Below are 72,089 nucleotides of genomic sequence, written 5' to 3' on the forward strand. Positions count from 1 at the left end.
ATCTATGGAGTAGTTCTCTTTAAGGTTTGATGGATTTGGTGTATTGATGATTGTTTGTGGATTATAACTCTAGTTTTATGTATTGAAGCGTTTTTTGATGATTTAATTGTTGCATCTATCAAGAGAGGCATAACTTGTGATATCTTTGCATTATATTGTTGGTTGAGTTCATTAATTCTTCTTAGTAATCGAAAGAGGATAGTTGAATCATTGATTAAACCTAGTTAGGAGGATAATCGAGAAAGGTTCTCCTAAAGACCAATCCACTACGCATTCGTGCATATCTTCACGTGCTTAAATTGGTTCATCTTGTGAGGTTAAAATTTAATCGAGAGAGGAGTTTTTTGTTGAACGCTTGAACTAATAATTGAGTAAATTCGAGAGTCTCACTTGAACATTAGAAGTGAATTATCTACAGTTAGATCCCAAACAATTATCTTGCACATATCCTATCAAAACCCTATATTCTCCCACTGATTACTTTCTTTGCTTATTCCTTGTTTCGATTGTCTTAGTCAATAACTTTAGACTCTTACTTAATTTTAGTTAGAAATCATATAAATCTCAATTGTTGATCATCTTGGATAGCAATCAAAGCTAGAAACTACGAGAATACTGTTTAAATCCAATCCATGTGGATACGATATTATACTATACTATATTTGATTAGCGAGCATAATTTAACTGTGTGTTTCGAACTCTCATGTAGCAGGTAATATAGGCATTTATTTAAAGAGCAAAAAAGGAAACATCATCCTTCGTGTACAAATCCAATCAAAATTCTTAGAAAAACTAAGTAGCTTTTGCCTGTGAAAGGTATACACAATTTTGAATCAGTCGAACTTAGCGTCCAGAAAGTATAATAGCCGATCATTCAAGGAATTAGGAGGAGGTCAAGTTGCAGATAAAAGAAGGCTGTCAACGTACTTCCAAAGATAGCTACTGATTTAATTCTTAACTGAATCAATACCCACTTGGCTGACGCGCGGCAGGAAATCTGCCCCAGAAATATTATCCTGCACTCTCAAATAACACCTTCTTCACCATTTAAGGAACACGAGACGCCTTAGCTTTGGAAGTGACCAACTCGGGATGATCATTTCTCAGACACTGCTATGATTGGGGGAACCATCTCCATAGCACGTACTGTTTAAGTCTAACAAGTAATGCAAATATTCCATAGCACGGAATATGCAGTAAAGCCACCAACAAATACCTGCCCCAGAATCAATACAGAAACAAATTAGTTTTGCAAGAAATTATTTTGCCGTATTCAAAGAATACATACCAGCAAGAAAAAGACACAAAAAGGACAGAATTCATTCAGGAAACATTAACTAACAGCATGCAAAGACAGAAGAAAGTTTTAGCACTTGAGTTTTCCAAGAAAAAATGAGAAGTGTATAATACAAGTTTTAGAAATGAAGCCTTGAATGTGGCTATTACATAGAAACCAACTGTTACAATTTTATTTGCAAGAAGGATTGGTAATTTATCATATACGGTTACCATGATAAAGAATATATATCCTAAGAGAACACATACCACACAGGAGCATATATTGAAGATAAGTCAAGAAAGGGGTATGGCCACCTGAAAGAAACAAAAATAGGAGGAGAAAACCAGTTAGAAGAATGAGATGTATTCATTAAATCATAAACAAACTGAGATGAAACATACCAAAATGATTTACAGGCATGAACTATCCACTGGAAAATGACATAAACACCAGTCCATACGACAAAGTAAAAAATCCGGAACCAAGGGAACCTCTGGAAGAACAACTTAGAGAGTAAATAAAAAATGTCCTAAATGATATTTTCACAAGAACTGGAAAATAAGCAAAATAAGAGCATTTACCAAGGAATTCAGAGATGCATCACCAAGGAGCATGACTGCATTTAGCGAATGTGTAACAACAGTAAACTGAAAAGAAAAAAAGAAGAGAGAAATATTATTTAGCTTAACAAAGGGGCAAAAGATCCCAGAAGACTATAGAATTAGACCGTCCTACCCATGTCTCGATTCATATGACTCACTTCATATTTGGGAAGATACCAAATATTTGACAATAATTTTCTGAATCTGTTCACCCAATTTATGATGTTCAAGGAATTTAAATCGATTACATTGCTCAAATTTAAACCAAGAGATGATGGGTTTCATATCAAACTAATTTTTCAACAACTACTAATATATTGAAACTACTACAATTGATGTAATATGCAAGAAAATTAACTATATAGCTTCAGCACATTTTTCACATAAAAGGCCTGAGGAAATAACATCAGAAAACAGAGAAGAAAGAGCTACATCGCATATAACTCAATGAGGTTTGGAGATATAACAGCCTAATCTTTAATTCCTCCAATTATACTGGAGGAGGAAATGCGTTTCATATTAGAGAGAAAAAGGTGGTTCACAAACGGAACAAAGTTGACATACAGGAGGCTGCTACTGCAAACTCATGGTTATATGTCTGAAATAAAGGCAAACATCTCAAAAATCTCAAATCAAGTGTTACTTTAGCAGTTGGTATTAAGCACCCGACAGAAACAAAGAACGGAACCAGAGAGATCCTTTGAAATACTAGATACTTACAAAGTTAAACTCGTAGTTTTTGAGCGTAAGAAATGGGAAGATCACAAACCAGTAAACAGAGTCAGTGAGCATCACCGCTCCAGCAGCCATCTGTAGAGAAAAGACGGGCATAGAAATGATTCGAATTATACAATTATCTCCAACAAATTGCAAATAAAGCCACCAACTACAAGAGACTTCCAGGAACATAACTGCTAATTAAAAAGTACTTTGTAACAGTAAGTGCACAAAATTCTCATTTGGACAGCTAGATATGTTAATGACTACGAGTTGTGGGATTATATTTCACAAGCATACGAAACTGGGAGGATGTTCTCAAAATTACAAAAGAACATACATAAGCAGGCAGAATAAAACTGTATTGCGTCAAAAGAAGCATTTTATAGTAAATGAAGCAGCAGTTTCTACTTTCTACCTATTAGAAACCTTGTCTGGGTCCTCTAAGAAGAATGTCATACCTGGAAAAGAATCTGGAAGAGATAGCCACATTGTCCAGCAATTTCAGGAACAGCAAGTATTCCCTTGTAATCCATGCCGTTCACTATCTTTACGCCATTCATATAGTCTGTGCTTATAAGGGCCTCGAGTAACCCTTGCTCCACATCCATCTGCATTTTACTAACACCGCTGTTTGCTTTGTTATACCGGTAACAGCCATAGATGGAAAGTACTGATCCAAACTACAGACAGTTACAAAAGCATGATGTTAGGGAAAAGAGATTTCACTAGCAGCATAATGCAAGCGAAAGCAAGGATATTTCTGTAGCATGCAATCACACACACATATTTGACAGGCCAAAAACATCTAGTATGTACATACTCTAATAGTGTTAGTAAATGATATAAATTCAGGAAGTAAACTGGAACTGAGATACATACCCAGAAATAGATGGTAGTCAAAGCAAATGTCCATCTGCAGAAACCAATACATCATGAGTAGTGTAAAGAGAGGAACTCCATATTAAAGCACATAGTGTTGAGTAGTGTAAAGAGAGGAACTCCATTTTAAATCACATAGTGTATTTCTTTCCCTAGGTAAAGCAATAACATATTATGTACATATAAGATACAAAACTTGCAAGTTGTAATAGGATACCTTCCAACAAAAACAACCACTCTCGACCTTACTTATCAGTGGAAAAAAAGAAAAACTCTCACACACGGTCCTGAACATTGAGCCTATATGGTGCTACATACTAAGCATTATGAGCAGGATTACTTACTGAGTATAATAGTAAAACATGTCACCTCCATGAACAACAAAATCAGATACAATCACTGCTGTGAGTAAAACAAGTGCAAATACTCGGAAAGTCGCCAGACAAATTGGGTTTATTGTTCTCACGCATGGTCTCCAAGCTTTGTCAAAATACAAAAGCCAAGACCTTTTCTGGCAATCCTCCCTTCCACCAGATTCTGGATTGACATTAAGTGATAGTTCATACTTCCATATAAAGATCAATGATATAACTGTTGGTGCCAGGACCCATATTGCACAAAGCAAGAACCTCCAGTTCAACCAATAATCCAAAGCAGTAGTATCAGCAGTTGGATGGAGCTGCATCCTGCTGGAGACACATGGAATCAAATTGTTGCTGCAGTATTAGCTAAATATTTACTAATATCCCCGCACCAAGTAAATCATAATTTTACATCGTTAAAAGGTTTGCAACTTTGTAAAGCTGCTATAAGTACAAGTGGAAGGTAAATTACAATTATGTTACCGCTATAACCAAATCAGGACGTCAACTAATAGTAGAGCTGGGATCACGGATTCTATCACATATCTTTATTCAAAATGGCAAAATAAATATTTTTCCGTCTTTTGACAAGAAATTTTCGCTTCTTCTGAGTTCAGAAATGCTGCAGAATGATCTCAGCGTTCAATTTATAAGACGGAGTTAAATGGCAGGTAAGTTTATACAGATTTCTGTTTTCTGTAAATATATCTCTTGCAGGCACATTACAGGAGAAAATTTCATCTCACTGTTGCAACTGGAACTTAATTCTGTTATATACAGATCATTACCACATATTAGTTCACCTTATCAAAAAAGTTACCGCATTACAGTAGGAACACACAGATAAATTAGCAGCTAAGTTCACGGCAGATCATTTACCATAGATAACTTTAATTCTGCTCTACAGATCATTTACCATATTTAGTAGAAACACATAGATATATTAGCAGTTAAACTTAGTTCTGCTATTCCACATATGAGTTGACCTTATCAACAAAGTTACCTCACTACAGTAGAAACACATAGATAAAGATGCAGTTATATTTCACTGATACTTCGTTAATATCGAAGCAGCATGATCCTGATTCCTGAGTCCATCATTCTACTGCTACTTCATAGATTATCAAAGGTTTGCTACAGATGACTACATTACATCAAGTTATCAATTAGAGCAGAAAAACATCGATACTTTCCATTAAGAACAGGATCAAATTATCACTTACATTTATCACAAGGAAAAAAAAAATAACACTCCATAACTAAAAAGTAAGTTACTAAATTGATCGAATCCGAAAATTTTAACAAACACCTAACACGCGAAACAAATGAAATATAGAAATTACACTTTCAGTAATCACAAAAAAATGGAAAACTTTCGGTTTCTGTAAGTTATAGTAAAAATTCGAAGAGCGATAAACTCTCACCGGCCAGATCGCACGGCGCCTGTATCGGAGAGAGAGTAAGCGAATCCAATGCGCCGTAGCAATAGCCAACGGGAATGGATATTGCGTTTTTTATGCTTCTTTTGTAAGTAAATGGAAATGGATGGATAAAATGAGAGTAAAAGAAGGAAGAGTGTCCGGTTCCTTCTTCTTTGGATTGAAATTTTATCGTGTCACGACTATAGTTCCGTTCCGTAGCAGCACACAAGTACTTATCACTGCGAAATTATGCATATTAGAATTCTACAGTCATTATTATTTCTATGATTTTGACCCAACAGGTCCCCACCCAATCGAGCCATCTAGGTTGATTGACAAAAATATGTTTCACGTTCTAGATCGACACACTAATGTATTAAACTTTTGGCCACAACTTTAAATTTAAATAATTAAATATACTTGTTTGAATGATTGTTACACATTGTATTGTATCGTATTATTACTTTAAAATATAATATTTATTTTATTGTTACTTAAATTTTATTGTATCGTATCGTTAAATACGTCGTTACGTAACGACGAAAAGTGTCTCATATTGCCCTTCCTCATTATTAAATAATTATATTTTATCTTTTACCTACTTTTTTATATAATAATTCTACTATGTATCATATTTTTTCTTAGTAATGTTGTTCTTTATATTGTTGGTGTTCGACATCATGAAACGACGACAAACGATACAATCTATTCAAATATTATATTATTAAACAATACAGTACAATACAATATGATATATTATAAAACGACATGTAACAACAATCCAAACAAGTTGTTAAGAGCATAAATAATCTTTATATCATATACAATAGATTTGTTGCAATAAGTTAATTTTTAGGTTAGTATTAAACTTTTGTTAATGATTATTCTTAAATCATTGTGGACGTGGTAGTGCACCCAAAAAAAAAACTTTAAATCAACTATGAAAAATAAACGCATATTGAAGTAGTTTTGAATGGAAACATGACTGTCATATTTAGGTATTTTACTTGTTTGTGCAAGTTACAAATAAAATATTATTTCAAAATTTTGGAAATTAGAAGTTGTAATATGGAATGGACAACATTTTACGTTTTGGAACACTCAAAAAAATTGTAGAAAAAATTGCCGTAATTAGACTTGGATACCATTATTTAATTTTATTATCCGTCTTATTTTTTCATAAATAGCTGACACGTGTAATAAATTTTGGACCAGCAAAACACTTGTATACAAAATTCAACACGTTTATCAATATTTTTAATTTTAATAACGGCAAAGGGCCAAATATACCCGTCTACTTTCGAAAATGGTCTAAGAATACCCCTCGTTATACTATTGGGTTATCTATACCCTGCAGTCATACTTTGGGTTCAAATATACCCTTCATTTAAACGGAGGTACACGTGTCATCGTCTTGTTGGTCAATTCTAAATATCTCCTAATTAATTAAAAAAACTCATTACCCATACCCAAAAATTAATTTTCTAAAGCAATTTTTTTAAAAAAAAAACTGGAAATAACTGATTTGTTTTTTTAATAAAAACTGAAAAAAGCGAAAATATTTATTTTCCAGTTTTTACAAAAACTGTTTTAGAAAAAACTGAAAAATATTTTCTAAAACAATATTTTTGTAAAAATTGGGGAAAAAAAAAAGAGAGCTGAAAATCAATTTTCTAAAGCAATTTTTTTAGTAAAAACTGGAAAAACTGAATTTTTTTTATTAAAAACTGAAAAAAAAACGAAAATATTTTTTGTTTTCCAGTTTTTTAAAAAAAAATTGCTTTAAAAAAAGCTGAAAAATATTTTTTAAAACAATATTTTTGTAAAAGCTGGAAAAAAAAAACTAAAAAACAATTTTCTAAAGCAATATTTTTGTAAAAACTGAATAAATAAATTTTTTTTCAGTTTTTAGTGAAAAATATTTCAGTTTTTAATTGCTTTAGAAAATTGCTTTTCAGTTTTTACAAAAATATTATTTTAGAAAATATTTTTCAGTTTTTTTGTAAAAACTAGAAAAAAGTTATTTTTTGTTTTTTTCAGTTTTTAGTAAAATTTGTTTTTTAGTTTTTTCCAGTTTTTACAATAAAAAAAATTATTTTTTGGGTATGTGTAATGTGTCTTTTTAATTAATTAGGAGATATTTAAAATTGACCAATAGGATGATGACACGTGTTACTCCGTTTAAATGAGGGGTATATTTGAACCCAAAGTATGACTGCAGGGATATAGATAACTCAATAGTATAGCGAGTGATATTCTTAGACCATTTTTGAGGGTATATTTGACCCTTTGCCGTTTTAATAAATGCATCTGCCAATCATTTAATGTCATGAAATTTATGGAGATGAGATGTCAGAAAGAAAAAGAGAAATAGGATACTAACTGGATTTTGTCTTTACCTTTTCACGTTTTAGACTTTCTCTTAGCATAGACCAATTGACTACTTCTTATGTCATCAATGACGAATCTTAGGACTAACGTGACATTAGAATTGAGATTTGCACGCGAATAGGGTCGTTTGGTATGCGGATTAAATTATCCCGGAATTATAATCTCATGATTAATTTATACCACATGAGAGATGAGGTAAAATAATCTCACATTTAATGGGATAAGGTGAGATAAAATAGAATATCCTGGATTAAGTCTAAAATTAAATTTATACATTATTTGATTGGAGGTATAAATTTATCATGACAACCAAATAAAATAATAAATTTAATTCAACTTCTTATCCCACCTTATACTTCGTACCAAACGAGCCATTAGGTCATTTTGTGTTGCCGGCCCAATATCAATGAAGGAAAGTCTCGAAACCCAATTCGTCAGCCGTCGAAATCCAAAAAATTACAAAAATATGATATTTTTTGAGTAATTTTTTTATTTTTGATCCCCGCTTTAGAATTGCAAGGTAAAAAAATTGAAAGTGTTGCCCATAAAGCAAGCGAGGGACAATACTTGTTAAACTTGAAGTTCTGCCAACAGAGTAAAAAGACAAAAATTCAAGATCATACACTTTGGAGGCTATTTATGTATTTCACTTGCTGAAACTGACAAAGTTAAAACATAGTTATTTTCTGAACTTGTAATTAAAAATTACGACGGATTTAAAAATCATTGAAAAATAGAAAAAATTAGAATCCATAATCGTTATTTTTGTTATAAAATAAAAATTGTAAAGTAAAGACAAGTATAGAGAGAAACTGATATATTATTCAAACTTCAAACTTATGTACATAATGAACTGGAAACTCCTCTATTTATAGAAGAAAGGAAGCAGCTGCGAGGCTTTTCAGGAAGCAACTACAAGGCTTTTCTTTAGTTGCTTGTAAGTTGTCTACATGAGCTGCTTGCAACCTGCTTGTTTAATAAGAAGCTGCTGCAAATCATTTCATTGAGCTGCTTGCAACCTGCCTGCATCAGCTGCTTGTAGATAAATTTCAACAGAGTTCTAAATGGATAATCTTCTTCAGGAAGATTATTTATAGCGGAGTAATAAATGTACATCCACAATATAATTATTTTCATAACACTTCCCCTTGGATGTTCATTAAAAGGTATTGTGCCTCGTTAAAACCTTACTAGGAAAAATCTAGTGAAAAAAATCCTAGTGAAGGAAAAAAAAGTACACATATTTAGTAATACGCATTTCTAGCTGCCTCATTAAAAACCTTATAAGGAAAACCATGTGGGAAAAAACCTTCGTAAGAAAAAAAGAGTATATCGCGTATTTTACTCCCCCTGATGAAAACTTTGTTTCAAATATTTGAGTCTCCGCATTCCAATCTTGTATTCCATCTTCTCAAAAGTTGAAGTTGACAAAGATTTAGTGAATAAATCTGTCGGATTGTCACTTGAACGGATTTGCTGCACATTAATGTTACCATTTTTTTGAAGATCGTGTGTGTAGAATAATTTTGGTGAAATGTGCTTCGTTCTATCTCCTTTTATAAATCCTCCCTTCAATTGGGCTATGCATGCAACATTGTCTTCGTATAAAATTGTGGATCTTTTATCACACTCCAAACCATATTTTTCTTGAATAAAATGAATCACTGATCTCAACCATACGCATTCCCTACTTGCTTCATGAATAGCTATTATCTCGGCATGATTTGAAGAAGTAGCAACAATTGACTGCTTGGTGGAGCGCCATGATACGACAGTACCTCCACATGTAAACACGTACCCGGTTTGAGATCGAGCTTTATGAGGATCAGATAAATAACCTGCATCTGCATAACCAACAAGATCTACACTACCTTTGTTAGCATAAAACAAACCCATATCAAGAGTTCCCTTTAAATATCGCAAAATATGCTTAATCCCATTCCAATGTCTCTGAGTAGGAGAAGAGTTATATCTTGCTAGTAAATTAACAGAAAATGCTATGTCAGGCCTTGTAGCATTAGCAAGATATATAAGTGCACCAATTGCACTGAGATAGGGTATTTCAGGACCAAGGAGTTCCTCATCCTCTTCTGGAGGTCGGAACGGGTCTTTATTCACTTCAAGTGATCGAACAACCATTGGTGTACTCAATGGGTGCGCTTTGTCCATGTAAAAGCGTTTTAAACCCTTTATGTATAGGCAGATTGATGTATAAAGATCCCGTTTGCTAAATGTTCAATTTGCAATCCAAGACAAAGTTTTATTTTTTCAAGATCTTTCATCTCAAATTCTTTCTTAAGATATTCAATTGCCTTTTGGAGCTCTTCTAGAGTTCCAACAAGATTTATGTCATCAACATAAACAGCAAGTATAACAAATTCTGATGTCATTTTCTTTATAAAAATACATGGACAAATAACATCATTTATGCAACCCTCTTTCAGTAAATATTCACTAAGGCGATTATACCACATGCGCCCAGATTGCTTTAAACCGTACAAAGATCTTTGTAATCTGATTGAATACATTTTTTGAGATTTCGAATATGCTTCAGGCATTTTAAATCCTTCAGGGATTTTCATGTAAATCTCATTATCAAGTGACCCGTACAGATAAGCTATAACCACATCCATCATATGTATTTCAAGTCTTTAACGTAAGGCTAAACTGATGAGATATCGAAATATTATGGCATCCATAACTGGTGAATATGTTTCTTCATAATCGACTCCAGGTCGTTGTGAAAATCCTTGTGCGACAAGGCAAGCCTTGTATCTTTCAACTTCATTTTGGTCATTCCTTTTTCGCACAAAAACCCATTTATGACCAACTGGTTTTACACCAGCAGGTGTTTGGACTACTGGTCCAAAGACCTCTCTTTTAGCAAGTGCGTTCAATTCTGATTGAATTGCCCCTTGCCATTTTGGCCAATCAGATCTTTGTTGACATTCTTCGACAGATCGGGGTTCACAATGCTCACTATCTTGCATAATATTAAGTGCAACATTATATGCAAAAATATTATCCATTACTATTTCAGATCGATTTAAATTAATCCCATCACCAGTAGAACTTATTAAAAGTTCCTCACTCACTTGAGTCTCGGGTTCATTGATTTCTTCAGGAATCTCAGAACTAATCAGATCCTGGGTCTCTTTAGGAGATCCCTTCATAATATCATTTTGATCATTTGTCGATTTTCTTTTTCTAGGATTTCGATCCTTAGAACCCAAAGGCCTACCACGCTTCAGGCGTGCTTTAGGTTCACTAATTCTTATGCTAGTAGATGGTCCTATTGGGACATCAATTCGTATAGGCACATTCTCTACAGGGATATGTGACTTAGTTATCCTTTTCAAATCAGTAAACGCGTCTGGCATTTAATTTGCTATATTTTGTAAATGGATGATCTTCTGGACCCCCTGATTACATATAGGGGTACGTGGATCAAAATGAGATAATGATAAAACTTTTCACACAATTTCTCTTTTGATTTCCTAATTCTCTCCCCCTAATTCTGGAAAATTCATTTCATCAAATCGACAATCTGCAAATCGAGCAGTAAATAAATCTCCCGTCAATGTTTCAAGATAGCGAATAATAGAGGGTGATTCAAACCCAATACATATTCCTAACCTTCTTTGGGGGCCCATCTTACTACGTTGTGGTGGTGCTACTGGCACATAAACAGCACATCCAAAAATTCGTAGATGGGCAATATTTGGTTCATGACCAAAAACTAATTGTGACGGAGAATATTTATTATAATGTGTTGGTCTAAGACGGATAAGTGATGATGCGTGCAAGATAGCATGCCCCCAAACAGTAGTGGGCAATTTTGTTTTCATAAGTAGTGGTCTTGCTATCAATTACAGCCGTTTAATAAATAACTCTGCAAGGCCATTTTGAGTATGAACATAAGCTACAGGATGTTCAACTTTTATTCCAACTGATAGACAGTAATTATCAAAAGCTTGAGATGAGAATTCTCCAGCATTATCAAGGCGAATAGCCTTTATAGGATAATCTGGGAATTGTGCCCTTAATCGAATTATTTGGGCTAATAACTTTGCAAACGCCAGGTTGCGAGATGATAGTAGGCAAACATGAGACCATCATGAAGATGCATCTATTAGGACCATAAAATATCTAAACAGCCCACTTGGTGGGTGAATAGATCCACATATATCCCCATGTATACGTTCTAAAAAAGTAGGGGACTCAATGCCAACCTTTATTGGTGATGGTCTAGTGATCATTTTGCCTTGATAACAAGCATCACAAGAAAATTCATCATTTGTAAGAATCTTCAGGTTCTTTAATGGATGCCTACTCGAATTTTCAGTAATTCATCTCATCATTATTGATCCAGGATGGCCCAAACGGCCATGCCAAAGCACAAAAGTATTTGAATCAGTAAACTTCTGGTTTACGATAGAGTGTGCTTCAACTGTACTAATCTTTGAATAGTATAAGCCAGAAGATAAAGTTGGTAACCTTTCTACAATGTATTTCTGGATAGAAATATTCTTTGTAATACAAAGATATTCCACGTTCATTTCATCTATTGTCTCAACATGATACCCATTTCGGCGGATATCTATAAAACTCAACAAGTTTCTTCGGGATTTAGAGGAGAATAATGCATTGTCTATAATAAGTTTTGTTCCCTTAGACAGAAATACAATAGCTCTTTCGGAGCCTTCAATCAAACTTATATTACCAAAAATTGTAAAAATATTTGCTTTTTCCTTATGCAAATAAGAAACATATTTTTGATCTTTGAATATGGCATGAGTTGTTCCACTATCAATTACACAAATATCTTCATGATTGGTCTTTGATCCAAACATAATTTGAGGATTATCCATATTGTTCAAAATGACATAAAAAAATAAATATGATAGTAAACATTATTATCAAAGCATAACTTTTATTTATGTACAACAATTACATAGCCATACTATCTACTACAAATAATAAAAATTAAAATATTTACATTTCTACAGATTCACTACCGATCACATGACTTGATTCTCTTTCTGGGAGTGCAAAATAATCAGCTACATCTAAATGCATGAAGTCTAAATTATCTTCAGAAATAAAATTTGCTTCAGCATTTTTCTCTGTCTTCTTCAGGGAGGCTTGATACAGCTCAACCAGGTGCTTTGGCGTACGACATGTACGTGACCAGTGCCCTTTTTCTCCACATCTATAGCATGCATTTTCTGACTTTGCTTCTTGCACCGCTTCATGCTTTTGTTCCTTCCTTTTCCACTGCTGGTGGCGAGGAGGGTTCTTTGGTGCATTGTTAGTACCACGATTAGAGTTTCCTCCCCGACCACGGCCATGACCACGACTGGGGCCACGTCCTCTTCCACGCTTAGCTTGGTGGAAGTTCGCCTCATTCACTTCAGGGAATGGACAAGAACCAGTACGTCGGCTTTCATGATTTTTCATTAATAATCCATTATGTTGCTCGGCTGCAAGAAGATGTGAGATAAGTTCAAAATACTTTTTAAATCCCATCTCTCGATATTGTTGCTGCAGAAGCATATTCGAGGCATGAAAAGTGGTGAAAGTTTTCTCCAATATATCATGATCAGTAATATTATCACCACATAGTTTCAATTGGGAAATAATTCTGAACATAGCAGTATTATACTCACTGATAGATTTAAAATCTTGTAGCCTTAGATGAGTCAAATCATAACGTGCCTGTGGAAGAACGACCATCTTCAGGTAGTCATATCTATCTTTTAAATTATTCCACAGTATGACTGGATCTTTAACAGTAAGATATTCCATTTTCAGGCCCTCATCAAGATGATGGCGTAGGAATATCATTGCTTTGGTACGGTCTTGGTTTGATGCCTGATTTTTATCTTTGATGGTGTCTGCCAGACCCATCGCATCAAGATGAATTTCGGCATCAAGCACCTAAGACATGTAGCTTTTGCCCGATATATCTAGGGCTACAAACTCAAGTTTAGAAAGATTTGACATTATTTAGAAAAAGAAAGTTCGTACCTATAATACTTTCAAAGTATTTTCTCGAGTTGGCAGAGTCTCGTACTGATAACGTGTTATAAAATAAAAAATGTAAAGTAAAGACAAGTATAGAGAGAAACTGATATATTATTCAAACTTCAAACTTATGTACATAATGAACTGAAAACTCCTCTATTTATAGAAGAAAGGAAGCAGCTGCGAGGCTTTTCGGAAAGCAACTGCAAGGCTTTTCTTTAGCTGCTTGTAAGTTGTCTGCATGAGCTGTTTGCAACCTGCTTGTTTAATAAGAAGGTGCTGCAAATCATTTTATTGAGCTGCTTGCAACCTGCCTGCATCAGCTGCTTGTAGATAAACTTCAACAGAGTACTAAATGGATAATCTTCTTCAGGAAGATTATCTATAGCGGAGTAATAAATGAACATCCACAATATAATTATTTTCATAACAATTTTGAACTTTAAAAAGTAAAACTCACTGTATGGATTTTTTATTTTTTTTTAAAGTTTGAAATCCATGGCACTTTTATGAATTTCAAAAATCAAGACAATATCCTATTTTTTCACTTAATTAAGTTCGAAATTCATGGCACTATTATATGTTTTCCCATTAAAAGTAACAACTTTTTCCACAAATTTTTGAACACTGGCTATTCCTCAAAACCAGTCCGAAAAGGGCTAGGCCGTACAATTTTTACACCAAAACCTGGGCCTGGATCAACAACAGGACATCCAATTAATCGAATAAGGTTCATGCTCTATCCCGTTAAAACTGTAAAACCCAAAACTTTCTTCTGCATCACATAAACCCTTCCTTCTGTATCCCCATACTTCATATTTTCTAGTAGTTGAAAAACTGTTTCCTTCGAAACTGATACTCCAAATGATTCTTCCGATAAATCCAGCAAATAAATTATCCTTTAAACGCTGCATTAAAGATGGAGATTTGGTAATTGTATACGAAAGACATGATACAATGAAAGCAGTAAAAGTCAGTGAGGATGGGGTTCTACAGAATCGTTTTGGTGCATTTAAGCATTCAGAATGGATAGGAAAACCATTTGGGTCCAAAGTTTTAAGTAACAAAGGAAGTTTTGTTTACTTGTTAGCTCCAACTGCAGAGTTGTGGACATTGGTTTTAAGTCACAGAACTCAGATTCTTTATATAGCTGATATTAGTTTTGTTGTTATGTATTTGGAGATTGTTCCTGGTTGTTTGGTGCTTGAATCTGGGACTGGTAGTGGATCTTTGACTACTTCACTTGCTAGGGCTGTGCCCCCCACTGGTCATGTTTATACCTTTGATTTCCATGAACAGAGAGCTGCTTCAGCTAGGTAAGGTTTTTAATACCGTGTTTATATATGTATTCTATGCTATGTTTGGAACTTAATTTGTGGATTTACTTTCATTAAGTTGTCAATTGATCTAGGCACTGGCGGAGCCAGGGATTTATATGAAGGAATTTAAAAAAAGATTACTAGAATGTCACACCTAGGGTTTGCATATGTGGCCAAAAGCATATTTTGTACCCCTTTGCCACTACACTAGAATCTCTTCTTATGTCAAGGGATTCAACAATTTATATATGATAAAAAAAAATCATTTTCTTCTATTTGCACAGCATCCCTTGCTTGAATCTAGCTCCAGCCATGGTTCTAAGGTGATTTGTGCCAAGCTTTGGCTGATTTTAAGTGTATCTAGGATCCTTTACAGTCACTCTGGTGCAACATGTTAATTTTAGAAGAGTTTAAGATTAATGCTGAATACGATTTAGTCATAGGGGCACTGTTCAAGAGGTTATAGAAGTGTGAATCCTTTTTTTTGACTCGGGCTGTTTTTACTAAGGAGACTGCATTCATTGGAAATCTTCTGGTTGCAGTTTTTTTCTGCTCTATTAAGATGTAATAGGGTTTCAAGAGTTAACTCTAGACGGTAGAAGCCTAGGGCAACAAACATCTTCCTCTGTGATGTGAAAGTGTAGAACTACCACCATCTAGCATTGTGCACTAGTGAGCAAAGGTTTCAAGAGTTAACAGAGAAAAATTGTCCAACACTTACACTTAATTCAAACAAATTGACAAAAACTCAATTCTGTATGTTTATACTCTAATAACAACTCAATCCCCATGTTGAATGGAGTGGACAAGTTGAGAGCCATCAATATAGATCAACCCTTCTTTGCATTACCATACAATCTCCATTAACTCCTCAAGCTTCACAATTCTGTGCATCAGACTATTGTAAGCTCCTGGAGCAGTGGGTCAACAGGTGCAATGCTTTCAGAAGGTGTTGAGACTCTTAAGTCCACTTGATCTGCAACAACAGAGAAGAAAAAGACCGGCCCTCTTTCCTTATTCTGTCTAGAGAAAACATCATTAATCACCAATCTCAAAGCAGCATGACAGGCAGTATGTCTCATAGGATACAACAAATTAAACTCTTACCTGAATGAAGATGAGAAACTGTAGCTGGACAAGGATGGGCAATTAAAACATCGTTAAGTGTATAAGGCGATACAGTTGTATTGAGTTGAGGTGACTGACATCCTTGAGATTTCAGTAAGTAGCATGATTTTCAAGGATGTCATCTAATATCTGAAAGTCAATTTGCTTTCTGTGAGCATGAAATGATAAATTTGCGTTGGGAGTTGCCCCTTTTATATGCACTTAACTCCAAACGAGAAGGATTTAACAATACTTCAGCTGAACCAAGTCAGTATAAAGACAGCTAGTTAAACAGTAATATTGACAGCTTACTTTCCCGAGTAGAACTAAAACATGACCACGATACAACGAGAAGATATGAAGGAACATCATTATGTTGAAGCAGACTGTTTCCTGATTTTTGAAACCACAAATTTTATGTCTTTTTAATTTCCATGCACAATACTCTGTGGTATTCTGAAATAAACAAGTTTTTAAACCTCAGCTTTGCAGGGTGTCTGCATGATAGCTGAAGTGTGTGAAGTTGCTTTGTTAGTTCAAAAGATGATCCATGGACATAGTTTTTGAAGATCAGTAACTAGTTAACTTCAGCCTTTAGTTTCTTCCTAAGAATTCCCCTAGTGTAGTTCAAAGAACTAGTTTCTCACTGGTAATAAGCTTTCTTAGCTAGTGATAGCGAACCTTAACATAATAGAACAGGATCTTTTCGAAAACTTCAAATGCACAGTTGGAAGGTATTAATAGAAAATTAACTTTTTGCTCTTTTAAAAGTGCAAAGCATAATCCAGTATGGGAGGACTAAGTAATTGAAAGTGACATAACAATGCTAGACAGTTCCACATCATGCCCACATACAAAAAATTAATAAAAATATAGTCTAGTCACGTGACCCTAGATCAAAATTTTATTGGGCTTTGCTTTGCTACTACAGCCAAGTCTCACTGGCAATAACAAGAGTATGTAAAGACAACCTTTAGGAGCCAAGATGACCAGAAAACCAACCATTTTCATAGCACACTGGACTGTATAATAACCATACAACTGAATTTACTCGGACGTGTTTTTAATCTACAGTATTTTAGCACATTAAAATAATCGTGAGCGATATACAAAGTCATTGGTATATTTATGAGAAAGCTTACAGAGTATGTAACAAAGTCTCACTTGCTCAAAGTTATTCATAGTTGCTGCAAAACGATATCCCCTGCTCCTCGTCGCATCTGGTTGCACAATGTTCTGTGAGGGAAAGTTAATATTTCCATTGCAAATTCTTTTTGTGAGGAAAGCATCTATCCCAGTTAATGGTTCGTTTGGACTTCAAGGGGTAAGCAGGTGATGTAGTAGGTGACTCCAAAGGAAGTGAAGTAGCTAGCAGCATTTACGTGATAGCTGAGCCATAGTAAAGGAAATTTATCAAGAAAGAAAATTTATGTTAGTCGGTGTTCAAGGCAAATATTGCAGGGGAAAATGTCAACCACATACTACTTCAGTCATCTTATTGACTATGGTCAACAATCTAGAATTTGTTTAGAGTGGAAATAGTGATGCCTTTTACTGGCAAGCGCAATTGGGGAAAAAGAGTTAAAAGCATTTGATGGGACCAATAATTTAAGTACTATCTCTTTTTTGATAAACGAGAAATCTCCGAGGGCTAGCTAGTTCACAGTTCGAAACTCGGGGATAATAGGTCCACCAATCTACCTTCTCCACTTCTATTGAGCAAGTACGTAGGACTGTGTTCTCTCTCTTCTTCTTTTCTCTCTCTTTCTCTCTTTTATAAATCTTTGGAGCACATATGACATTCTCACTATCGTAGATGACTGGATGCACCAGTAGATAGAACTCCATATTACATGTATGGCTTTCTATTTTCTTTAATATTTTGCTATGGCTTTCTATTTGATACATATTGTCTACTATGTCGTCACCTAGATGCTATCGATGAAATTTTCTTATAAGAAAAGAAAGGAACTTGTGGCTTACTGTTAACAAGATTTAAATTTGCTTTCTTCTATTTCATTACTTGTTGTTTTCACTGTCACACAATGAAGCTCCCAAAGAAAGGTAATTTTATAGTAGGCTTAGATCTGTCCAAGAGTTGCAATAATGTCTTTCTTTTTCCAAAATCCCCCGGCGCTGCATGTCTGTATAAAAGAGGGAGAAAGAGAGAGGATCCCATAATAATTTTGTACTAATTTTGTTTCATTTTATTTTAGCTTAACTTGGTCTTTAAAATTTCCACCTGTAGGGAGGACTTTGAAAGGACAGGGCTGAGCAATCTGGTCACAGTAGGAGTAAGAGATATACAGGGCGAAGGGTTCCCTGATGAGTTTTGTGGGCGGGCAGATTCAGTATTCCTCGACCTTCCTCAACCTTGGCTTGCCATTCCTTCTGCTGGAAAAATGTTGAAACCAGATGGGGTATTGTGCTCCTTTTCTCCATGCATTGAGCAAGTACAACGCTCTTGTGAAGCACTCAAATCACATTTTACTGGTAAGATATTTTTCCTGGAGACTTTATCTCATTCAGTCAAGAAAACTGCTATATAGAAAGTACAGACTCTTATGTGGCAAGTGTTTTTGCTTTGTGCAGATGTAAGAACGTTTGAAGTGCTTCTACGCACCTATGATGTTAGGCAAAGGATAGTAGAGAGCTGCCCAGTAAACGAAGGAGGTTCTAGTGAGCGCCCTCCACGAAAGAGGAGGCAGGGTTCTGCTGAAGGAAACAATGGGATTGAATGCACTTCTTCTCCTACCGTGATGATTAGGCCTTCTGGGGAGGCAAGAGGACACACTGGCTATTTGACATTTGCCAGACTCAAGTGTTTTGTGTAATATGCTTCATCAAAGATCCAATTTTTGTGGTGGCGCACACTTTTCGTGCTTATGTTGTGCTTATTTCTTGATTATTCGACAAGTAGAATTCTTGCAGTTAACAGCTAGTATTAAAGAGCAGACTAACCAAAAGAGATATCAGACAGTTTTGCTCGAGTTTTGACATAACGAAAGAAAAAAATGCTTCTACTCGAATTTTATAGTGTTATACTAGTGGAGTCATATATTTTGCCTTTTGCATTGTTTCTTCTAATCCCATTTTTGCCGTTAAGAAGTAGCTCTTCACCTAGTAAAGTCTCAGCCTGGCGATGTCAGGTCATTTTCCTAGAATTGCTAGTTTGCACCAAGTAAATTGGAAATATCAATTGTTAAAAATTGTCAGAAATGTTGAATATCAAATGAACTAGTATAGGCTGAAATCTTGTCTAAAAGTATGATATAAACTGTTGAAAGCGATTATAACTATATCTGGGTGAAAATGGGCAAAAGAGGGTAGAAAAACTTTGTGCAAGTGACAATTAGGTGTGTACATAGGTCGGGTTGATTCGGATTTTTCAATTATCAAACCAAACTAATGGTGTCGGATTTTTCAATTTATAACCAAACCAACAAAGTCGAGTTTTTCAATCTCGGTTTTTCTCGGATTTTCGAGTTTTTTTTCGGTAAGTTTTCATAGCATAAAATATGTAACTTGTGCTCCAAATATTTCTTAAGTCCTAGTAAAATACAACTATATAATATATTTTCCAAGAATCTAACACCATAATATGAGATAAGTAATAGCATTATACTAAAATATTCAATAACAAAGATAAATTAATAAAATTACATAAAACAAATATTGCTAATTAATAAGCCATAATAAAAATTAACATAATCTAAAAATAATATATAGGTCATGCTAAAATAAGTAGAGCTAATAAGCACTAATAGTAATTACATAACTAAGCACTAAAGAAAAAGATAAACTAAGTTATGCATTTTCATTATAAACCAATGTAAAACTAAAATAATTATCCAACACTATCGTCATTCCTAGTATTGAATTGAATTTCTTTGTTAGAATTAATATTGATTTGAACTTTGTTTGAGTTACTACATTCATGGGTTATAAATTTTATTTACCATTTAAGAATGTTAAGTCTAAACTTGAAATAACACGTTAAAAGATAAAACTGTGAAAAACGTTTAAGAAATATTTATAAATTACATTACACTAAATATTTATATGTATAAAATATTTTTAAAAATTATATAAATGTATTTCGGGTTGGTTTTGTTTCGTTTTGACTTTTTTTAGTTAAAACCAAACCAAACCAATTATGGACGGGTTTTATTTTCCAAAATAGGGTAAAAAGGTCAACTATTAGTATTACTATAGGGTAAAAATAAATAGTAATTTAAAAGGTCAATTATTACTATTAGTATTATTTTTATTTTTATCTTTATTTTCAAATAAAATAAATTAAAAAATAAATTTCGGATGGGAATTAAAAAAAATAGGAAAAGTAAAAATATAGAATTAAAAAGTAAAAGTAAAAGTAGGTGAAAATATTTTAATAAAAAAAAGTAAAAGAAAGTGGAAAATTTAAAAAAATAAAAGTAAAAGCATGTAAAAATTTAAAAAAATAAAAAGTAAAAGAAAGTTGGAATTAAAAAATAAAAGTAAAGGTAGCTGAAAATTTAAAAAAGAAGAAGTAAAAGTAAGTGGAAATTAAAAAAAAGAAAAGTAAAATAAGTAAAAAATAAAAAAAAACGTAAAAAAGTGAAAATTTAAATATAATAAAAGTAAAGAAAAGTGGGAAATTATTTTTTTTTAAAAAAGAAGAAAAATGGAAAGTGGAAATTCTTTTTAATTAAAATAAATAAATAAAAAACAATATAAAAAAATTCTGAAAATTCCGAAACTTTTTCTATAAATAGAAGAGAAATGTGAGGAAAACAAAAGAGGAGATAAAGGAAAAAAGAGAGGGGAGGGATTTGAAGAGAAATGTTTTTGCTTCTTCTACGCTTAGGAAAATTTTATTCGTCTCATTCTTTCTTCGTATTTCTTTCGAAAAAACCAACAGCTTCACCACCCAAAAACCACCCTGAAACCCATAAAAGTCGAGCCAAGTCCCAACCTCGCTCTCCCGTTTGCGTGAGGTTTAAGAGGTCTTGTTCGAGGTCCATTTTCAACGAGGTGCTCGTTCATTCGAATCCGGTTCCGTCGAGGCTGTTCGAACTCCATTCGACGTCTTGTTCTCCTTCGAGGTGTAGCCGACACTTTCCTTCTGTAATTCAAACTTGGAGATTTAATTTTTTCAATATAGTGAAGAAAGTTTTTCTCCTCAAAGGTCTATTTATTTTTTATTTCAGTAATATTTATTGTCATGCTCCAGTCATATCTCTTTGAATTTTAGTTCTTTGTTGACTTTATTTGGCATGAATTTTTATCATAATATTCCGTGTTTAGTTATTTTTCATGATTAGTTGGTGTTTTAATTTTCATTATCAGTTGGTTTGATTGTTGAGCATTTTGGGAATAAAGGTATATTTATTTTTGATTTATATGAATCTAAAGTTATGTGTAGTAGTAGGAAGGCACATATTCTCTGTTTAAATTTGAGATAGAATAATTTGTACATGTTAAAGCAAAGATGTCTTGGTGAGCACATTTTGTATAGTTAGTTCATGAGTGTTAATTAGATTTAAAGGAAGTTGGATTTGTTTAATGAAGTATGTACTACTGAAAATGGCTAATGGACAATGGACTATTGGAGTAGCTTGGTGAACTAGTAACTAGGCTTACTTTTTAGTTGGTTTTAAAAAGATAATTGTACTACGATCAATTTTAATTTATCTGGTCCAAAATAGTTTCTGTCAGGTCCAACTTAGTAAGAGCAAAAGCTGACCCATTTTCTACAATTGATTTCCATAGCTCTTGACCTTACAAAGATCTCAAACTCATAAGGAAAAACAAATCATGAACACGTGCTAGTTGCTTTAGGCGTAATTAATAAATCATCATGACTATAGGTACGGTTCCCGTGGCATAATCATGATACGTAAATCCCAACTCAAGTGTGCATTTCACGCAACTTGACCACAACTTCAAATAATTAAAATAAACATGTTGTAAATCGCGGGTGCGTTTCACGTGGCGCGATTTGCAATATGTACAAAAATAACGAGTGCGCGATATCGTGACTTGTTCAAATAAATTCATAAGTATTAAAAACGGTAAAAGACAAAATGCACAATATGTTTAAACACATGTAATAAATCAGATAATTACGCCAAGTATTAATTGTTAAGCGACCGTGCTAAAACCACAGAACTCGGGAGTGCCTCACACTTTTTTTCAGGTTAACAAAATTCCTTACCTTGTCTTCTATGTTCGCGGATCATAAATAGAGTCAATCTCCTCGATTTGAGATTTTAAAATAAATCGGTGACTTGGTACACCATAATAATTATCCCAATTGGCGACTCTAAATAAATAAATAATCTCATATCGATTAATGTCACTTTAATTGGAAAAACTCTCATATCCCTCGGAAAAAAAGAGGTGTGACAACTCTGGCGACTCTGCTGGGGATCAAACCCAGAATCTCTGGTTCAAGGTTCAAAATTCGAGCTTAGAATAAACTGTGATTCTTGGCTTCTGTTTATTATCTGATTTTTACGTGGTTGAGCCTAATGTCTAAATACCGCTTTTTACCGCTTTGATATTATATGAACTGTTTATAAACTGTTACAGAATCCCTTCTTCTCTCTCAGTCGTCTAAATCTCCTGGGAAGCGTGTGCTTCGCATAGCTTCTTATCTGTTAGAGTCATACCCCAATTTTAGAACGAGGATCGGACAAGTTGCAAGGCCGGTGAAGCTTCTGTATTCCCGGTACGCTGCCCCTCCCCGACTCGAGTTGTCCGTTCGGGTAAGCCAGGTTTAGAACAATACACCCAGAATTTAAACTTAGAATAACATAGCTTCACGCCGGATCCCTAGTAGGTACGTTCATTGCATCACGTGCATTTGACTTTGGGGACTCAACACAGGGGTTGGGTCCGTCTAGGACAGATGTACCCCAAAAATTAAAAGACCATCCTCATTCATTTTACGTGCTACTTGTGCATTTATTTGCTTCGGCTTGTATGTTGACCGACTTCTAGAATAGGGAAAGAAAATCAAGAAAAACTTAGAGTGAGGTAAGATAGAAAAATACCCGATTCTAAAAATCTCGGTATTCAAAAAATCCCGAAACACTGCCAAAATTTTGAAAAAAAGAAGAAAGAAAAGTCATTTCAAAATAAGTCATATTTTCTGTGCGTCAAAACTTACCGAACTACGAGGGTCTGATTCTCACCGGATGTGAGATACATAGGCAAATCTCATCGGTTCCGGCCCTAATTCCTTTAATTCCTTCTTTATGAGTCTTTTCTTAGAAAAATCTAAACAAATAAAAGATAAGAAAATTTTTAAACCCAAAAATATTTTCTTTGTAGAAGTCTTTCATTCTATAATAAATAAATAAATCAAATCAAAATCCAAAAAAATATTTTTCACAATTTTTAGAAGTCTTTTGCCCAGAAATTCAAAAAAGAAAATCCAAAATCCAAAATCCAAAAATATTTTGTTTCTTCTTTAGAAGTCTTTATTTCAAAAATTTCAAAAAAATAAATCAAAACCAAAAATGCTTTCTTTCCTCTTTAAAAGCTTTTCCTTCGAAAATTCCAAAAGAGAAAAAAAAAATGAAATGCAAAAAATAATAATATTATATTCTTTTTATAAACGCTTTCATAGTCTGTTTGTTATAAAAAAAATAAGTAAAAAAGTTAGTTTATTTACTTCATTCCTGTTTTTTCTCGAACTACGCGAGATCTGATTCATGCGTCGTCATGATACGTAGGTAATCCCCATCGGATTCGATCATAGCCATACACAAATTGAGTGAAAAATAAGCCGGAAAAAAAGAAAGAAAGAAAGAGAAAAAAAACTGAGTGAAAAAGAAAAGAGAAGAGAGAAGAAAGAAAGGAAAAAGAAAAGAAAAGAGTAACAAAAAAAAATAAAAAATAAAACAAAGAGCGAAAAAAAAGAAGAAGCAAGAGTGAAAAATCCAAAAAGAGAACTTTGTGTCTAGTTTTAAAAGAAAACAGCTGAAAGTTTTCGTGAATATTCTGTCAAATGGCGTGAGCAAGCTGCCATGGTAAAGCCTCCAATGGACGAAGCAGAAATGGTTACGGTCTTCCTACAAGCCCAAGATGCGGGCTACTTCCAGAACATGATGTCCGCTATGGGTAATCCATTCGTCGAGGCTATCAAAATTGGGGAGATAGTCGAAAATAATTTAAAAACGGGCCGAATCTTGAGTCATGTTGCCTTTAAGGCCACATCATAGGCCATTCAAAATGGTTCGGGGGATTTGATGAACAGAAATTGGAGAGAAGAGGGATCCATGATGGCTTCGAGCTCGAAGGGAGTCCGCAGGGTATTCAACCAATCATATATGCTTTCGACGGTCCCATAACACTATTATCCCCATCAAGATGCTGCTTATGCCATGGCACCACCTCCATATGCAGTGATGAACGCACAACCTTACACCCGGCCACAACATTATACATAAAACTGAGCTCCACCTCCCAAAAATGCCTGTCCCTTCCAACCTCCATATAATCCCCAACAAAATATTCCCCAATATAATCTTCGCCCAAGAGAGCCCCCTATTAGTGAATCATATTCTAGTTTGTTCCGAAAGTTAGTCAGGATAGGTCTGCTGCAGCCATTGGCCCCGAATCGGCCGAATCCCAAGTCCTCCTCGCACCAAGCTGATGCTAGATGTGAATACCACTCTGGAGCAGTGGGACACGATACTGGGGACTGTTTGGACCCTCAAGATGGCAGTTGAAGACTTGATTAAAGCCGAAAGAATCGTTCTTCGGGACGAAGAGGCTCTTGATGTGATGAATAATTTGTTGCCTGCTCACAACACTGGGCCAGTCGTTGGAATGATCTGTGATGATGAGGAATTTGATCTCGCACTGAAGGCCATGGTAACCATTACCAAGATAGAAGAAAAGCCAAAAAATGGTCGCCAAACCTGAAAGTTCCCTGTCATACGGGAGTCTCGGTAGCCGGTCTTGCTATCATTTTTGCGTCCGGATTATTTCAGGGTGTAATCCGGATGTTGTACTTTATTGTCTTACTTTCTCATGTGAGCCCTTCTATCTTTAAAAATTAAATAAAAAAATAAATAAAATTAATATTTCATTGCCCAGGAATGTTTCTGTTCTAAATCTTGTCACTTTTCTTATTCTCTTTTCAGTTCTGTTAATGCAGATTTTAATGACATGACATGCTTGCGGACTTCATGCCCAGATCCTAAAACGTTATCAGACCTCGAAATAATGAATCAAGAAGCAGAATGTGTTGAAAATAAGGCTTGTGAGAAAATAAACAAAGAATTGGAACAGTAGGCCTAAGCCAAGTCTAAATGAAATCGGAAGAAGTTGAAATTTCCTCTCTTCGGATCGTGGTTGAAGCCGAGATTGAGTATAAAGACTGGGTCAAGAACCGATTAGAACAATTGACAATGATTGATGAAAAATGATTGACCGCAGTTTTCCACGGGCAGCTGTACCAACAAAGAATGGCTCGTGTCTACAATAAGAAAGTGCGTCCCGGAAAATTTGAAATAGGACAACTCATTCTGAGACGTATCCTACTACCTCATGAATAAGCTAATGGAAAATTGGGTCCAAATTGGAACAGTCTATATATTGTAATGAGAGTACTTCCAAACGAGAGCATTATACCTGGGGAGCATCGAAGGAAATGTCACTGAAACAAGTGTTAACGCGTATGCAGTCAAAAGGTACTACTATCTTTGACCCTTTATGTAGTATTAATGTTCTCCGATTGGGATGGCGAAGGTTTTCATTCTCGTTATCCAAACACTACTAACCATTTGCTAACCCTTTTGATCCGGTTACCTTTCTTTGATTACCCTCTTTGGAACCTGAAGATGTTAGAAAAATAAAAAAAGAAAAAGAAAAAGAAATAAATAAAAAAGAAAGAAGAAGAAGAAGAAGAAGAAGAAGAAGAAGAAGAAGAAGAAGAAGAAGAAGAAGAAGAAAGGGAAAAGAATGAGAAAACAAAACAAAATAGAAGAAAAACAAAACAAAATTCAAAACAGTTCATGTTCCTTGAACTACGTTCGACTTGATTCTGAAAGGATACATAGGCAGCCTCCCTCTGGGGTTTAGTCATACCAAAACAAAAATCCAAATGCCCCTAAAAGTTGAAACTGGGGCAAAGTTACAATGATTCGGCGATGGGTTCGCCTAAAAGGTTCCAACGTTATAATTCAATCCAAATGCTTTTTACCCAAAAAAACCCTGTTCAAGTCCTTCTGATCAATCGGCAAAGAGGTTCGAAATGGGAGGATACCGTTACCTGGATCTGATACAACAAAATGAGAGAAATAAAAAGAGAGAGTCTTATCGGTGAAAACCCCCACGGACACCATAATGCGATGGTAAGCAGAAAAATTGAAAATGAGAGAGTCTTATTAGGGAAAACTCTCAAGAGCACTATAAGGCGACGGTGAGAAGAGAAATGAGAGAGGTCAGCTAGTGAAAACCCGCAAAGAGCACCACTGATCGAAAAGAGGATCCTCATAACTATAGGCATCAACAGAGTCCTGGCAAGGTTTCTCGATTTTGAGGCATAAGTTGTGATGAATTTCTGAGAGTTGGACGGTTTACACAGATCAGGCTTCCAGCCCAAGAGGCATGTCATGTTCATTGAAGTACGCATGCACTCCAGATAAGTCCTTCTTTCTTTTCCCCGAAAGGGATACCTTTCGTCTAAATTCATTTATCTAATCCATTGTTTGCTTTTCTTTGAATCCCTTTCCGTCTAACTCTGTTCCAAAACTAAGACGAAAAAGGGATGACAAGACTGATTTACAGGGTTCTCACTTGATACAAGCCAATATGCAAAAAAGGTCGCCCAGCCTCGGCAGGGGCATCAAGTCAACTCCGACTGGCCATGGTGGTCGCTGCTTCAAAATCAAAAATTGTTGAAAGAGGAATTCAAAGTCAAACGCTCACAAAGGCAAAATAAAGTTGAAAAGGTTAAGTCCCACGTGACTAACCGTCATGGCAAAGTCTGGAAAAGCCAGAAGTTTTCCGAGATTAGAAATGCAATCGGTATTCAGGAAACAACCAGTTGCAGCTGAAAGGGCCGAGATCAAGTGACTAAAACGTTCAAGGCCACAAAGCGAGCCACCGTTTCAAACTGACAAATTGTTCTTTGTTTGAGAAACAGGAAACATGTGTAATCCAAAGCAACCTTGCAAGAAGAAGGTTCAACCAAAAGAAAATCACGCGGAGACTGAAATAGCTCTGCGGCAACAACCACTCAAAAAAAAAGGGAAGTCTTCTCTAAATTCTTTCCTGAATTTTACTCATTCTCTGGAAAAAAAAAATAATTCCAAATCATGGTAATTTAGGGTCTCTAATCCCTAGCTACGTTTTCCAACATAGGGTCTCTACTCCCTAGTTGATTTTTATCTTTAGACATAGGGTCTCCACTCCCTGGTCTGCTTTTCCAACATAGGTTCTCCACTCCCTAGTTGATGATTTTTAGACATAGGGTCTCCACTCCCTAGTCTCTTTTCCAACATAGGGTCTCCACTCCCTAGTTGATGATTTTTAGACATAGGGTCTCCATTCCCTAGTTTCTTTTCCAACATAGGGTCTCCACTCCCTAGTTGATGTTTTTAGACATAGGGTCTCCACTCCCTAGTCGCTTTTCCAACATAGGGTCTCCACTCCCTAGTTGATGATTTTTAGACATAGGGTCTCCACTCCCTAGTCGCTTTTCCAACATAGGGTCTCCACTCCCTAGTTGATAATTTTTAGACATAGGATCTCCACTCCCTAGTCGCTTTTCTAACATAGGGTCTTCATTCCCTAGTTGATGATTTTTCGACATAGGGTCTCCACTCCCTAGTCGCCTTTCTAACATAGGGTCTCCACTCCCTAGTTGATAATTTTTAGACATAGGGTCTCCACTCCATAGTCTTTTTTTTTCTAACATAGGGTCTCCACTCTCTAGTTGATAATTTTTAGACATAGGGTCTCCACTCCCTAGTTGATTATTTTTAGACATAGGGTCTCCACTCTCTAGTCTTTATTTTTCCAACATAGGGTCTCCACTTCCTAGTTGATGATTTTTAAACATAGGGTCTCCACTCCCTAGTTGTTTTTCCAACATAGGGTCTCCACTCCCTAGTTGATATTTTTAGACATAGGGTCTCCGCTCCCTAGTCTGTTTTTCCAACATAGGGTCTCCACTCCCTAGTTGATATTTTAGACATAGGGTCTCCACTCCCTAGTCTGCTTTTCCAACATAGGGTCTCCACTCCCTAGTTGATGATTATTTTAGACATAGGGTCTCCACTCCCTAGTCTGCTTTTCCAACATAGGATCTCCACTCCCTAGTTGATGATTTTTAGACATAGGGTTTTTACTCCCTAGTTTCTTTTCCAACATAGGGTCTCCACTCCCTAGTTGATTTTATTTTAGACATAGGGTCTCCATTCCCTAGTCGTCTTTCCCAACATAGGGTCTCCACTCCCTAGTTGATTTTATTTTAGACATAGGGTCTCCACTCCCTAGTCATCTTTTCTAACGTAGGGTCTCCACTCCCTAGTTAATTTTATTTTAGACATAGGGTCTCCACTCCCTAGTCGCCCTTTTCAACATAGGGTATCCACTCTCTAGTGGATTCTATTTTAGACATAGGGTCTCCACTCCCTAGTATTTTTTCCAACATAGAGTCTCCACTCCCTAATTAATTTTATTTTTAGACATAAGGTCTCCACTGCCTAGTTGCCTTTTCCAATATAGGGTCTCCACTCCCTAGTTGATTTTATTTTAGACATAGGATCTCCACTCCCTAATCTCTTTTCCAACATAGGGTCTCCACTCCCTAGTTAATTTTATTTTAGACATAGGGTCTCCACTCCCCAGTCTCTTTTTCAATATAGAGTCTTTACTCCCTAGTTGATTTTATTTTAGACATATGGTCTCCACTCCCTAATCTCCTTTCTAACATAGGGTATTCACTCCCTAGTTTATTTGATCTTAAATATAAGGTACACCACTCCCTGATATCTTTGCCAATATAGGGCATCCCATTCCTTGACCGTATTTTCCTAACATAAGGTACACCAATCCTTAATTGAGACATCCTTTTGATAATAAAGGAACACCATCCAAAAAAACATGACCTTTTCGGGGTACACCACTCCCGACCTTTTATTTCTTTCAATAAAGAAGTAGTTTAGAATTTTATTACAATAACTCATAAAATTTTCCTAGTGCAAACTGGGGTAGAAATATTTCGTCTGTTTGTTTGTTTTGGTGTCTAAGTAGGTTTTACCTCGAGGCACAGGGTTCGATATGACCAAAAGAAGAAGTCTCAATTCAAAAAAAAAAAAAAGTGAATCCAAAATGAAAAAGCAGTTGAAAAGATGTGGAATGCTCAAGACATGACTGAAGCCACGAGCATTGTAGTCCCGTTTTAATTAGAAGAAGCTATAGAACAATGAACTAGAAACTACAACTAGCGAGCATCAAGATTTAGATCAGAGTCTGCATGAAAAATCAATCAAGACTCAAGATTAAGTTTCAGAAGACTCATAGATAGGAATCTTGTAACTCATAACTGATAGGCTTGTTTAGTTTCTTTTTTTGTTTTGATATAATAGCAGGACCGTGGACCGGAGCCTTGACGGAACCTCACTTGACTCCTCAAATCATCATTCCACCATTCTCCTTGAACTACACGCGACCTGATTCCCTTATAACCCGGGATATGTATGCTGTCCAAAATCAGGACTCGGTTGCACCCTATCTTTTATTTCTTTTCCTTTTGAACAATGGTTTGGACAAAAATTAGTCACATGGCTCACTTAGTCTTTGCCTGAAAACTCTTCATGTTTCCAAGCAAAGAGGGGTAGCTGCGAGCACCTAACTTTTGACTATATTTGAATTTTTATCACCTTCTACTATGTTTATCACCTTCTACTATGTAAATATTTTCAAAATTTTAATATATATATTTTTAGATTTGTTATATTTTTTTTATATAGGGTAAAAATTAATAATAATTTAAAAGGTCAATTATTACTATTAGTATTATTTTTATTTTTATTTTTATTTTAAAAAAATAAATTAAAAAACCAAAAAATAAATAAAAATTAATTAATTTTTTTTAAAACAAATTTCGGATGAGTAGAAGTATGAATTAAAAAGTAAAAGTAAAAGTAGGTGAAAATTGTTTAATAAAAAAAAATAAAAGAAAGTGAAACATTAAAAAAAATAAAAGTAAAAGAATGTGAAAATTTTAAAAACTGAAAAGTAAAAGAAAGTTGGAATTAAAAAATAAAAGTAAAGTTAGCTGAAATTTTTTAAAAAAGAAGTAAAAGTAAGTGAAAATTAAAAAAGAAAAGTAAAATAAGTAAAAAATAAAAAAAGAAAAGTAAAAAAAGTGAGAATTTAAATATAATAAAAGTAAAAAAGTGAGAAATTAAAAAATAAAAGTAAATAAAAGTGGGGAATTATTTTTTTTTAAAAAGAAGAAAAATGGGAAGCAGAAATTCTTTTTAATTAAAAAAATAAAAAAATAAAATATAAATAATTTTAAAAATTCCGAAAATATTTCTATAAATAGAAGAGAAATGTGAGGGAAAAAAAGAGAAGAGAAAGGAAAAAGAGAGGGGAGGGATTTTGCAGAGAAATGTTTTTGCTTCTTTTACGCTAAGGAAAATTCTATTCGTGTCATTCTTTGTTCGTATTTCTTTCGAAAAAATTAGCAGCTTCACCACCTAAAAACCACCCTAAAACCCATAAAAGTCGAGCCAAGTCCCAACCTCGCTCTCCCGTTTGCGTGAGGTTTAAGAGGTCTTGTTCGAGGTCCATTTTCAGTAAGGTGCTCGTTCATTCGAATCCGGTTCCGTCAAGGCTGTTCGAACTCCGTTCGACGTCTTGTTCTCCTTCGAGGTGTAGCCGGCACTTTCCTTCTGTAATTCAAACTTGGAGATTTATTTTTTTCAATATAGTGAAGAAAGTTTTTCTCCTCAAAGGTCTGTTTATTTTTCATTTCAGTAATGTTTATTGTCATGCTCCAGTCATATCTCTTTGAATTTTAGTTCTTTGTTGACTTTATTTGGCATGAATTTTTATCATAATATTCCGTGTTTAGTTATTTTCCATGATTAGTTGGTGTTTTAATTTTTATTATCAGTTGGTTTGATTGTTGAGCATTTTGGGGTTAAATGTATATTTATTTTTGATTTATATGAATCTAAAGTCATGTGTAGTAGTAGGAAGACACGTATTCTCTGTTTAAATTTGAGATAGAATAATTTGTATATGTTAAAGCAAAGATGTCTTGGTGAGCACATTTTGTATAGTTGGATCATGAGTGTTAATTAGATTTAAAGGGAGTTGGGTTTGTTTAATGAAGTATGTACTACTGAAAATGGCTAATGGACAATGGACTAATGGAATAGCTTGGTGAACTAGTAACTGAGCTTACTTTTTAGTTGGTTTTAAAGGGCCAATTGTACTACGATCAATTTTAATTTATCTGGCCCAAAATAGTTTCTGTCAGGCCTTATTTAGTAAGAGCAAAAGCTGACCAATTTTCTACAATTGATTTCTATAACTCTTGACCTTACAAAGATCTCAAACTCGGAAAAATAAATCATGAACACGTGCTAGTTGCTTTAGGCGCAATTAATAAATTATCATGACTATGGGTACGGTTCCCGTGGTATAGTCATGATACTCAAATCCCAACTCAAGTGCGTATTTCACGCAACTTGACCACAAATTCAAATAATTAAAATAAACATGTTGTAAATCGCGGGTGCGTTTCACGTGGCGCGATTTGCAATATGTACAAAAATAACGAGTGCGCGATATCGTGACTTGTTCAAATAAATTCATCAGCATTAAAAGCAGTAAAAGACAAAATGCATAATATGTTTAAACACATGTAATAAATCAGATAATTACGCCAAGTATTAATTGTTAAGCGACCGTGCTAAAATCACGGAACTTGGGAGTGCCTCACACCTTCTTCCAGGTTAACAGAATTCCTTACCCGATTTTCTTTATTCGTGGACCATAAATAGAGTCAATTTTCTCGATTTGAGATTTTAAAATAAACCGGTGATTTGGGACATCATAATAATTATCCCAAGTGACGACTCTAAATAAATAAATAATTTCATATCGATTTATGTCATTTTAATTAAAAAAAACTCTTATATCTCTCGGGTAAAAGAAGGTGTGACAACTGATTTGATATTATTTATCAGTTTTCTTTATATACCCCAACAAAAATAACAGTCACAGCAAGTCACGTCACATTAGATTGTGACCACAAAGCTCTGGATCACAATACTCCACTCTTCAAAAATACCACACACTCCGGTTATGGATATTAACTCAACAATAGGATATTTATTTGGATAATAATGACGGGGAGTAGTAATAATTGTTAGTTCTGGTCCCATTGAAGTTACATGTGATTAATTTTAACCAGCCGAAATAAGAAAGATATATGAAAACGACGTCGTATCTCATATATCTTGCTATGCCCCGCCACAGAATGAATGTCAAGCTGTCAACCATCAATGCTGTGCTGTTAAGAATTTCACCTTCCGCTAAGCTCCCCAAGCGAGATACTGGTTTGATAGGATGCATTAGATAAAATAATATATATATTAATTTTATGTATTAATAATATTTTATTTGGTATAATTTTTAAAAATATGCATTAGTTATGCAAACATTAGTTATATATCAAATTTGGTATTATTCTATGCATAACTAATGCATAGGAAACCATGGTATTAACAATGCAATAAGTTTAAATACATGCATTAGCTTAGTTAAAGATAAAATTACGCTTCAAAATTTATACTTTATTATAATATGCTATTATTTTAATGCAAGTTTGATATAAAGTTTGATACTAAAATTACTTCCGCTATTTATATCTATAATTCGCCAATTTCTTCATATAAATTTATAAATATGTACTCTACTACTACGTACTGGAATGCACTTGTAATCAACTCATTTTTCTTTTATTTTTTTAATTAAAACTTTCTTTCCCTAATAATCCAAGAAAGTGAAAAATAACATTGTATCCCTAGTAGGTAAATAAATACTTAGCATTTTCTTTTTTTACACATGAATATTCAGTTTTATACTACAATACAAGTAAACAAATCAAATAATTTTTTAAACTTTTTTTATATAAAGATATTCCTCAACATATATTTCTTTTAAAAAAATAAAGTGATGGACTGGTTATGAGAATATTTTTGTAAACATACAATTATTTTAGAAATGTGTAATGCTTTAATACATCAAACTAAACAATAGATAAGAAATATATCAGCGTAACTAATGTCAGCATAACTAATGCAAGCATAATTAATACTATCATTACTAATACACCATATTCAATATTATTTTTATGCACTCTACCAAATGACCCCTTATAGTATTTGGTATTTACACCAAGCCGAGCAATTAAATTATAGCAGTTAAAAATAATGAGATTACATACTTTTCCTGTCTCAATTTACGTGCCACTGTTTTATTGGACATAGAATTTACCGGCTCGGCGGCTAGACATTATCTAGAAAATCGCCGGCCAAAAAAGGGTAAATAAATTTTATACAAATCAGGTCACATTAGATTGTGACCACGAAAACACAGATCACAACACTTGCATTCATTCTCTCCAAAACCACTACACACCACCAGTACCTACTGTCTGTTCCTTACTTGTCCCGACTATTTATACTACAATATTTAATTATAAGATCTCTTTCCAGTACAACTCAACCAAATAACAACTCATCAATAATTAAAAAATTATTTCTTGTTATGAATATATTATATTATGAATGTTCATTTAGTACTCCGTTGTAAATAAGTTTCCTGAAGAAGTTTATCCATAATGAGACTCCGCCATAAATACATTTATCTATTTAGTATTCTATTGGAAATAAGCCTCCTGAAGAAGCTTATTCTTTCGGTACTCCGTTATGGATAAATATTACCCATGATAGAAGATTATCTATATCTGGCACAACAGTTTAGAGCAGCAGCTTACAAGCAGCTTACACAGCAGCTTGCAGCAGCAGCTTACACAACAGCTTGCAGTAGCAGCTTACACAACAGCTTCCTTTCTTCTATAAATAGAGGAGAATTCAGTTCATTATGTACAGAAGTTTGAAGTTTGAATAATATATCAGTTTCTCTCTATACTTGTCTTTACTTTACAGTCTTTATTTTATAACACGTTATCAGCACGAGACTCTGCCATCTCGAGAAAATACTTTGAAAGTATCAGAGGTACGAACTTTCTTTTTCTAAATAATGTCAATTCTTTCTAAACTTGAGTTTGTAGCCCTGGATATATCGGGCAAAAGCTACATGTCTTGGGTGCTTGATGCCGAAATTCATCTTGATGCGATGGGTCTGGCAGACACCATCAAAGATAAAAATCAGGCATCAAACCAAGACCGTGCCAAAGCAATGATATTCCTACGCCATCACCTTGATGAGGGCCTGAAAATGGAATATCTTACTGTTAAAGATCCAGTCATACTGTGGAGTAATTTGAAAGATAGATATGACCACCTGAAGATGGTCGTTCTTCCACAGGCACGTTATGATTGGACTCATCTAAGGCTACAAGATTTTAAATCTATCAGTGAGTATAATTCTGCTATGTTCAGAATTATTTCCCAATTGAAACTATGTGGTGATAATATTACTGATCATGATATGTTGGAGAAAACTTTCACCACTTTTCATGCCTCGAATATGCTCCTGCAGCAGCAATATCGAGAGATGGGATTCAAAAAGTATTCTGAACTTATCTCACATCTTCTTGTGGCTGAGCAACATAATGGGCTATTAATGAAAAACCATGAAAGCCGACCTACTGGTTCTTGTCCATTCCCTGAAGTGAATGAGACGAACTTCCACCAAGCTAAACGTGGAAGAGGACGTGGCCCCAGTCGTGGTCATGGCCGTGGTTGGGGAGGAAACTCTAATCGTGGTAATAATAATGCACCAAAGAACCCTCCTCACCATCAGCAGTGGAAAAGGAAGGAACAAAAGCATGAAGCGGTGCAAGCAGCAAAGCCAGAAAATGCATGCACTGGTCACGTACATGCCGTACGCCAAAGCACCTGGTTGAGCTATATCAAGCTTCCCTGAAGAAGACAGAGAAAAATGCTGAAGCAAATTTTATTTCTGAAGATAATTTAGACTTCATGCATTTGGATGTAGCTGATTACTTTGCACTCCCAGAAGGAGAAACAAGTCATGTGGTCGGTACTGAATCTGTAGAGATGTAAATATTTTAATTTTTGTTATTTGTAGTAAATAGTATAGTTATGTAATTGTTGTACATAAATAAATGTTATAATGTTTACTGTCATATTTATTTTGTTTATGTCATTTTGAAGAATATGGATAATCCTCAAATTATGTTTGGATCAAAGATCAATCATGAAGATATTTGTGTAGTTGATAGTGGAACAACTCATGCCATATTCAAAGATCAGAAATACTTTTCTTATTTGCATAAGGAAAAAGTAAATGTTTCTACAATTTCTGGTAATATAAGTTTGATTGAAGGCTCCGGAAGAGCTATTGTATTTCTGTCTAAAGGAACAAAACTTATTATAGACAATAGATTATTCTCCTCCAAGTCCGAAGAAACTTGTTGAGTTTTATAGATATCCGCCGAAATGGGTATCATGTTGAGACAATAGATGAAATGAACGTGGAATATCTTTGTATTACAAAGAATATTTCTGGCCAGAAATGCATTGTAGAAAAGTTACCAACTTTATCTTCTGGCTTATATTATTCAAAGATTAGTACAGTTGAAGCGCACTCTATCGTAAACCAGAAGTTTACTGATTCAAATACTTTTGTGCTTTGGCATGGCCGTTTGGGCCATCCTGGATCAATAATGATGAGACGAATTATTGAAAATTCGAGTGGGCATCCATTAAAGAACCTGAAGATTCTTACAATGATAAATTTTCTTGTGATGCTTGTTATCAAGGCAAAATGATCACTAGACGATCACCAATGAAGGTTGACATTGAGTCCCCTACCTTCTTAGAACGTATACATGGGGATATATGTGGACCTATTCACCCACCAAGTGGGTTGTTTAGATATTTTATGGTCCTAATAGATGCATCTTCAAGATGGTCTCATGTTTGCCTGCTATCATCTTGCAACCTGGCGTTTGCAAAGTTATTAGCCCAAATAATTCGATTAAGGGCACAATTCCCAGATTATCCTATAAAGGCTATTCGCCTTGATAATGCTAGAGAATTCTCATCTCAAGCTTTTGATGATTACTGTCTATCAGTTGGGATAAAAGTTGAACATCCGGTAGCTTATGTTCATATTCAAAATGGCCTTGCAGAGTCATTTATTAAACTACTGCAATTGATAGCAAGACCACTACTTATGAAAACAAAATTGCCCACTACTGTTTGGGGCCATGCTATCTTGCACGCAGCATCATTTATCCGTCTGAGACCAACACATTATAATAAATATTCTCCGTCATAATTAATTTTTGGTCATGAACCAAATATTGCCCATCTACGAATTTTTGGATGTGCTGTATATGTGCCAACAGCACCACCATAGCGCAGTAAGACGGGCCCCCAAAGAAGGTTAGGAATATATATTGGGTTTGAATCACCCTCTATTATTCGCTATCTTGAACCATTAACGGGAGATTTATTTACTGCTCGATTTGCAGATTGTCGATTTGATGAAACAAATTTTCCACAATTAGGGGGAGAGAAAAAGGAAATCAAAAGAGAAATTGTGTGGAAAGTTTCATCATTATCTCACTTTGATCCACGTACCGCTATATGTAATCAGAAGGTCCAGAAGATCATCTATTTATAGAATATAGCAAATCAAATGCCAGACGCATTTACTGATTTGAAAAGGATAACTAAGTCACATATCCCTGCAGAGAATGTGCCTATCCGAATTGATGTCCCAGCAGGACCATCTATTAGTATGAGAGCTAATGAACCTAAAGCACGCCTGAAGAGTGGTAGGCCGATGGGTTCTAAGGATCGAAATCCTAGAAAAAGAAAATCGACAAATGATCAAAATGATATTATGGATGGATCTCCTGAAGAGACCCAAGATCTGATTAGTTATGAGATTCCTGAAGAAATCAATAAACCCGAGACTCAAGTGAGCGAAGAACTTTTAATAAGTTCTACTGGTGATGGGATTAATTTAAATCGATCTGAAATAGTGGTGGATAATATTTTTGCATATAATGTTGCACTTAATATTATGCAAGATAGTGAGGATTTTGAACCCCGATCTGTCGAAGAATGTCAACAAAGATCTGATTGGCCAAAATGGCAAAGGACAATTCAATCAGAATTGAACGCACTTGCTAAAAGAAAGGTCTTTGGACCAGTAGTCCAAACACCTGCTGGTATAAAACCAGTTGGTCATAAATGGGTTTTTGTGCGAAAAAGGAATGAGCAAAATGAAGTTCTTGTCGCACAAGGATTCTCACAACGACCTGGAGTCGATTATGAAGAAACATATTCACCCGTTATGGATGCCATAACATTTCGATATCTCATCAGTTTAGCCTTACGTGAAAGGCTTGAAATACATATGATGGATGTGGTTACAGCTTATCAGCTTATTCAAAATCTCGGGAAATGTACTCAATCAGATTACAAAGATCTTTGTACGGTTTAAAATAATCTGGGCGCATGTGGTATAATCGCCTCAGTGAATATTGGTTGAAAGAGGGTTAAATAAATGATGTTATTTGTCCATGTATTTTTATAAAGAAAATGGCATTAGAATTTGTTATACTTGCTGTTTATGTTGATGACATAAATCTTGTTAGAACTCCAGAAGAGCTCCAAAAGGCAATTGAATATCTTAAGAAAGAATTTAAGATGAAAGATCTTGGAAAGACAAAACTTTGTCTTGGACTACAAATTGAATATTTAGCAAATGGGATCTTTATGCATCAATCTGCCTATACAGAAAGGGTCTTAAAATGCTTTTACATGGACAAAGCGCACCCATTGAGTACACCAATGGTTGTTCGATCACTTGAAGTGAATAAGGACCCGTTCCGACCTCCAGAAGAGGATGAGGAACTCCTGGGTCCTGAAACACCCTATCTTAGTGCAATTGGTGCACTTATGTATCTTGCTAATGCTACAAGGCCTGACATAGCATTTTTTGTTAATTTACTAGCAAGATATAACTTTTCTCCTACACGGAGATATTGAAACGGGATTAAGCATATATTGCGATATTTAAAGGGAACTCTTGATATGAGTTTGTTTTATGCTAACAAAGATAGTGCAGATCTTGTTGGTTATGCAGATGCAGGTTATTTATCTGATCCTCATAAAGCTAGATCTCAGACCAGGTACGTATTTACATGTGGAGGTACTATCATATCATGACGCTCCACAAAACAATCTATTGTTGCTACTTCTTCAAATCATGCTGAAATAATAGCCATTCATGAAGCAAGTAGGGAATGCGTATGATTGAGATCAATAATTCATTTTATTCGAGAAAAATATGATTTGGAATGTGAGAAAAGACCCACAATTTTATACGAAGACAATGCTACATGCATAGCCCAATTGAAGGAAGAATTTATAAAAGGAGATAGAACGAAGCACATTTCACCAAAATTATTCTACACACACGATCTTCAGAAAAATGATGACATTGATGTGCAACAAATCCGTTCAAGTGACAATCCGGCAGATTTATTCACCAAATCTTTACCAACTTCAACTTTTGAGAAGATGGTATACAAGATTGGAATGCGGAGACTTAAATATTTGAAACAAAATTTTCATTAGGGGGAGTAAAATATGCGATGTACTCTTTTTTCCTTATTAAGATTTTTTCCCACAGGGTTTTCCTTATAAGGTTTTTAATGAGGCAGCTAGCAATGCGTATTACTAAATATGTATACTCTTTTTCCTTCACTAGGATTTTTTCCCACGGGGTTTTTCCTAGTAAGATTTTAACGAGGCACATTATCTTTTAATGAACATCCAAGGGGGAGTGTTATGAATATATATATTATGGATGTTCATTTAATACTCCGTTGTAAATAAGTTTTCTGAAGAAGTTTATCCATATGAGACTCCGCCATAAATACATTTATCTATTTAGTACTCTATTGAAAATAAGCCTCCTGAAGAAGTTTATCCTTTCGGTACTCCGTTATGGATAAATATTACCCATGATAGAAAATTATCTATATCTGGCACAACAGTTTAGAGCAGTAGCTTACACAGCAGCTTGCAGCAGCAGCTTACACAGCAGCTTACAAGCAGCTTGCAGTAGCAGCTTACACAGCAGCTTACAAGCAGCTTGCAGTAGCAGCTTACACAGCAGCTTCCTTTCTTCTATAAATAGAGGAGAATTCAGTTCATTATGTACAGAAGTTTGAAGTTTGAATAATATATCAGTTTCTCTCTATACTTGTTTTTACTTTAGAGTCTTTATTTTATAACATTTCTTAAGTAATAGAATACTTAATTTCTTTTTATGTGATTATATTTGAAAGGTTGAAAAGTTATTTGCTATATCAATATTACAACTCTGAGAAGTTTTATGAATTTGACTCTTAAATTCTTAAATAACCGTATGTTGTCTGTTCAATTTATGTAACATTCTTTTTTTAGTCTTTTTAGGAAAAAAAAAAAAAAAACAACACATTTTATATTTGAAAAAATTTTAAAGTTAAATTTCTCATTTTATTCTTAGTAATATGCTCTTAGAGCCATAAAAATGTTAGTATTGCATAATGACATGTCTAGGACTATATCTCTGAAGGATATTTTTGGTATATATCAAAAACAATTCTTTCTTGCTTAAATTAACTTTATATTCAATAAAAAAACCGTCATATGTAATAAATCGAATGTCGTATAGAAGTACGAGAAAATGATGAGTCTTCCGAGCTTCAATGTTTAAATTGGGTTTATAAAAGTATTTTTTAAGCAAAAATAACTTTTAAACTAAAAAATAATAAGTTAAGTTTGCTCAACTTATTACTTTTGACTTGTTTTAAGTAATTTTTAACTTATTTTAAGTACTTTTTAAATTTGTCAAACACCTAAAAAATTAAAAAGAGTTTAAAACTCGATTTGACCAATTTAAAAGCATATGCATACACCCTCTGTATCCAACATTACGAAAGGGTTCAAAATAAAAATGGTGTAATAAATACTCCATTTGGTCCCGCCAAATTACGTGTCGCAGCCATTTAATTTCACCGGCCTACGACGTCGTTCGTCTTTGCCATGCCAAAGAATGAATGTCAACCATTAATGTTGTTAAGAAACTTCACCTTTGACTAAGTTCCTAAGCTGGCTTGAAATCACAGATTCTGAGAAAATGGAAATCTCTACATTTTACATGTCTCCTTCTACACCATTTCTAAAGCCTCAGAAACCTCTAAATCAAATCTTCTTTACCTGTAAATTAAATGCACCTTTTCAGCATTTTGCTTTTCACAGGCCAACCAATTGCTCAATTCACAAAACTTGTACTACTAGCATTTCTTCGCCTTCGTTTTCAAGCTTCAATAGAAACACGTATCGATTCGCTCTGCTCAAAGTCAGGGCTGTGACAGGAAATGCTGAAGAATCTGAGGGTTCAAAGCCCCGCGAATTGGCACAAACTCTGCAACTGGGCGCTATGTTTGGAACGTGGTACCTTTTGAATATATATTACAACATTTACAATAAACAAGTTCTCAAGATTTTTCCATTTCCGGCAACTGTTACAGCATTTCAATTTGGCTGTGGAACAATGCTGATACTATTTATGTGGGGATTTCGTCTCCACCCTAAACCCAAGATCAGTAAATCTCAAGTTATTCTTTCTCCTCCTCTTTGTTTTTTTTTATATTTATGTTGGGTGTATTTGACTTCTTTTGCTCATGGACAAAAGCCATTTTCGTGACAACTATCCAAATTTTTAACTTCATAAGTATTACTTTTTCTGACAAACAATTTGATTTTATTATTAATATTTAGCATTCAAAAGTATATCACCCTTCCATTTGAATTAGCAAAAACAATGTCTACATAATATGAATTCTAAACGTTCATGATCTGAAAAAAAAGTTATTTTTCATTTACCAACCAAATGTAGAAAATTATTTTTCACAAATAATGACTTCCCTCATACAAAATACACTCTAAGTCAAAATGATTCGTGTTTCTTTTATGGTGATTTTTTGTAGTACGACTAACTTTCTTTTGTTTTTTTGCTTGAATTTCCAGTTTAAAGCAATATTTTTACTAGCTGCAGTTCACACATTGGGAAATCTTTTAACGAACATCAGTCTTGGGAGAGTAGCAATTTCCTTCACTCACACAATCAAAGCAATGGAACCATTTTTCACAGTACTTCTTTCTTCCCTGTTTCTTGCAGAGGTATAAAACTTTTGCAACCTTATTTCTTCCCTATTTTATTTTTCTGTTCATCTTTAGATATTTTCTCCGAACAGTGGCGCCAGTTTGTTTGGATGGTTGTTATGTATCGTTTCATAATGTATTATATAGTATTGTATTGTATTGTATTGTATCGTTCTGATGTATACAATGATTGGATATATTGTATTGTTTGTCGTCGTTTCCTGATGTCATGCAACAACAATACGAAGAAAAAACTTGTAATATTATAAAGAAAAAGTAACGTACGTGGTAGAATTATTATATTAAAAGGTAGGATAACAGATGAAATAGGATTATTTAATAATAAGGAAGAGCAAGATGAGAAAAAAATAAGGTAACGACACGGCCACACCAAAACGGTCGTTCCATAAAGTGGCACTTTTCGTCGTTACGTAATGACGGATTTAACAATACGATACAATACAATTTAAGTAACAATCAAAACAAACATTGTAATACAAGCTAAATATCAATTTATTGTTGATTATCTGTAACATACAGAGGCCATCTCTTTGGATTGTATCTTCCCTGATTCCCATTGTTGGTGGAGTAGCATTAGCATCAATGACTGAAGCCTCTTTTAATTGGTATGCCTCTCCCTACCAATCAAATAATGTGTATATTTTATCTCGAATAACAAGTTATACATTGATTTTGAACTCTCTTTGAAACAGGATAGGCTTTGGCAGTGCAATGGCTTCCAATTTGACTAACCAATCGCGTAATGTGTTTAGCAAAAAGTTCATGGTTAAAGAAGAGGTAAAGACACTTGCGCATTCATGAGAAATAATATTCAGAGTTTAGATTTAGAGACAACATCTTAAAAATTTAGATACGTTTTCAGATTCAGACATCATAATCTTAGTAAAAACAAAAAAAAAGGCAGCTCGATGCACTAACCTCTCGCTATGCGCGGGGTCAGAGGAAGGGACGGACCATAAGGATATATTGTACGCAGCCTTACCCTGCATTTCTGCAAGAGGCTGTTTCCACGACTTGAACCCATGACCTTCTGGTCACATGGCAAGAACTTTACCAGTCTGAGGAAGAGCCGGACCATAAGGGTCTATTGTACACAACCTTACCCTGCATTTCTGCAAGAGGCTATTTCCACGACTTGAACTCGTGACCTCCTAGTTACATGGCATGAACTTTACCAGTTACGCCAAGGCTTTCATTCCTTAGTAAAAACAAATGAAATGCATTATTTTGTCTTGTGAAATCCATAACCAGCAACGCTTGTCAAATAGGAGGCGTTGGACAACATCAACTTGTTCTCAATTATTACAATCATTTCATTCATCCTTTTGGTTCCTGTTGCCATTTTGATGGAAGGGATCAAGTTTACTCCATCATATCTACAATTTGCTGTAAGTAATATGCCATCTTTTTAAGTGTTTTCTATTTTCTACTTCTTTTTTTACAAATGTGATATTCATCTTCTGCGTCAATTTAGGCAAGCCAGGGTTTAAATGTCAGAGAACTATGTGTGAGACTTCTTTTAGCTGGATTTTGCCTTCACACTTACCAACAGGTTAGCTTCCTGTAATTTTACATTAAAATTTACCTTTTAGCCGTTAGCTAAAACTCATTGCCCATGTTTAGGGCATAATATCAGTATCTGCCTCTTGAAAACTGAACTCAGTATATCCAGGGCACAGCTATATATGTACAACACCTAAATTGTACTGTGTAAATAGAGTTAAAACAAATGTTTTTGTGGATAAATAAATTGTTGAATCCCCTTAACATAAGAGAAGTTTCTAATGTATAGCGGTGAAGGTAGTTCATAAATTGCTCTAGGTCGCAGTTTCCAATCCCATGCCAATTGCCTTGTGTGGTGTTATTTTTTCACCTCGCTAAATTTCTGGCTCTACCATCGAGTATACCACTTATAAATTTTGACTTGATTTGTTTCTTTGGAAGGTTTCATACATGATACTACAAATGATATCGCCAGTGACACATGCAGTTGGCAATTGTGTGAAGAGAGTGGTGGTCATTGTATCATCAGTCATCTTTTTTCAAACACCTGTCTCACCAATTAACTCTCTTGGTAAATTTTGTTTCTCTAGTTAATGCACTCCTTTTTCTGGTACTACTACGTCAGTTTCCTTATTATGTTCTGTTTGTTCGTAAAGTGAATTTATTAGTTGACTGGCTTGTGATTATTGAATTATTCAATATTCTCAGGAACTGCTCTAGCTCTAGCTGGAGTCTTTCTATATTCAAGAGCAAAGAGATTACAGCCCAAGCCAAAAGTTGCATGACAAGTGAAGCAAACTATCAAGTCTGAATTTGCGACTCTGTAAACTGTAAAGAATAGGAAAAATTCTCGTAGGATATAGTCAATCCATTCTTTTTATACATTCGATTATTGTTAAGCAGTCCTTTTCTCATGCCCCTTTGAATTCCACTGCAACACCGAGGTCTAATTCTGAAAACCAATACTCCACTTTTTATGTGCCTTCTCCATCATTAACTTGATTTAAAAAGTCTAAAGATCTCTAATGAAGCTCTTCCCTAAAATACAATTTTGACTCTTAACACAAGGGGATAGAAGGATATATAAATCTATTTCTGGTTAGATACACTAGGATCAACTTTACCACATACCATATATTTTATATGGCATGGCTTTCTATTGTCACTTTTAACAGTTTTCTGGGTTGTTCAGCGACCTGGAACTTCGGCCTATTTTAACACTTTGAAAGGAAATATAACCTTGAAATCGATATGGTGCATTGTGCGTTCGATGGTCTTGACATAATCACTGAATTAATAGAATTTGCACAATCTATGAACTATGCAATGTCGCTTAATAAGATATACAGTCGATCATTACATTCAACACATTCCGATAAATTTGCTACAACCAAGTAGTATTACCAATTCAAAGACGAACACACCTCGCTTGGCATTCCTCCAATTTTTGTGTCCAATAAAATGATGTGAATGTAATAAAGTGTTCATCCTACACCTCCTTTTTAACTTAAAAATAAAAAGAAAGAAGCCAAATTTTGCTCATGGCTTTCGAAGTAATGCATGAACTACTGAAATTAGCTCATGCTAAGACCTGATGAACAGTTGGGATTCAAGAGAATCAACGCAAACAACACTTAAAAGTGGGCTTTTCTTAGCAATGCATGACTGCTATAGTACCATTAAAACCAAGCTTGATGTCACACTGTTTACATTTACATCAGTCAAAAACTTTCCACTTTAAGCTATCTACCTTCAATACGCTATCAATACGCTAAGCGCCTCTATCTGAGAACATTGTTTACCAAAAAAAGCAGTACTGGTGATGGTTAAACCAAAGCAAAAAGTGCCCTTTTTCTTTCTGCAAATCCTACGGGGTAGCTACAACACATCAAAATTAACACAGAATGTAAGACATGCCAAGTTAGGCCCTCGTTTCGACGTCTTCAGGAATCATACCTTCTTCCTCCTCCCCATTGTAAGCACGAGGTCCATTGCCAAATTTCCCATCACCTTGCCATCTAGGTGGAGATTTTTCTTTTTCCCAGCCCTTTTGGCAATCACCAGCTGATGGAGATCGTTTATCAGAGTAAGAGGGTGATTGGTGTTTTGAGGCCACTGGGGATGATCCACTGCGCCCCATCATGCTTTCATGAAAACTGCGTCCAACTGGGGTTTGACGAGGAGGAGCCTGATCAAATCTTTCAGCACTACGGCTGCGACTGCGTTCCCTGCTTTTTGTATCACCCCATCCTGAACCTTTATTTGGGCTTCTGCTCCGACTTCGACCACGTCTCTGTTGAGCCTGCATCATAGTTTCATGGAAGCTACGAGCGTGGAAGCTCGGTGGAGCATCGGTATCACGAGATCCATGACCATATCTATCACTAAATCACAACAAACTAGTCAGTACCATGGGGCCAAAGGGGAAAAAAGAAATCCCTATATAATTAACTACACAGCTAAGGACCTGTCACGTGAATCCGAGTCATAACCACGTCCACTTCTTTCCGATGATGGGGCTCCCCAACCACCCCTTCCTCCATCTCGTCCACCATAGCCGGAATCATAACGTCCCCCACGTCCTCCTTCACGTCCGCCTGGGCCAGAACCCCATTGACGCCTAGCCCCTCCCATACCACCACCTCGAGAAGCCATGTCACGTAGTTCAGTAGGCACTTGCTGATTTGCTCCTTCTAAAATTTTAATAAGATCTGAAGCATGCTTAGCATCCTGGTCACAAAAAAATGTGTAGGCCTCACCAGTCGCACCAGCCCGACCGGTTCTTCCTATTCTGTGAACATAATCCTCTACTCCAGTAGGAAAGTCAAAGTTGATCACCACCCTGCCACAAATGTTTCATAGAGTGTTAACATACACAAAAGACATATCCCCCCACCCCCACCCATTAAAAGAAGAAAAAAACTACCTTGTTAAAGAAAATTTATATGGATGCATAATATTTCAAATATAAAACCATAAAATCCCAGGACGATGTTACACCATGCCAGAGTATATCTTATCTACCTAACAGAACAGCTAGAGTATCCTGGAAGCAAAAACAAAAACCTCACAATGTAATCTCTAGGACAAAATAAAACGTAAACTTTACTCATCAGTCTACTTTAGCCAACCACCAAATCATGACATCACACATTTACCTGTGATTCAGGTTACAAGGAAGGTATAAATTTGCAGCTTTGGCCTATGCTCTCTCAAAGTCGCCTAACAACCCCCAAAACAAAGCACACACCCCACACAACTGTTCGCTTCTCATCAAGTGAGGGGAAATAACATGGAAAGAGTATATTAAGACGATATCAATCCGAAGGCACACTCCTTAAGAAAGTGAAAGTATATAATATTCTTCCATTTAGTTAGCCACCAAAAGAGAATTGCGCGTGAACCGTAAATAGTCGAGCATAAAAAAAAATCTTAAATCCAGAAACCTGATATCTTTGACATCCAAGCCCCGGGCAGCAACATCTGTGGCGACAAGAACGGGGGATCTACCCGTGCGGAACTGGCTCAATACATGATCCCTCTCACCCTGAGATTTATCACCATGAATTGCAGCAGCTCCAAATGGGCGTGTAAGATTGCGAGCAAGTTGGTCACACATTTTCTTTGTTGCACAGAAGATGATGATTTTTGATCCTGGTTCTTGGGATCTCAAGATCTGGTCTAGCCGCCTTTGTTTCTCCATATATGACAAGACTTCAACGTACTGCACGTGACAATTAATTCAATATAATGGAACCTCACTATGTCCAGTACAGGTTCTCCCTTCACGGGGCTCAGGGAAATAGGACAGGCATTCTACCATGACACCTCAGTCCTCTTAACCCAGTTTAGGAGAGAGGAAGAATCTTAGACACATCTAATGAGCAATGTCCAAGAAAAGAAAACAGAAATGCACCTGTGTTATAGACTTGTTTGCAACAAGTTCATCAACATTCCCAATGTTAACCTGAACTGGATTAACCAATAGATCAGCTGCAATTTTACGGACCTCCTTTGGCCATGTCGCTGTGAACATCAGTGTCTGCCGTCGTGTCGGCACCTCTTTCACAATCTTCCTTATCTGAGGTTCAAATCCCATGTCCAGCATACGATCCGCTTCATCTAACACCAAGTAAGAAATTTGATCCAGCCTAATTCTTCTCATCTCCAAAATATCATTCAAACGACCAGGGGTAGCGACAACAATATCTATTCCCCTATCCAGATCTCGTAGCTGAGGGCCTTTTGGGGCGCCTCCATATAGACACTAACCAAAAACCATAAAGCATTGTCAATTTTCAAAAATATGTCAAAGCTGAGGGCATTTTGGGGTGAGTCAGTATAGACACAAACCAAAAACCATACAGTATTGTCAATTTCAAGAAATGTCTTAACACAGATTCACTTGATTCATCTGTCCCACACATTAGCATGTCAATATTAGTTAATTCTTCTACGGGCAGGTGCAGAAGAATATACTGCTGTAAAATTTATAAAATCATTTGGTATATGGGGCTTAACCTTTTCGTAATGCACAACGCTATTGTGATGAATGGCTATTTACATAAACAAAACTCATGTTTGACCCAGAAAAAAAAGTCATATAACCATTTAAGGAGATTGCAGAGTACTAACCAACTGTGTTTATTATAGCGCAACCCGAGAAACACAATGATTAACCACTAGGTTCACTTTTGACCAAACAACCATTTAAAAAGATTAGAATCATACTTTACTGAAAAATATAGTAGAGTAGAGTATAGCAAAAAACGTGACAGTGCTAGCTGCCTTCTGATTAGAAGATATTAATACATTAGTTAGCCCAAGCATCGGTACTTTGAAATCAAAAGAATAATCTACTTCTAGTATCAAACTGTTACGTCAAACACAGTCGAATAACAATTCATACCGTGCAAGATATCTTTGACGATCTACCAAACTTCACAGCTTCGTCTTGTATCTGTGTAGCTAACTCTCTTGTAGGCGACAGAACCAAAATAGTAGGGCCTGATTGAGGATTATTGCGACGTCGTTTTAGATGAATAAAGCCAGGAAGCAAGAAACCCAAAGTTTTCCCAGATCCAGTCTTTGCAACAGCTACTATGTCGCGGCCCTGAAGTGCAATGGGCCAGGACTGTGCCTGTATCGGGGAAGGAGCAGGAAACCCAGCTTGATGTATCTGGAAATGTAAAAGTTGGAAAACCTGTCAGCAGTTGTACAAGCTCGGAAGACACTCCTAGATTACTTCTAGGATTTTTTGAAGTGGCGAACACAAGAAGAAGCATATCCCCCTTACGCAGGCAGCCAACGCTTGCATATGCAAACAAGAGCAGGAGGACGCCTCTTCTTCAGTTCAGACCATGTGGCAGACTGAAACACCACCCATAAGCAGTCCCAGCCACGAACAAGGATGGTTCAGAAAGCCCTTCACAATTTGGTCCACCAAATAAGGGCACTCCAAATACATGGAAGACCAAATAGAGGGCCGCACAGCGTACGACATTTAGCTCCTCCCTGGAGCAAATATCGCACCTGCGCAAAGTACAGAAGGAAAAATTGGATGAGTACTGCAATGGATCTCCAGCTGCCATTGAAGTTAACAGAAGAACACTTGATCCTTAGAGTAATCTCTGCACTAGAGATGTTCCCGAAAGAGATTAAAACAAACAAATGGACTGCATTTATACCTCCCTCAAAAGCTCCGAAGGAAACCCAGTCGCTTCAAATGATGTGAAAGGTGGGGGCACGTCACCTCCCTGGAAAAATGAAACGCAAAATAAGACACAAGTATGGCATTCCCTTTTGGGCCTAGTTTGCATGGAATGATGGATTCTAGAAGGATGATAAAAGATGAATATTCAGGTTTTCAATGAGCAACATGAGTAATGTAATGAAGTTATCATCCAATGAATATTCAGGTTTTCAATGAGCAACATGAGTAATGTAATGAAGTTATCATCAGTTTCACGTACAAGAAGCCACACTCAGTGCTATGATCTGGGTGCACATATAAGTATAAATTTACGAGTCAAATCTATCTGTATTGGCAATGATTATCACAGACCAAAGAGACCAAAAATGGCAGATGTTTGAATAGATGAAGATAACAAAAGGCCAGACTGAGTTGCATTTCTTTTTTAAATAAATTAAGTTAAGAATTACCCAGACTACAAAAAAGTTCCTCACTGTTGTCACCAAAGATATAACTGCTCTTTTACTTGTTATTACATTGCAAGTAGTAGTGGTTTCTCATAAAATCTCTACAAAATGTTGTTATTACCATCAACATAATTTCATGCACTACCCATAGGCCATAGACATTATTGTGGCAACTAGCCAACAAAAATACGACTGTCCTCGTCCATTAAACATGATAGAGATAAACATATGCAATTATTTAAATTGATAACTTCATTAGTACCATCTACAAGTTCCTTAAGATCCTCAAGTGTCGAAAATCAAATTTCTTACTATCTATCAGTGAAACTGCCTCAATTTTTTTTTTTTATGAAGTTTATGGAACTACATCATTTAATTCCCAAGTATTGCCAAATGTTAAGCCAGCGGCCAACAGGGCCTCCAGTTTCCAAAGTTGAAAATAAATGACTAATAGAGGAATTGTTTTTACATAATTGAAAAGGTACAGATGCTTACTGTAACAGAAATTTCATGCTGACGCCGATAGGCGTCTGGAGATATGTTACTTGCAGCAGCTGGAGCACTATAGCTTTTAGGTACAGATGTTTCATCGCGGGAAAGCTCACTTCCTCTTGCAGTCTATAAAATGATGAGAAAAAACTTTTGTAAGCAAAACATGGAAGACAGTTTAGGAAACTGTTTGAGTGAGGGCAAAGAAAAGATCTGCAGAGACCAGAAGCAGAAATCTACTGAGGCCGAAAACAAGCATATTCTTGCAAGTTCTAATTTGCCTTGAAAACTACCAGAGAGAACATGGGTCATCAATCTGAAATAGTGATTCTCAAAAATCACAATGGAGTATCCAAGATACTATTCAACACAAATGTTTGCTGATTTTCACTGTTGTGTGTCACTATAAGTCACCAAAGTTGGGGGGAGAGAGAAAGAGAGACAAGAAAACTGAATTCACACATATTAATTAGAACCAGATACCTGAATATCCTCACCAGAAGAAAGCTTGCTCAAGCAACCATTGCTACCTCTGTTGTATTCATTGTCATCATCACGGTCAGGAGGTTGACCTTGAGAAGGCCTTTGAACTGATGAACTTACAGATACCGATGATTTATGTTGTGGAGCAGTACCCCCATGGGAAGGAGCAACAGGCCTCTCATATTGGGTAACATTGGTCTCTGGATTCCAAAAATAGAGATATCCAGTCTTACCATCAACCAGGCCTTTCCAAGGTTTTGGGAGGGTGGGGTCCTCTGGTGCGTAACGCGGACCAGCAGAAGATGCAGTTGCAGTAGCAGCCATATCAAGCTTCAATCTCGAATTACCTCTGGCACCAGAAAATCACACGACATCTTAAAAGCATGAAATGAGAATTAGAGAGTAAAACAAAACAATCATATGCTGGAAAGGACCCCATGAGTCACTTTTTTCATGCATTATATTCATGACCTTGAAGAATTGACACAGTGCTAGAAGAAAGCACTAATAATGTAATACAGTCAAAACAGCAAAATGCAGGCTGCCCAAAAGAGAGATACAAGGCGAGCTACACAACAGAAGAGAGCACGTTACTTCATACTTCAAGAGTAGTATATACGGTCTCAACAGAAACAAAAAAACACATCCAAATGTGCGCCTTGCAGAATGTAGGATAATTTTTTAGTGTGGTAATCCCCTCTCCAACCTAAAATCCCTAGCCACCCAGACACCCAACTGTGACCCTTTCCCACACTGCGCCCTTGGTGACTTGGACCCCAAATATATGGTTGGAGGCGAAGGGTCCTTACCGATAGGCTATCACACCCTTGTAAACAGTCAAAGAGCACTTCAAGTACAAATATAGAAAACTGAATGGCTTGGCAGAGAACAGGAACCTCAAACGGCTATGGAAATAAATGTAGATAACAAATATGACACAACGAGATAAATTGGGACCAAGCTCCTTCAATCAAAAACCTGCACACATGCATGCATGTTCACGCGAGTGACACTAGTTCAAAAGCTTTTAAAATGTTGGAAAACAAAGCAAATTCAAAACCAATAACAAAACAAACAGTCATGAAAACCTAAAATCGCACATAAACTTGCTAAACTTACGAGCATTAAGGAATCAAATAACGGAAAACAACAGCTTCACAAGCAGAAAACTTTAGATCAAATTAAAAAAAAAATGAACCGATTAAAACCCTAATATTATCATCTACTAACAAATATCTTAAGTCAAAGTCAAACATTGCAAGGATAAACTCAGATCTGAAGCATTGCGAGTAGAAATGAGAAATGGTACCTAACGACGTCGTTTCGATGACAATGAAATGAGTTGAACACGAACAAGTAGAGCCACAAACGATTCTCTCACCTCCGATGATCTCTCCCTTCCGTTCTCTCGCTGTGATAAATAATAATGTATATAAAAATAAATATACAAAGTTATGTATGTAAATGTGAAGCAGTGAGAAACAGAGAGAGACCTACGCTTCCGATGGCTGGGAAGCGTAAGGGGATATAAAAGGGACGGAAAATCGGCTGAGAGAGGGATATTTATAAGAGAGCACAGAAATGCTCCAACAATAGTGCGTCCTGATGTCAGAGTTAATTAACCATGGTTAGGTTAGTATTCTGTAAAGTGTAAACTATGACTATACCCAAATAGAAAACAGCGTCCGTCTGTCAACAATTCTCTACCAACAAACATCCTCAGTGAGGAAAAATATCCTGTCCGTTGATAGCAGTTTATTTGATACTTATTGTTTAATTAGACGTGGAGAAAAAATTGCACCCTAGCTACATAGTTACTAATACAAGGATTGTTTGTAATACCAGGTCATTACAATCAAAAGTAGTACCTATTCTAATAGGGGGAGCGACTGCCTGTAGTGGATGTACAGAGGGGGTGGGGATTGTAACTAGCAAAAGTACAGGCGGTGACAAATCTTTTGTTAGTCGCTCCGGCATAGTCAGCTTGGTAGAAGGTGTTGACAAAAGCTAGAGGGCGTCAAAAAGATCCAAGCTGCTTACAGTTTGCATGTGTGCTCCATAGTTGGCTAAGTTATCTGCTACATAATTTTGCTCCCTGTATATGTGCTGGATGAGAGGATCATTCAATTGTCGAATCAATAACCTGCAATCATCAAGGAGATTAGTGTACAATGGGTGGTCCTTTTTAAGTAGAGATAGTACCTCATTTGCATCCACTTCAATAATAAGCGGCAATAGGTGATGTTGTGTTGCTAGTTGGAGACCTAGCAACAGTGCATGTAGTTCGACCTCTACAAAAAAGTTTGCCAAAATATTTTTGGAGAAGCCTAAATGCCAATTCCCAATGGAGTTGCGAAAGACACCCCCAACACCCTTCTTGTGGGAAGAATAGGATCCATCTATATTTAACTTATAATGATTATGAGATGGTGGATGCCATTTGACGTGGAGTGAGAACTTTTTAGGCGATTGAATACAGTTTTTTGTAAGGAAGTGGTATTCCGAGGCCTTTCATATTACAATAGGGAGATTTATAGGAATGTTTTTACATTCAAAAACGTATTGGTTACGAGTTAACCAGATTTGCCAAAGGCAAAAAGAGAAGAAGGTTTTAGGTGGTATATTGTTTGGGCATGCATCAAAAGGTAATTTGAGGAAGTGATATACCCATTGTGGTTGAGAATGGTTATTGAGCAAGAAGTTTTGGATGGCTGTTGAGATGTTTAGTTGTGACCATAGGTGGCCGGATTTGTGGCATTGGAAGAATATGTGTTGTGAGGTTTCTGGTGCCAAGTGGCAGATAGGGCAAAGGTGTGAATTTATGATGGAGAGGTTTGCAAGATAATTGTTTGTGGGTAGTCGGTCATGACTGCATATCCAAAAAAAATGTAATAGCTTTGGTGGAAGCTGAAGCTTCCAAATCCATGTAAAGGAGGGTAACAATGTAATTGGACTAAGTGATTTATAACTGGATTTAACTGAGAATTCTTCCTCAGTTGTAAGGGCCCATATGATTTTGTCAAATCGTAGGGATGTGTGGGGTAGGTATATGCTACATATTCGTTGCGTGATATCTTTTGGTATTTGAAAGGAGATATTTTGGAGGTTCCATTTTGCATTAGGGATATGTTGGGCTACTGTGGAGATCTCCTCATGGGGTAGCAGTGGACCATGGATGAGTGATCTAAAGGTGGTATTGTGCTTAATCCAGGGATCAAACCAAAAATTTATATGATGTCCATTTGTTATACGCCATTTGTAGCCTTTTTGACACGACGTTCATCCTTTTAGAATATTTTTCCAAATAAAAGATCTTTGTGCACAAAGGCCATTTTGGCCGTATATCTGGACAGTAGTACCTGGGCCCACAATTGGAGTGGGTTATGGAATAGACGCCATGCAAGGTTGGCTAGTAACGCTTGGTTTTTGATATCCAATCGTTGTATTCCCAAACCTCCTACTGATATTGGATTTGTAACTATGTTCCATTTTAGGAGGTGAGGTTTTCTTTTTTTTGTGGTAGTAAAATTGTATTGGTATCGGTTCAAGTGTGATACGATGGTATTGGGGACGGTGATGTATTGCATAATGTGGTTAGGGAGAGTGTTTAGCATGGAACGAATTAGAGTCGTTCGTCCTGCCATTATGAGGTATTTTGATTTCTATCCCGCCAATCGATCTTTAAAATTATCTAGTAAAAATTAGAAATCGGCTTTAGTAGGTCTACTAGTGAAGACGGGGAACCCAAGGTATTTTTCAAATTTATGTCCTTCATACATATTGAAATTGTGTAAAGCAAATTGTTTGTCGTGTGTCTTACAGTTTTTGGAGAAGAAGATTTTTGATTTTGCAAAATTGATGGATTGACCAGACAGAGTAGTGAAGTGGTTTAAAGTATCAACCATGGTATGACAACTCTTCATCGTTAATTTGGAGGTGAGAATAATATCGTCGGCAAAGAAAAGATGAGAGATACTTGGTCCATTTTTGGAGAGATTTATAGGTGACCACAGTTGGTAGTCCACCGATGTGTTGATGCTACGAGAGAGCATTTCCATCGATAGAATAAATAGATATGGAGATAAAGGGTCGCCTTGGTGTATACCTCTAGTTGGATTGAAAAATTCCGTAGGACTACCATTAATAAGGACAGAGAGGGATGATGTGGAGACGCAAGACATGATTAGTTGAATGAGAGGTCCCGAAAAATTTAATTGTGTAAGTGTCTGACGGATGAAGGACCATTCTAGTCGATCAAATGCCTTTTCCAAGTCTAGCTTCATAAGCATGTGGGGAATTTTCCCTTTCATGCGCTGAAATTAAGTAATAATTTCTTGGACTATGATAGCATTATCCGCTGCACGCCTGTTTTGTTGGAAGCTCGTTTGTGTAGGGCTGATAATTTTTGGAATAAGAGGCATCAGGCGATTGACAATTATTTTTGTAATAACTTTATAGATAGTGTTACATAAACTAATAGGTCTATATTGGATAACGGATGCAACATGATTATTTTTAGGAATAAGGCATATATACGTGGTATTGATTTCACTTGAAATTGCATGGGTGCTAAAAATTTGATGGCAAAAGGTGGTGATTGATTGCTTAATATCAGACCAATAATGTTGATAAAAATATATGTATAGACCATCTGGTCCCGGAGCCTTTAAAGGTTGAAAGAAGTTGATTGCTTCAACTATTTCGCTATCTTGCAATAGACATAAAAGAGTATTTTGGTCATGTTATGAAAGTGTATTGTGTATGTACATTTGGTAGGATTTGAGAGAGGAGTTTGAGCCTGTAGTGAAGAGGGTTTGGTAGTAGTCTAGGATGTGGGTAATTACCCGAGAAGGTTCACTAATCTAGTTTCCTCCACTATCTTGGAGTGTTATTATTTTATTTTTACGAGGCCTTTGAAGTGTGGAGAGGTAAAATTTTTTTGTATTGGCATCACCTTGGTTTAGCCAATTAATGCGGGACTTAAGTTTTCAGAATTTTTCCTCTTGTTGAAGGATGAAATTGTAAGCTCCTATTAGCTCTTTTTCAAGTAGCTGTAGAAACCTTCTAGTTGGATATTTGGGAGAGGATTGGAGCCCCACTAGTCGGGCTAGAAGATTTTTTTCCTTTTTAAAGATATTTTCAAAATGATTTTTGTTCCACTCTTAAATAGTGATGGTAAAATTTTCAATGGCAGGTAAGAGTTGTTTATGAGTGGCCCATATTGTTTGGATTAATGACCAGAATTGAGGGTGGGAAGCCCATATTGTTTCAAAGCGAAAGATTTTGTTACAACTTCTTTTAGGGTAATTTAGTTGTAATAATAAAGGACAATGATTCGAATGTGTGTGGGGTAGGTGTGTGACTAGAGAATTTGGAAATAAACTAATCCATTCATAGTTGGCCATAATTCTATCAAGTTGTTCTAAAATATTATGTCCTAGATTGCAATTGTTAGTCCAAGTGTAACGACTACCTTTGAAGCCTAAGTCTGCCAGATGACAGTAATTTATACAATCTAGAAGGTGTTGAGATCTATTGAAGTTGATATCTCTACCTCCAAATTTGTGTGATGTTGAAAGGATCTCATTAAAATCTCTTACTATTATCCATGGACCCTTGAATAGATCCTTTATAGCCTTAAGATTTTGCCATAATACATGCCTATCTTGATAGTTAGTGCTAGTGTATACTGCAGAAAATAACCAGTTTTGAGGGTAAGGACATACCTTGATCATGCAGTGAACTTCTTGCTGAGTGGTGGCAATAATATCCACTATAAGTGTTTCACGGTGCCATAATAGGACTATTGCACCAGAGTGGCCCACAGCAGGTACCTGAGCCATGTCAGAGAATTGAAAATCTGCCCTAAGATCTTGATGGTCAGCTAGGTGGTTTTCCAAAAGTGCAACTAGTGTCGGGCGATGGTAGTCCAAGAGGGACCTAAAGTTTCTGCGAAAGTCAGGTGACGGTGCACCCGTGCAGTTCCACACTATAAAGTTCATATTCATATTATTTGAAGTCTGCATGGTTTGATCCTGTGTGGGAGTTGTTTGGTCATTCCTCACTTCATGTCCTGGATATGAAGTGAGGAAATCAGCACCGCTGCATATTTGCTCACTGCCCGATTTGTGGTGGCCATTATGCGTAAGGAGCATGTGTGCAGATTGGGAGGACAATTTAGATGAAAACTTTTTGCGTACTCCTTTTTGCTACAAAATTTTTTATTCCGACTAACCTTAGTGGTTCCGGTCGTGTGTTCCTGTAGAGTTCTTGTGCTACTGCTATTTCCCGTTGGAGGTTGTCGTTTGGTTCTGCGTGATTGGGAGAGGGTGGTGTGCTCGGCAGGGAGGGGGTATTTGGTTGTGTGGACCTAGGAGTGATGTTGCTGGGGAGAAGTTCATATGTGGGATGACGTATGGTTGTATCCAGGGAGTTTGGGAAGTAGAGGTGGTGTCAGGTAAAATGGAAGTTGGAGAATGTGTGGGTGTAGTTGTGAGGGATCCCAGTATGGGGCAAGGTTTGGTAGTGGTTGGTATGGTGCTAGATATGGTGCTTGCATCATAGACCAGTGGTACCAGCCATAGATGTTCGTCGCTAGACGGATCCCTTCTGTGACTATTTGGGCTAGGTCCATTGGGTTGGTGAGAAGTATCGTGACCTCCTGCCCGTTCACTTCCAACGTAAAAATGAGAGCATGGTCTTGAAGTCCCACCTCCAACCATGAGGTGGGCACTATCTCCGCCTGGGGTGTTTGGGAAGTGAATATCCTGGAGTTGGGATTCATTGTGGAGAGTGTTTGCTGGAGATAGTGGTAACGAGGAGGAGTGCTGGGTGGACGAAATGGTGGGTATGATCTGTGAGAGAATAGAAAGGGGAATTGATGCATGGTTTATAGAGACAGAGGATAATTTTTGGGTAGTAGTGGCTTGTAATGATTGTGGAATATTATTTGTAGGGCATGGAGTGGTGAGGTTTAGCGGTGAGCAGTGGTGGTGGCTTGAGTGTATGGTGGTATTTGATGTAGTATGGGTATTTGTTAGTATAGTGTGTGCCAGTTCTGGATTTTCTACTTGCACGTGGGGGGTTTTTGTATATGAGAGGGTTAACATGGTGATGATTTTTCTTGGAATTCTGAAGGGATGAAGATATTGGATTGTGGTTAGTAGGGCTAGGTGGAGTAGATAGGTCTGTTGACGTGGAGTGGTGTGGGTGATGTAGTGGTGAGTTGTTGCTGTTGAATCCATGTGGGTAGTGTTATTTATTGCATGGTATTTGGATTGTTCATAGTGGAGAATGATCAGGTGGGCTTAAGTGCTGGAATGTGGGGGTTGGGCTTTGTAAAAAGTGGGCTTGTTCTTCTAGGTCATTTAGAGGCTTGAGTTCCTCTAACTGAAGGGTGTCGAATTTATTAGAGTGCTTAATAACAATAGAATTCCATTGTTTATTACTAGTATTTTCCTTAGGGATTTGATTACTAACAAATACCGAGGTTTGCTTAATTTGAGAGTCAGGGTTAGGAGACTTACCTGCATGTGAGGCGTGGCCAACAAACATCCTCACAACACAATAGAGGAAAAATATCATGTTCGTTGATAACAGTTTATTTGATACTGTTTAATTAGACATGGAGAAAAAAAATACTTATGCAAATATGCAACTAAGCAGTTGTTCAACTTTTAGTTTGACAAATAAAGAGTAGCACATAAAAAAATTAATTGATTGATTAGATTTTTGCAATTTATAAAATAATTAATCTATATATATATTTATAATTGAGGGGCATAAGAGAGGTGATGTGACATTATGTGGGCGTTTGGACATAAGAATTATAAAATTCCAAAATAGGGAGAAAATTTTCTAAGTGAAAATGGTATTGAAATTTAGAGTTATGTTTGGACATGAATATAATTTTGGGTTGTTTTTGAAGTTTTGTGAGTGAAAATTTTGAAAAATAGCTTTTTAGAGTTTTTTAAATTTTTGAAAATTTTCAAAATATATCTTCAAGTGAAAATTAAAAATTTTATGAATAAACGATGATTTCGAAAAAAGTAAATTTTTTTTGGAAAAAAAATAATTCTTGTGTCCAAACGGGCTCTATGTAAGGCAGGAATGACTATTTATCTATTTTCTCATTTATTTGCCTTTAAATAATTAGGTTTGATGTAATAGTTTAAAAGAAATACCCAAAAGTTATTTTCCTAGTTGAATAGTCTCTTCCTATATTGAAAAGTCACATTCTTCGACAATTTCTTCTACTCTCTTTCTCCTACCCACACTTGGAACTCGAATTCGTCACCGAAAATTCAGAAATATTTGGGTAGTTTTGTTGGAATCTTAAGTAGTTTGATTTTAAAAAAATACAAAGCGGAGGAGATAAGTTGGCGTTGAACAATTCGCTTCGCATCTCTCTACTTACGGAGAATAACTTCAGCAGGTAATACCCTAATTTATTTCCTTTGTGCTTTTTATGTTCTCCGAAGAATTTTCTTCCTCAATAATTTCGTTTTAATTTTGCATTATTAGTTTAAAAACCCTTTTCTCTTTTCGTTTAAAATCTCCCAAACAAAAGCTTCCTCTAAACCAACTTTTAGCCCCGAAAATTCCGTCACAGGGTCAATCATCTTCTCTATCTGAGTCCAAAGATATCTTATCGACCCATTCTTTTCATGATCACATCGACCCATAATGTGTGTGTTTTGTGTGGTTGAATTTTCACCTTCTGATCTTTATCTAAGTTTTTATTTTTCCCTTTTTTCTCTTATTTTCTTGAATGGTGCAGCCTTAGGTAAGGCCTTAGAAAAGCGAAAAAGAGAAGAAGCACAGGAAGTAGGTGAAACAAAATGATGTATAGATAACAAATGTTGCCTATATTACTAGCTGAAAGAGGTTATCTAATATATTGTAGAAAAGGCCAGACTTTAACAATGTTTTAATTTACCTTATTCAATTGAGCGAGATTGGTTCTGGCGTTTGATGGAATTAGGCAGGGAAATGGAGAAGGCTTATTAAACCAGTGACTTCGACAAAGTAAGCATTTTTTTATGGTAAACAATGTCTTTTTTTGTGTGTAAAAAAAGGTGATGTCCATCCCGCTAATAAAATGTCACGACTCAATTCTCCTGTAGGCCGTGATGGCACCCAGCTCCGCCGTTAGGCAAGCCAACAGTGAACTAAACACGTGATTACTCTTTTAATAAATTCTCAAGTAATTAAATCTCATTGATTAAAAGGTTAAGAAACAACAAATCTAAAATAAATAAACGAAAGCAACTGAGTGCAATCATAATAATAGAATAATCTAAAATCATAAAGTCTGCTAGTGTGTGTGCTAAGATATTGTGTCACAAGTGTATGAGCACTAATAGATTATACAAAACTATAGCTACTGTCTGAAATGAAAATAGACAGAAATAAATGCAAGGGAGAGACTCTAGGTGCTGCAGAACGGCTCAGGAAGCAGCTCACCACTAGGACTCCAGGCAACGGGGATGCACGCCGATGTGATCGCCAGATGCACCTGCCTCAGATCCTGCACAGTCAGTGCAGAAGTGAAATGCGAGTACATAAATAATATGTACCCAATAAGTATCAAGTCTAACCTCGAAAAAGTAGTAACGAGAGGCGGACATCGACACTTACTATGGGCTAATAATAACAATAAAGAAGCTCTAAATAAGCATGTGTTATGTATATAATTACAGCAATTCAATAACAACCAGGAAATAAAATAATTCCTTCACACATGATAAAGCCCCAAGTATTATCACGCACGATTATGCCGAGGTTGTATGACCCGATTAAGAATAACGAGTACACTGCCGAGGGTCGTGCGACACGAACCATAGATGCATCTATCTACTGCCGAGGTGTTCGACCCGCTCCACAAGAAGAGAGGATACTTTATAAACATTTGGCTTAAAAGTTATTACAAGGCTAATACACAATGAAACAAAAATTCCATTAACGGTCAAGTAATCCACTCAAAATTCAAGTAAGTGAAATTTGGTCTCTTACAATTCTTCTAACAAGTTCCAATATAATTTTGGCACTTTAATTCATGATTCAGGTCCTAAACTACCCGGACATAGGCATAATTAGTAGCTACGCACGGACTCTCGTCACCTCGTGCGTACGTAGCCCCCATAATTAGAAGCAAATATTACTTTAAATCATCTATGGGGTAAATTCTCTCTTACAAGGTTAGGCAGGAGACTTACCTCGTCTCAAAGCTCACTTTTCGGACTACAAATTCGTTCTAAAGCCTCAACTCGGTGCCAAACAATCCAAAATTAGTCAAATGTTATATAAATTAATCAATAAATGTTCAAAAGTTCATAATTAAACTATTAGAATAATTACCCAATCCAAATTAGAAGATTCCTAAAATTCACCCGCGGACCCAGATTTCGAAAATTTTCGAAGATAAATGTTACCCATAACCTCACTAAATCAAATCCATAATTTTTACCCAATTTCATAATCATTTCCGTGGTTAAATCCCTTTTTCTTTTTTATCAAAACCTAGGTTTTTTTTAAATAAACCCATAATTTTTATAATTTTTACATGTTAAAATCTACCCATAATCTATGTATTAAACTTACATTAGGTAGAAATTACTTACCTTAAATAGCTAGGTTGAAACCCCTCTCCACAAAGCTCCAAAATCGCCTAAGAAGTGAAATAATGAACCCAAAAATGGCCTAAGTCCCGTTTTAAAATGTTTCTTCTTAGGTTTGCCTTTTTCGCGATCGCGGAAGAGGCCTCGCAATTGCGAAGGCAAACGGCCCAGGCCCGGGAAATTTGCCCATCGCGAACGCGATATGAGCCTCACGAACGTGGAGGCTTGCTTGGCCTACCCTACGCGAACGAGAGGGCTTCTTCGTGAACGCGAAGAATGATCAACGACCACCCAGCTCAGCCTCCTCTACGCGAACGCGACCCAGGTCACGCGAAGGGGCAAAATCCCCCAGCCCATAGTACCCCAAATCTTTCATCGCGAACGCGAGGGTCCTTCTGCGTTCGTAAAGAAGAAAACTAGAACTGGAAAAACATGGTGTTTCAACTTAGCTCTGAGTGGTCCGAAACACACCCGAGCCACTCAGGATCCCATCCAAATGTACCAACAAGTCCATGAACATAATACAGACCTGCTCGAACTCTCAAAACACGAAAAACAACAATGAAACTAAGAATCACATCCCAAAACCAAATTGAATTGAATTATGAACTTCAAGTTTTCAATTCGCTCTGAACGCACCGAAACATACTTAGACTACTCGGAATGACACCAAATTTTACGTGCAAGTCTTAAATCACCATACAGAACTATTCTCAGGTTCAGAATCCTAAATGGACCTCGATAACACTAAAACCTACTCCAAACCAAATTTAAAAAACTTTTAAACCTTCAATAAGCCAATTTTCAACATTAAGCGCCGAAACGCTCCAGGGTCATCCAAAACCCGATCCGAACATACGCCCAAGTCCAAAATTATCATACGAACCTATTGGGACCGTCAAATCCCGATTTCGAGGTCGTTTACTAAAAGTGTTGACCAAGGTCAAACTAAGCCTTTTAAAAGCCAAACTAAGGAACCAAGTATTCCTATTTCAACCCAAACCCATCCAAATCCGAACCAACCATCCCTGCATGTCGTAAAACAGTAAAAACACATACGGAGAGTCTTATTTATGGGAGCGGGGTTCTAGAAAGCAAAACGACCGGTCGGGTCGTTATATTCTCCACCTCTTAAACAAACGTTCGTCCTCGAACGGGTCTAGAATCATACCTGGAGTGCCGAATAAGTGTGGATATTTGCTCCGTATGTCCTCCTCGGCCTCCCAAGTCGCCTCCTCGACTGGTTGGCCCCTCTATTGAACCTTTACCACAGAAATCTTCTTGGACCTCAATTGGCAAACCTGCCTATCAATAATGGCATCTGGCTCCTCCTCATAACCCAAACTCTCATCTAGTTGAACCGTGCTAAAGTCTAACACATTCGACCTGTCGGCATGATACCTCTGGAGCATAGACACGTGAAATATCGGATAAACTCCCGATAGGCTCGGAGGCAAAGCAAGCTCATAAACAACATCCCCAACTCGTCTCAACACCTCAGATGGACCTATAAACCTTGGGCTCAACTTGCACTTCTTCCCTAACCTCATGATTCCCTACATCAGTGAGACCTTCAAGAGAACTTTCTCGCCCACCATAAATGATAAATCACGTGCCTTCTTATCCGCGTAACTCTTCTGTCTTGACTGTGATGTGCAAAGTCGTTCCTGAATCAAGTTTACCTTTTCCAAGGCGTCCTTCACCAAATCAGTACCATATAACTTAGCCTTGCTGGGCTCAAACCATCCAATGGGCGAACAACATAGCCGACCATATAAAGCCTCAAATGGATCCATCTCGATGCTAGACTGGTAATTCTTGTTGTAAGCAAACTCGGCCAAAGGAAAGAATTGATCCCGCTGCCCTCCGAAGTCAATCACACATGCTCTAAGCATATCCTCCAAGATCTGAATTATCCACTCCGACTGCCCATCGGTCTGCGGATGAAAGGTCGTGATGAGCTCTACTCAGGTCCCCAACTCGCGTTGTAGTACTCTCCAAAAATGCAAAGTAAACTGAGGTCCTCTATCTGATATGATGGAAACATACACACCATGTAACCGAACAATCTCCTGAATGTAAATATGGGCCAATCTTTCTGAAGAATGCGTAGTCACAACCGGAATAAAGTGTGCCGACTTGGTCAACCTGTCGACAATGACCCAAACTGCATCAATCTTCCTCAAGGTCCGCGGTAACCCAACTACGAAGTCCATAGTAATGCTCTCTTATTTCCACTCAGGTATAGTCATTTACTGGAGTAGGCCACCTGGCCTCTGATGCTCATACTTGACCTGCTGACAATTTAGGCACCTCGCTACATACTCAACTATGTCCTTCTTCATCCGCCGCCACCAATAATGTTGCCTCAGGCCGCGATACATCTTCGTAGCACTTGGGTGAATAGAATACCGAGAACTGTGTGCCTCCTCTATGATCTTCTCCCTCAAGCCATCAACATTAGGAACACATAGGCGGCCCTGGAGTCGCAGAACACCATCCTCACCAATAGTAACCTCCTTGGCACCACCTTGTAGTACCGTCTCCCTAAGAACCAACAAGTGTGGATCATCAAACTGACGAGCCTTGATTTGCTCAAATAGTGAAGACTGAGCAATGACGCATGCAAGAACTCGGTTGGGATCTGAAATATCCAACCTCACAAGTCTGTTAGCCAAGGACTGAATGTCCAAAGCTAGTAGCCTCTCCTCTACTGAAATGAATGTCAAAGCACCCATACTCTCCGCCTTTCTGCTCAAGGCATCCGCAACTACATTCGCCTTACCCGGATGATAAAGGATGGTAATGTCATACTCCTTTAGTAACTCAAACCACTTGCGCTGCCTCAAATTGAGATCCCTCTGCTTGAACAAATGCTGCAAGCTGCGATGATCGGTGTAAACCTCATAGGACACCCCATAAAGATAATGCCTCCAGATCTTAAGTGCATGAACAATTACAACCAACTCTAAATAGTTTACATGGTAATTCTTCTCGTGGGGCTTCAGCTGACGTGAAGCATATGCAAAACTGGCCCCTCATACATCAATACATAACCTAAACCAATCTGTGAAGCATTACAATACACGGTATACATCCATGAACCAGAAGGCAACACTAACACTGGTGCTGAAGTAAATCCAGTCTTGAGCTTCTGAAAGCTCGCCTCACAATCATCGGACCATCGTAACGGAGCACCCTTCCGGGTCAATTTAGTTAAAGGTGCTACAATAGATGAGGAGCCCTCCACAAACCGGCGATAATAACCTGCTAACCCCAAAAAGCTCCTGATCTTAGTCACTGTGGTAGGACGAGGACAACTCTGAACTACCTCGATCTTCTTGGGATCTACTGTAATATCGTCGTCTGATACAACATGCCCCAATAATGCTACAGAATCTAGCCAAAACTCACACTTGGAGAACTTAGCACATAGCTTCTGTTCCTGCAAGGTCTAAAGCACCACTCTCAAATGCCGCTCGTGCTCCTCCATGCTACGCGAGTAGATCAAAATATCATCAATGAAGACAATGATAAACGAATCAATATACGGCCTAAACATTCGGTTCATCAAATCTATGAACACCGCCTGGGCGTTAGTCAAATCGAAGGACATCACTAGAAACTCATAATGGTCGTATCTAGTCCGTAAAGCCGTCTTCGGAACATCTAAATCATGAATCTTCAACCGATGGTACCTCGATCTGAAGTCAATCTTAGAGAACATCCTGGCACCCTGCAACTGGTCAAACAAATCATCAATACACGGCAACATGTACTTATTCTTGATGGTAACTTTGTTCAACTGGCGATAATCAATGCACATCCGCATAGTCCCATATTTCTTCTTCACAAATAACACTGGTGTACCCCAAGGTGATACACTCGGTCTGACCAACCCCTTTTCTAGCAACTCCTCAAGTTGTTCCTTCAACTCTTTCAACTCTTTCAGAGCCATACAATATGGTGGAATAGAGACATGCTAGGTACTTGGAGCCAAATCAATACAGAAATCAACATCACGATCTGGTGGCATGCCTGGGAGATCAGAAGGGAACACATCAGAGAACTCCCTGACTACGGGCACTGAATCAATCGTCGGAGTCTCTGTAGTTGTATCCCGAACATAGGCTAGATAAGCCAAATAACCCTTTTCGACCATGTGTCGAGCCTTTAGAAAAGAGATAACCCGACTAGATGTACTGACAGACGAACCCTTCCACTCCAATCTAGGCAACTCTAGCAGTGCCAAGGTAAAAGTATTGGCATGACAATCAAGGATGGCGTGATATGGAGATAACCAGTCCATGCCCAGGATGACCTCAAAGTCGGTCATATCGAGCAACAGAAGATCTGCTCTAGTATCGTAACCACAGAAAGTAACAATGCAGGACTGATAGATCCAATCCACAACAACGGAATCGTCCATAGGAGTGGATACATAAATATGAGTACCCAAGGACTCATGAGAAACACCCAGGAAATGAGCAAACAGAGATAAAATATATGAATAGTAGACCCTGGATCAAATAGTACTAAAGCATCCTGACCGCAGATAGAAATAGTACATGTGATCACGATATCTGAGGCCACTATATCTGGTCTGGACGGAAAAGCATAGAATCTTGCTAGAGCACCACCTGACTAGGCCTCCACCTCTAGGATGACCCCTACCCACCTGCCCTCCACCTCTGGGCGGCCGGACGACTGGTGGGGCAGCTGGTGCTGTAATCATAGGTTGCTGACCTTGCTGCACTGTCTTTCCCTGAAGCCTGAGGCAGAACCTCCGCACATGACTGAGATCCTTGCACTCGAAACAACCTCTCGGTACGATGGACTACTGACCTGAAGTCTGACCCTGATGGCATGAATACCCACTGGTGGAACCCTGAATAGCTGGTGGATGGTAGGAACTCTCTGGCATGGTGCTGAAATAAGGTCACACCGGAGCGGCTCGAGGAGGCGGCGATGCTGGATATGTGGGCCTGCTAGAATGACCCCTCACTAACTGACCTCTGTCCCCAGTCGAGGCACCTCTGAAACCGCTTATCCCTCATAGCCTGCTCCTGGCTACGCTGACGTACACTCTTAATCCTCCAAGCTATCTCTACAACTAGCTTGTAAAAAGTCCTCATCTCAACCTCTCGGGCCATAGTGGCCTGAATGCCAGAGTGCAAACCTGCAACAAACCTCCGCACCCTCTCTGCGTCGGTAGGAAGATTCATAAGTGAAAGGCGAGACAACTCAGAGAATATTGCCTTATAGTCGGTCACTGACATCTGACCCTGCTAGAGCTGCTCGAACTGAAACCACAACTCTTCCCTCTGAGAGGGCAGTATATACTTGTCCAGAAAAATACGGGTGAACCGGTCCCAAGTCATGGGAGAAGAATCTGCTGGTCTGCCGAGGAGATACGACTGCCACCACCTACGGGCCCTACCCTTCAGCTAGAAAGTGGTAAAGTCCACCCCATGGGACTCCAATATCCTCATGTTGTGCAGTTTGTCTCTGCACCAATCAATAAAGTCCTAGGGGTCTTCATGTCGCTCACCTCCGAAGACAAGGGGATGAAGCATGGTCCATATGTCCAGTAGCTTCTGCGGCTCGCTGGTCACAGTTGGTCGGGGTTCAGGTATATCTGTCGCTACTGGCTAGGCTCCACCCACGGGTAGTGCACCTGGGGTTTGATATATGGTAGTTACATGCCCAGGAGCCTGAGCGGTAGGGGTCTGTACTCCCCCTCACACCTGAGATGTGGCTTGGTCTGCTGGAAATAAACCAGCCTGAGTCATAGAGTCCATGAACCGCAGCATACGGTCCATGACCTCCTGGAATCTTTGCGCGGACATGAAATCCGCCGGGGCTGGCTCTGCTCCCGGCACCTCGCCCTGCTCCTCGGTGATAGGATCCTCTACTAGATCCACTGGTGGAATAGCTGGAGCAACTCTGGGACGTCTTCGTCCTCTACCATGGGTTGAAGCCCTCCCTCGGCCTCTAGTAACAGGGGGAGCAGCTCCCCCATGGTTTGGAATATCCGATGCGAGCGTTCTCACCATCTGTGAGAGAATAAGAGAAAGATACTTAGTACCACATCAACTGCACGATAAGATATGAAGAAAGAATAGTTTCCTAACACCCTATAGCCTCTCGAATATAAGTATGGATGTATCCGCACTGATCTGCAAGACTCTATTAGGCATGCTCATAACTTGTGAGACCTACGTGAACCTAGTGCACTGATACCATATTGTCACAACCCAATTCTCCTGTAGGCCGTGATGGCCGCCAGCTCCACCGCTAGGCAAGCCAATAATGAACTAACCACGTGATTACTCTTTTAACAAATTCCCAAGTAATTAAATTCCATTGATTAAAAGGTTAAGAAACAATAAATCTAAAATAAATAAACGAAAGCAGCCGAGTGCAATCATAACAATAGAATACTCCAAAACCATAAAGTCTGCTAGTGTGTGTGCCAAGACCTGGTGCGTACGTAGCTACGCATGGGCATAATTAGAAGCTACGCACGGACTCTCGTCAACTCGTGCGTACTTATCCCCCATAATTAGAAGCAAATATTTTTTTAAATCACCTATGGGGTAAATTTCCTCTTACAAGGTTCGGCAAGAGACTTACCTTGTCTCAAAGCTCACTTTCCGACCCACAAATTCATTCTAAAGCCTCAACTCGGTGCCGAACAATCCAAAACTATTCAAATATTATATAAATTAATCAATACATGCTCAAAAGTTCATAATTAAACTATTAGAGTAATTACTCAACCCAAATTGGAAGATTCCTAAAATTTACCTCCGGGCCCACGTGCCCAGATTCCGGAAATTTTCGAAGATAAATGTTACCCATAACCTCACTAACTCAAATATATGATTTTTACCCAATTTCGTAATCATTTCCCTGTTTAAATCCCATTTTTTAATCAAAACCAAAACTTAGGTTTTTTTCCAACTAAACCCATAATTTACACAATTCTTACATGTTCAAAATCTACACATAATCTATGTATTAAACTTACGTTGGGTAGGAATTACTTACCTTCAATAGCTAGGTTGTAACCCCTCTCTACAAAGCTCCAAAATCACCTAAGAAGTGAAATAATGAAACCAAAATGGCCTAAGTCCCTTTTTAAAATGTTTCTGCCCAGGTCTGCCTTCTTCGCGATCACGGAAGAGGCCTCGCGATCGTGAAGGCAAACGGCCTAGGCCCAGGAAATTTACCTATCGCGAACGCGGAGCTTGCTTGGCCTACCCTACGCGAACACGAGGGCTTCTTCGCGAACGCGAAGAATGATCAGCGGACACCCAACTCAGACTCCTCTACGCGAACGCGGCCCAAGTCACGCGAATGCGAAGGGCGAAAGACCCTAGCCCACAGTACCCAAAATCCTTCATCGCGAACGTGAGTGTCCTTCCGCGTTCGCGAAGAAGGAAACCAGAACTAGAAAAATTTGGTGTTTCAACTTATCGCCGAGTGATCCTAAACATACCCGAGCCACTCGGGACCCCATCCAAATGCCCCAACAAGTCTATGAACACAGTGCGGACCTGCTCGAACTCTCGAAACGCGAAAAATAATAATGCAACTAAGAATCACACCCTAAACCCAAATTGAATCGATTTTATGAACTTCAAGTTTCTAATTCGCTCCGAACGCGCCGAAACATACTTAGATTACTCGAAATGATACCAAATTTTATGTGCAAGTCTTAAATCACCATACAGAACTATTACCAGTCTCAGAATCCCAAAAGGACCTCGATAACACCAAAACCTACTCCAAATCAAATTTAAACAACTTTTAAACCTTCAATAAGCTAATTTTCAACATTAAGCGCCGAAACGCTCTCGGGTCATCCAAAAATCGATCCGAACATATGCCCAAATCCAAGATTATCATATGAACCTATTAGGACCATCAAGTCCCGATTCCAAAGTCGTTTACTAAAAGTGTTGACCAAGGTCAAACTTAGCCTTTTAAAAGCCAAACTAAGGAACCAAGTATTCCAATTTCAACCCGAACCTATCCAAATCCGAACCAACCGTCCTCGCAGGTCGTAAAACAGTAAAAGCATATACATGGAGTCTTATTTAGGTTAACGGGATTCTAGAAAGTAAAACAACCGGTCGGGTCATTACATAAAATATACCTGAAAGATGTGCTTCAGATCTTTTGGTTTTAACACCTGCAGTGTTGCCCCACTTATTTGTGAAGCTCATTCACATACTGAATACCCTTGTGGTACGGCCTTTCCCTGGGGCATAGTACATCGGGCTGCCTTTTTATTCACACACTGAAGATAGCCTATTTTTGAGGTAAACATATGAACTATCACTCTAATTTATTAGAATTTATTTTTATTTCCACTGTAATATTTGTTGTTGTGGTTGTAGAACTGTCACGACCTCAAATTCCCTCCGTAGGAGGTCGTGATGGCACATAGTCTCTAAGACTAGGTAAGCCTATCAATGCGGAATAATAATAGATATCTGAAATAAATAAACTACAATTCAAATAATTACAACTCCCAAAACCCGGTAGAAATAAGTCACAAGCTTTTAAGAATTTATTTTCTATGTCTCTATACATTAGAGTCTAAAGCAAATAAGGAAGACAACATAGTAAGATAGAAGGGGACTCCGGAGTCTGCGGACGGTGACAGATATACCTCGAAGTCTCCTCGTATAGCTAGTTTACTGGTGCCTGGTCTGATATGATGTACCTGGATCTGCACAAAAAGATGTGCAGAAGCATAGTATGAGTATACTACAGCGGTACCCAGTAAGTGCCAAGCTTAACCTCAGTAGAGTAGTGACGAGGTCAGGTCAGACCCTACTGAAAAATAAATAATGGCATGGTAAATGTTTAACAATATAATAAGATGAAATGACGATTGAAATGAATCAAGTAGTATGTCACCATTTAATTACACCAAATAATGACAATTAATACCTCGTGGAAACAAAATAGAATTCTTTTCAAAATAGAATTCTTTTAATTACACCAAATAATGACAATTACATCAAAGGCATCTGCGGCAATAAATCAATATCAACAAGGGCACTCCCAAATCATAAATAAATTCATAATATCTCATTTTCTTATATCACCGTGAGAGCCTTCACGATTTATTTTAAACAAAAAATATTTTTTCCGAAATAGTATCCCGTGTTTTAGCCATCCTTATCACACCGCATGACTTCTAGTAGTTTCTCCTGCTAGCCATGCGTATCAAGCCATCCTTATCTCACCGCATGCGTTTTAACACTCAAACCTTATACCACCGCATGCGTATCAATATCATAATATATCACAATTTGCACCTCAAGTGCCCAAATATTTCGATTTTCTAAAATAAATCAACAATAATATTTTTTCACAATAAAGAGCTCACGACTCCATCACAATGAGTACGAAAATCTCACCAAAATATTCGGGAATAAATAACTCAACAAAATAATATTTCAAAATTTTAATACGTTACTTAAATTCCAAATTTAAAATGTCAAATAATTCATATTAATAATATTTAATTTAAAGAAAATCAACCTTCAAATAATGCACCGAATAAAAGAAATCAAATTTCAATTAAACAGATAAAATAATTAGCAGGAAAAGATCAAGCAAATTTAAAGTATAAACATTTAAATCAATGATGAAGAATATAATAAGGTAAAATTATTTAATTGATATGCAACAACGATCTACACAATTTAAAGACATAATCTTTTATATTTAGCCCGTGTACACACTCGTCACCTCATGTACATGACTTTCAACATATTTTAATTTATCACTTCAATACCAATCCTAAGAAAAATTTCCCCCACACAAGGTTAGACAAGTCACTTACCTCAACTTGCTCCAATTTAACCAAGTAGTATGCCTTTTTCTCGATTTTCCAACTCCGATCGACTCGTATCTACTCATAATTAATTCGATACAGTCAACAAAAATTATATGAATCAATTTCATAAGAAAATACTATATTTTTTAATAAAATCCGAAATTAGCTCAAAAATCGCCCATGGGGCCCACGTCTCGGAATCCGGTAAAGGTTACGAAATATGAATGGCCATTCAACCACGAGTCTAACCATACCAAAATGACTAAATTCCAATAACAATTCGACCCTCAAATCCTTAAATCTATCCAAGAGGGTTTTCAAAATTTTCCAACTTAAATCTTCAATTAACTGATAAAAACAGTGATGGATTTGGGTAATCTAACCAAAATTGAGTTAAGAACACTTACCCCGATGTTTTCTCTGAAAATCTCCCAAAACTCGCCTCAATCCGAGCTCCAAATCGTTAAAAATGGAAAATGGGACGAAGTCCCATTTTCAGAACTTAAACTCTCTGCCTAGACTTTTACTCTTCGCGATCGCGAACATCCACACGCGATCGCGAAGTACAAATTTTCACTGCCCAAATTTAACTCTACGCGATCGTGAAGCACAGTCTCTACAAGCCTACGCGATCACAAGCCTTCTCACGCGATCGCGAAGCAGTAAGCGCGTGGCCCAGCTTCTGCCTAGTTACTCTACGCGAACGCGACCTTCTTCACGCGTTCGTGAGTCACAAAATATCAAAGCTATGTGATCGCATCCCATTTCACGTGATCGCGAAGCACAAAACTCAGCATCCCTCAATTAACCTTACGCGATCGCAAACAACGCCACGCGATCGCGATGCACAGACTGGCCCAATCTACGCGATCGCATAACACTAAATTTCAGCTACCCAATTAACTCTACGCGATCGCATACCTTCTCACGCGATCGCGTAGAAGGAAACCAGAAACTGCAGAAACCAAAACTTCAGCTATCAAGCCACGTTCAAAAATGATCCGTTAAGCATCCGAAACTCACCTGAGCCCTTCGGGACCTCAACCAAATATACCAACAAGTCCTAATACATCATGCAAACTTAGTCGAGTCCTCAAATCACATCCAGCAACACTAAAAACATGAATCATATATAGATTCAAGCCTAATGAACGTTGAAACTTTTTATTTCTACAAACGACAATGGAACCTATCAAATCAAGTTCGATTGACCTCAAATTTTGTACGCAAGTCATAAATAACATAACAGAGCTATAGAAATTTTTGAAACTGGATTCCAACCCCGATATCAAAAGGTCAACTCCCCGGTCAAACTTCCAAGCTTAAATTCCTATTTTAGCCATTTCAAATCTAATTTAACTACAGACTTTCAAATAAAATTACGAATATGCTCCTAAGTCCAAAATTACCATACGGAGCTGTTGGAATCAT

The 72,089-nt window shown here is 37.0% G+C and overlaps 4 protein-coding genes across 7 annotated transcripts; 2 read left to right on the forward strand and 2 right to left on the reverse strand.

Moving 5' to 3' along the window:
• Positions 1 to 706: 706 nt before the first annotated feature.
• LOC107801696 (uncharacterized) lies at positions 707 to 5,514 on the reverse strand. 2 transcript variants are annotated; one of them, XM_075234656.1, is made up of 9 exons: positions 5,267 to 5,514; positions 3,825 to 4,166; positions 3,481 to 3,514; positions 3,060 to 3,281; positions 2,602 to 2,691; positions 1,861 to 1,926; positions 1,681 to 1,772; positions 1,546 to 1,593; positions 707 to 1,216 (listed from the first exon to the last, which is right to left on the reverse strand). In XM_075234656.1, exons 2-9 carry the CDS (start codon positions 4,163 to 4,165, stop codon positions 1,114 to 1,116), a joined length of 996 nt encoding a protein of 331 aa, XP_075090757.1. In that variant the 5' UTR covers position 4,166; positions 5,267 to 5,514; the 3' UTR covers positions 707 to 1,113. The 2 variants fall into 2 exon arrangements, with proteins under 2 accessions (XP_075090757.1, XP_016480548.2); XM_016625062.2 differs by having other exon boundaries at positions 3,825 to 4,169.
• An 8,918-nt stretch (positions 5,515 to 14,432) lies between these two features.
• On the forward strand, positions 14,433 to 19,136 carry LOC107809273 (uncharacterized). The gene is made up of 3 exons (XM_016633879.2): positions 14,433 to 14,997; positions 18,356 to 18,600; positions 18,700 to 19,136. The coding sequence occupies exons 1-3, from the start codon at positions 14,546 to 14,548 to the stop codon at positions 18,939 to 18,941; spliced, it is 939 nt and encodes a 312-aa protein (XP_016489365.1). The 5' UTR covers positions 14,433 to 14,545; the 3' UTR covers positions 18,942 to 19,136.
• Positions 19,137 to 40,411: 21,275 nt separating this feature from the next.
• Positions 40,412 to 44,023, forward strand: LOC107806604 (phosphoenolpyruvate/phosphate translocator 2, chloroplastic-like). Its single transcript, XM_016630789.2, has 8 exons — positions 40,412 to 40,974; positions 41,388 to 41,540; positions 42,063 to 42,148; positions 42,236 to 42,320; positions 42,812 to 42,931; positions 43,018 to 43,095; positions 43,488 to 43,617; positions 43,755 to 44,023. Exons 1-8 carry the CDS (start codon positions 40,495 to 40,497, stop codon positions 43,829 to 43,831), a joined length of 1,209 nt encoding a protein of 402 aa, XP_016486275.2. The 5' UTR covers positions 40,412 to 40,494; the 3' UTR covers positions 43,832 to 44,023.
• A 669-nt stretch (positions 44,024 to 44,692) lies between these two features.
• On the reverse strand, positions 44,693 to 52,855 carry LOC107806607 (ATP-dependent RNA helicase-like protein DB10). Of its 3 annotated transcripts, none has more exons than XM_075234658.1 (10): positions 52,218 to 52,855; positions 51,487 to 51,588; positions 50,178 to 50,526; positions 49,701 to 49,823; positions 48,734 to 48,802; positions 47,956 to 48,225; positions 46,963 to 47,313; positions 46,493 to 46,770; positions 45,514 to 45,888; positions 44,693 to 45,430 (listed from the first exon to the last, which is right to left on the reverse strand). In XM_075234658.1, exons 3-10 carry the CDS (start codon positions 50,499 to 50,501, stop codon positions 44,968 to 44,970), a joined length of 2,253 nt encoding a protein of 750 aa, XP_075090759.1. In that variant the 5' UTR covers positions 50,502 to 50,526; positions 51,487 to 51,588; positions 52,218 to 52,855; the 3' UTR covers positions 44,693 to 44,967. The 3 variants fall into 3 exon arrangements, with proteins under 3 accessions (XP_075090759.1, XP_075090758.1, XP_016486279.2); XM_075234657.1 differs by lacking the exon at positions 52,218 to 52,855 and adding an exon at positions 52,046 to 52,169 and having other exon boundaries at positions 50,178 to 50,524; XM_016630793.2 differs by lacking the exon at positions 52,218 to 52,855 and having other exon boundaries at positions 51,487 to 51,723.
• Between the last annotated feature and the right edge of the window lie 19,234 nt (positions 52,856 to 72,089).

The sequence above is a fragment of the Nicotiana tabacum genome, chromosome 17 (assembly GCF_000715075.1).
Source record: "Nicotiana tabacum cultivar K326 chromosome 17, ASM71507v2, whole genome shotgun sequence".
Taxonomy (NCBI): domain Eukaryota; kingdom Viridiplantae; phylum Streptophyta; class Magnoliopsida; order Solanales; family Solanaceae; genus Nicotiana; species Nicotiana tabacum.

Coding starts and splice junctions, on each gene's coding strand:
- LOC107801696 (XM_075234656.1), bottom strand. CDS start 4,165: ATGCAGCTCCATCCAACTGCTGATACTACTGCTTTGGATTATTGGTTG. Junction 1,773..1,860: donor ATGCATCTCTGAATTCCTTG/GTAAATGCTCTT, acceptor TTGTTCTTCCAG/AGGTTCCCTTGGTTCCGGAT. Junction 1,217..1,545: donor TCAATATATGCTCCTGTGTG/GTATGTGTTCTC, acceptor ATTCTGGGGCAG/GTATTTGTTGGTGGCTTTAC.
- LOC107809273 (XM_016633879.2), top strand. CDS start 14,546: ATGATTCTTCCGATAAATCCAGCAAATAAATTATCCTTTAAACGCTGC. Junction 14,998..18,355: donor CAGAGAGCTGCTTCAGCTAG/GTAAGGTTTTTA, acceptor TTCCACCTGTAG/GGAGGACTTTGAAAGGACAG. Junction 18,601..18,699: donor ACTCAAATCACATTTTACTG/GTAAGATATTTT, acceptor TGCTTTGTGCAG/ATGTAAGAACGTTTGAAGTG.
- LOC107806604 (XM_016630789.2), top strand. CDS start 40,495: ATGGAAATCTCTACATTTTACATGTCTCCTTCTACACCATTTCTAAAG. Junction 41,541..42,062: donor CTTCCCTGTTTCTTGCAGAG/GTATAAAACTTT, acceptor TGTAACATACAG/AGGCCATCTCTTTGGATTGT. Junction 42,932..43,017: donor CATCATATCTACAATTTGCT/GTAAGTAATATG, acceptor GCGTCAATTTAG/GCAAGCCAGGGTTTAAATGT.
- LOC107806607 (XM_075234657.1), bottom strand. CDS start 52,154: ATGCCGGAGCGACTAACAAAAGATTTGTCACCGCCTGTACTTTTGCTA. Junction 48,803..49,700: donor AGCATGAAATTTCTGTTACA/GTAAGCATCTGT, acceptor TCATTTTTCCAG/GGAGGTGACGTGCCCCCACC. Junction 45,889..46,492: donor TTGGATGTCAAAGATATCAG/GTTTCTGGATTT, acceptor CATTTGTGGCAG/GGTGGTGATCAACTTTGACT.